Source organism: Sciurus vulgaris (genome assembly GCF_902686455.1).
Source record: "Sciurus vulgaris genome assembly, chromosome: 15".
NCBI classification, from domain to species: Eukaryota; Metazoa; Chordata; class Mammalia; order Rodentia; family Sciuridae; genus Sciurus; species Sciurus vulgaris.
In genome coordinates this window covers 78,348,022-78,420,110 of record NC_136476.1, presented here as the reverse complement: position 1 = coordinate 78,420,110, position 72,089 = coordinate 78,348,022, and the positions used below count along the sequence as shown (strand labels likewise).

At 39.5% G+C, this 72,089-nt stretch overlaps 4 protein-coding genes across 4 annotated transcripts; all 4 read right to left on the bottom strand.

The window, feature by feature from the left end:
* Positions 1–2,577: 2,577 nt before the first annotated feature.
* LOC306644898 (olfactory receptor 1J21-like) lies at positions 2,578–3,516 on the bottom strand (the record flags this gene model as incomplete). The annotated part of the gene is made up of 1 exon (XM_079112155.1): positions 2,578–3,516. The coding sequence occupies one exon, from the start codon at positions 3,514–3,516 to the stop codon at positions 2,578–2,580; it is 939 nt and encodes a 312-aa protein (XP_078968281.1).
* A 10,919-nt stretch (positions 3,517–14,435) lies between these two features.
* On the bottom strand, positions 14,436–15,371 carry LOC306645757 (olfactory receptor 1J21-like; the record flags this gene model as incomplete). Its single annotated transcript, XM_079113844.1, has 1 exon — positions 14,436–15,371. One exon carries the CDS (start codon positions 15,369–15,371, stop codon positions 14,436–14,438), a length of 936 nt encoding a protein of 311 aa, XP_078969970.1.
* Positions 15,372–31,224: 15,853 nt separating this feature from the next.
* On the bottom strand, positions 31,225–53,189 carry LOC306644897 (uncharacterized protein; the record flags this gene model as incomplete). Its single annotated transcript, XM_079112154.1, is given in 7 exon segments — positions 31,225–32,183; positions 47,714–47,839; positions 52,260–52,403; positions 52,406–52,486; positions 52,489–52,567; positions 52,570–52,895; positions 52,898–53,189. Coding segments are annotated over 7 exon segments (2,007 nt in total).
* LOC306645768 (olfactory receptor 1J4-like) lies at positions 43,447–44,382 on the bottom strand (the record flags this gene model as incomplete). The annotated part of the gene is made up of 1 exon (XM_079113855.1): positions 43,447–44,382. The coding sequence occupies exon 1, from the start codon at positions 44,377–44,379 to the stop codon at positions 43,447–43,449; it is 933 nt and encodes a 310-aa protein (XP_078969981.1). The 5' UTR covers positions 44,380–44,382.
* Positions 53,190–72,089: the final 18,900 nt, after the last annotated feature.

Genomic DNA, 72,089 nt, shown 5'->3' with positions numbered 1-72,089 from the left:
GGGTACAGAAGGGTCACACCTCAACAGAATGAAGCCTGTGTACGACAAACCTTAGCCAGCCGCACACTGAGTAGAGAAATACTGAAAACACTTCCTCCAAGAACAAAAGTGCGTTTGCCACGCTCACTACTAATTGCCAGAGCAATTAGGAACGAGAAATAAATGAAAGTCATGCCAATCCTGTTTGAAGATGATGTGATTCTGTACATAGAAAAGCCTGAAGACTCCACCAAAAGACTATTTAAACTGATAAATAAATTCAGTAACGTAGCGGGATATGACATTGACATAGGAAAACCACCAGCTCTTCCATACACCAACAACAGAGGTACTGATAAAGATGTTATGAAAGTGATCCCATTCACAATAGTCACAAAACAATGTAATAAAACACCAAGGAATAAACTCAACTAAGGAGGTGAAAGAGCTCCACAGTGACAATTCCAAAACGCTGAGAAAGCTGAGAAACACCCAAAGCTGGAAAGGTCTCCCATGTTTATGGATAGGAAGAGTGGACACAGTTAATGTCCAACTTTACACAGTGATCATTGATTCAATGCTGTCTCTAGCAAACACCAATGGCATTCCTCACAGAACCAGAAAAAAAAAACTACTAAAATTCCTGTGGAAATACAAAGCAGCCTGATAGCCCAAGCATCCTTGAAGACAAAAAAAAAAATCTGAAGGCATCACAATAGCTCAATTCAAGACATACTATAGAGCAGTACTAAGTCATCCAACGTGGTATTGGAATAAAGACAGACACATACACCAAGGAGACAGACCTCAGAAGTAAACCCATGTGTCTAAGTCAACTGAGATGCAACAAAGGTGCCAAAACACAGCACTGGAGAAAGGACGGCCTCTGCAAAAGGAAGTTCTAGGAATCCTGGCATCCTCGTGCACACACACCCACACAGGACAAGACAGCATCACACACATACACAGGAAAAGACAGCATCACACACATACACATTTATTTAAACTGTATCTGATATAAATTATTTTGTCTATATATAATTTCAATATTTTTAATAAATCTCTAATAACACTGATTAAAAGTTGCTTGTGTTTGAAAAACATTCAAGTGACTTATAGGTCTCAGAATTGGGTCATGCACACATGTAATTGTTTAAATTCCACTCCCACCAAAAATTGGTAGCATAGCAGCACTTGACTAGTTATTACATCCTTCTTAAATCCGAATTTCCTCCTTCACACCAAACTGTAGATTTATGGAAAAAATAATCCAAAAATATCTGTCACCATATCAATTTATAGCAATGAAGTTCAACTGCCTTGAACAGAGGCAGTTTCTCAAAAACTAAAGACAAAACCTTACCATTTCATAAGGAAACACAGGATATTACATGTATGTACTTGTATGTACTTGGTCAAGGAAGAGTCTTTTTATATTTTAAAATAAAATACAGTTGGATTAAACTGAAATGAAGACAAGCTTGAACTCATTTCAGGTTTCCGAGAGTTCCTGCATCCTGCCTGGCCATTCTCCAGTCCACACCTAGAAAGTTCGAGCTGTAAGAATGGACTACCTGTGCAAATCACCACCCAGATGGACCTTTAAAAGTCTCTCCTTGTTGTATCACATATCCAGATGACCTTCCGAGGATCTGGACATGTCCTATCACCGTTTGTTCACTGCTGGGGACATGGGCCTCTTCTGTCTGGACCGTTGTCCTGGCCTTTTCCAGGAAGACAGATCATTCCAATTTGTGCCTAGGTCCTCTCAGAAAGAAAAAAGTTATCATCATCTAACACAACTAAACACAGAATTAGACAATGGGTAAGACAGTAGGAACTGCTTGGGAAAATAGGCAGATAGGGATGGGGAAATGTTGGTTAATGAATACCAGTTATCGTTGTATAGGAGAAATAAGTTCTTGAATTCTATTGCACAGCAAAGTAACAACAGGTAATAATAAAATGATATATATTTCAATAAACTAGAAGAAACTATTCTGAACAATTTGACAGAAAGAAGGTATGTATTTGAAGAAACTGATGTCTTCCTTTATTTCAATATTATGCACTTGTATACATAAAACTAAATGTCACATGACCCCATATATATGTATATATGTAACATTTTATGTGTGCACTAAAAATAAAATAAATAAATAAAAACGGATAAAAACGAAATTAAAACTAGGTTTCTAACTAAAGTTACTCAAAACACTAAATTGGCTTTTATTACAAAATTACACACAAAAATGAAAACATGAAGTCACCAGAAGATATATTTTTGTTATCTTGAGAGAGGAAGAAATTGATTTGAATGTCTATATCTGCACAAAATGACAAATGTATAAAGATTTAAAGTGTCTACAGGAAAAGGGTACTATGAGAAAAGAAAGAGAGCATAAGTTGATTTGTTGAGAACTTCCCCATGATTCTCGTGCCCAATAAGACAAACACCAGACAGAAACTATATCTAAGATGAAATAAACGCTGAGAGGAGAGTGTCACATCAAGATTCACAAACAGCAATTCAGAGAGAAAAGAAAGCATGCATGGAATTGAGGTCTTGTGCCCAATTTATAAAAAAGACAAGTCCCATCACATAGAAAAGGCTCCTCTCCTGAAGATGTTTCCCAGAGCTCCTTTCATATCCCGATTTCTCAGACTATAAATGAAGGGATTCAGCATGGGGGTGACCAGAGTGTACAGCACAGACACAATGACATCTTTGTCATTAGTGGTTTTGGATGAGGGGAAAAGGTAGAGCCCAATTATTGCTCCATAGTACAGAGAAACCACAGACAGATGGGAGCCACATGTGGACAAGGCTTTGCAGATCCCCCTGATAGAGGGTCTTCTCAGGATGGTGGCCCCAATGAGGCAATAAGAGACCAGAATGCAGATGAATGGCACAGTGATGACCATTGATCCTACAGTGAGGATGACCAGCTGGTTGATGGTGGTGTCTGAGCTGGACAGTTTGACTAAGGCAGAGAGGTCACAGAAGAAGTGATGCAGAGTGTTGTCTCTAAGGAAAGAGAGGCGGGCTAGGAGGAGGGTGTGCACAAGGGCATTGGCAGAGGATAAAACCCAGGACACAATTACTAACAGAAAGCAGAGGTTCTGACTCATGATTCTGGGATAATGCAGTGGGTGACAGATGGCCACATACCTGTCATAGGCCATTGAGGTCAGAAGGAAGCTGTCAAGATCCCCAAAAAATACAAAAAAAAATTCCTGGGAAATGCACCCAGCATATGAGATGGACTGAGTCTGCATCAGCATGTTTGTGAGCATCTTTGGAGCTGTGACTGAGGAGAAGCCGATGTCAGTGAGGGCCAAGTGGCTGAGGAAGAAGTACATGGGGGTGTGGAGGTGAGAGTCCAGCCTGATGAGCAGGATGATGAGCAGGTTCCCCAGCAGCGTGGTCAGGTACATGGCCAGGAACAGGGCGTAGTACATGACTTGCTGCTCTGGCTGGATGGGGAGCCCCAGGAGGAGGAACTCAGACTCACTGCTCTGGTTATCCCTCCTCATGCTCTTGTTAACTATTTCTGGAGACAACAAATAGATGGAAATGGGAAAGAATGAGAAGTCACTGGGAATATTTTACAACAAAATCCTGGTTTCGGACTAGTCAGTAAGTGCATTTGAACCTGAATAGCTTGAGCTTGTGGTCACTCTAATTGTCTAGCGATGGTCGGGACAAAAGATTTCATTTGTCTCCCTACAAAACAACTGAGCATCCTTTGGAGAAACCATGAGACATCTGAATGATTGTCAGATCCTGCCAGGTTCAGCTTGAGGAGTCATGATGAAAATTTGAGATTCAGGTGGAAGACCATGTTAGTAACAAACTAATAAAAAAAACTAGTAGATGATCTCTATGTTTCGTTGGCCTCATAACCTTCCCCATACCTCTGCAACACACTTTCACTTTTGTTTTCATGCCTTTGATCAAGATGAGAGAACACAGTGGGCTGCTTTGGATTTTCAAGAGAGCGGGATCTGGAGAACTGGGGGAAGAGTCATCTGCGGTGGTGAAAACAAGGTGCTCAGGAGCATGAATGGCAGCCAAGAACAAAATATCTAGTGACAGATTTCACAGTGCACCCGTTGCTCATTCCTTTAAGAAGAGACTTCCCCAGTAAACATTTTCAATGCCCTGCCATCCTTTCTCTGGGAATTTTCATTGAATGTGCAGCAATAGTAGGTTCTCTTTCAAATCCTACTTCCTATATTCCCTCAAATCAAAGCAGGCCATTTTTATGGAAGTCAACACAACACTGGAAATACTTAACCTGCCGAGCCATGTCTTGTACCTGTGAAAGAATTACTCTGTCTGTCTAACAAAAGCCAATGATATTTTCTCCTTTTTACATTTCCTAGCCTAGGTTTTATGCCAAAGACTCGTAGCCTGTATTTATTGGTCGGGTTTCTAACATTTCTTCTATGTTGCTTATACTGTCATTCCTCTGCCTCTCTTTCAGACCAGACCTATCCATGAAAGCAATCACAAAGAATAGGAAAACAGAACATGATAACTCGGCTACTAAGAAATAGAAACCATATCTATGTAAAGACTCGTTAAAACTAAAGGAAATTGTTCTTTGAGAGCTAAGATGTCTTACTATCTCACTCACCCCTCCTTTGGGGGATAAACTAAAATTTGTATTGACATACTAATTCTCCCAACTTGATTGAAATCATCCTTAAAACTCCTACAGGAACCTATGTTTAAAATCCTGCTAATGTGATCGTGTAACCTAGATGGATTATACATTCAGCTATGTTACTGATTACCATGTTGGTGAAATCAGTTTGTCACAAGGAAAATGATATTTGCCTGTTGGTCATAAAGGTCATTTATAAAATTTTGCTATTTCCAAAAATATTGTAATAAACCAAATTTTTCTTGTGCATTTTACTTACTAGCAAATATATCTGTAGGATGAGTCTCAGAAATGAAATTGGAGGTATCACTGTTTTGATAGCCTGTGAAATTACAAGAGACATGGATGAGAAAACCAATTGTTTATGTGTTCACCAAAAGGATTCCTTAATAGAAGAACCTACTGTAAGAAGATTATGATATTAGGCACTTTTATTGAGAGCCTGGAGAGGACAGGGCTAGGGCATCTATGGAACAGAGAAAACACACCATGGTAAGCCTGGGAAATTTATGATTTGGAGAATTATCAAGAAGCCCAGTATGCAAGGCCTTTTCTGTTATCAGGTATAGAACAATAGTAAACTAAACATAAAAAAGGATTAAGTAAGGAGGTGCCTAATAATTTCACAAGGCTTCCTTTCTGCTCAGTAGAAATCAAATTATAACAAGGTGAAGAATGTCAGCAAGAATTTGAATAGTAGGCTATTCCAGTAATTTAGCTACAAAGTATATTTGTTGCAATGGATGGGGCAGTAGAGATGGACAAAATGATAGAAATACATAAGAAAACCCAACAACAAAAAATGGGGCTAAAAATAAGGAAAGGAGGTTTAATTTTTGTACCTTCCTCTCAAAATTTTGATGTAGAATCAGTGTGAGACAAATGATGCTACCTGGAGTTTTGTTTTATTTTATTTTCTTGTCCTGTCCTCACAATTTGGATAGATACTTATTCAAGATAAATTACTCTCTATGGAGCTGTCTGCCATAGTATGATGTGATGAGGGGTAGAATCTAGGGATTATGTGATGAGGGGTAAAATCTAGAGGTTGGTAGCACATGCTGTGCACACACACACACTTGTGCACATGAACACAAAAACACATGCAATCGTACAACTTAATACGAATTCAACCCCTGCTCTGTCATGGTCATTGGAATATAAGCAGAGATACCTTCAGCTATAAGTCATGCAAAGGTTCTTCTGTTTCTCTCTAGAAGGTACAAAATACAGTGAAGCGGGTGAAGTCTCTAAGGCACTCAAAGTTCCTTTGCAACAGACAGAAAAGCTGTCCATACAGAATCAAAGAAGGTAGATACATACAGTTGGTTCACAGGTCCTGAGAAATCTGGGTGAGTTTCAGTGTTATAAGCCATGGAGAAGACCTGGGGGCAATCCTCCATCTCAGCTCTAAATTAAAGACAAACCAGATATAATTACTTCATCACCTTTGGCTCCCTTGGGTGAAGAACCACTTGTTGAAGCAGGCATAAGAGAGTTTGCCCTTGAAGGAATAATAATAATCAGAAGGCCTCAATTAGGAACTTGATGATTCACCAGAGTTTTTGTCTTCTCAGTTGACCTTGGGGAAAGTACAATTCAGGTTCCATAATAAGCCAAGCTGGAGTTGGATGTGGTAACCAAAGTCTCTTGCTTTTGACCCCATTTGGACCCCATTGGCATCAAGAATATCAAGTGGTCTATGGATGTAGCTCAGTGGTAAACCACTTGCCTAGCACACATGCCCAGGCCTCTCCTCCAATGAAAAGAACACCACAAACACTCTAACACCCCACCTTCTGAACAAAAGAGTCATGTGGATATATTTTTAAAATCATGCTATACAGCTACATGCAACACAAGGTTCAGATACTAATGAACTAGTGAATTAATTTGGTAAATTTGTATCAAGGCATAAAGCTCTAACATCACTCCAGAGAGGTCCCTGGCACACCTAGTAAGATCACCCAGAAGTGACCACTAATCTTGTGTATTAATGGTGTGTTCATGCAGTTCTACAGGAGACTGTATTGCTGACACTGGAGCTGGAATTTCCACTGGAGCTATCTCTGCCACCATAACTAGTGCTAGCCTTGGCTGTGATGGCTCTAGTTTGAAACTGGTGCTACCTCCAGTTGCATCTTCAATCCTGGATCCAGATCTAGCTAGAGAGCTGGTGGTAGAGCTGAAACTAGAGACCCCACCAATTCTGTAGTTGACTCTACCTCTGGTGCTGATGCTGGAGCTAGAACTGGACCTGACTTTACCCCTGAACTGGTCATATAGCAATCACTTCAGCATTGCACTGCATTGTAGAGATCCCCCAGTCACGAACCCACCTCCACAGAGCCTTCTAAGACAACTGTGCACCCAAATGAATGGTCTTAGGCAATTTCCTCATAGTGTAGCCTGGCCCATCTTCTGACATTTTCACATGCATACACCCACTTCTCCTAACCCTCTGGTTCTGCCTTAGTGGGCTCCAGGTGCTACTGCTGATTCAGGAGATTGTGGACATGGTGCCTGCCTGCAGCCTTCATGGATAGATGTGCCACATTCCTGTCATCTCTTCCTTCCTGGGGCATCCATTGCAGCTTTAGTGTCACAATCACAACTTCATGCTTCACCTTCTAAACACTGCCCATGGGAATTTCAAACCTGCCAGAGATTTCCTGGCATCCCAGGCCTCCTTTGAAACCTCAGTGGAAGCCCCCATGACCTTGTTATCCCTGCATTCTTCATACCTGCAAAACCAGAGCCACATTGATGATGCCAAGGCCTGCAAGCAGATTGAGCAGAATCCAGACCCACCTGAAACATGGCTACAGGGACTCTTAGTGTCTGGACAGCTGATCACAGTGAAATGAATCTGGGTTTCTATGTGGGGTGATGGAGTAGGGCACCCTGCCTCTCATCAAGGAAAGTCTTTCAAAGGAGATTTCACTTCCAAACCCTTGAATCTGGGGTGGGTGGTGTCTTGACAATTGCCAAGGTGCCCTAAAGGCATCTTTTCGATGCTCCAGGTGCAAAGTACTTGGCTTCTTCATCATGGTGCTAGTCTTTTCAGCAACTGTACCTTCCACGGCCCCAATTTTATACTGACTTTGTTCCTGGCCAAACTGCAAGTGTTTGGAATCTTCCTCCTTGACTCCTTGCTGTAAACCTGTCTAAATGCTGCCAGCCATACCTGCTGGTAACTCTACTGCCTTGAAATTTCCTCTGCTGGATTAATTTTCCCAAGACAATTAAATTCATCCTCACACAAATTCTCAGGTCAAGGACAAAATGTAAATAAGCACTTTACCAGAGGTAATGTAGATGACCACTAGTCCTGTTTCCAATAGTTTAAGTTTCCATTGAAACCTAAGGAATATAGTCTCTACTGTCCATGTTCTTGTTAGCATTCCAGTCTTATAACCTCACATCAGAATCTTTCGTTATAATATGCTTACAACATTCTAGGGCTTCTCTAGCCTGCATCTCCAAACATGTACAAATTCATCTCAAACCAGTTACAAAGGCTTCTGAAACACATGGTCAGGAATACTTACAGCAACAACCTCACTCTTGGTACCTATTTTCTGTGTGAGTCAGCTTTAGCATCTCTGTGGCAAAATAACTAAGAAAAACAGTTTAAAGAATGAAGGATTTATTTTGGATTACAAATGTAGAAGTTTGAGTCCATTGTCAGTGGAGAACTTGTGTGACTGCTCCCCTCACAATGACAAAATATGTGCTCCAAAGGCACACCCCAATGACCAATGCCCTTCAGCCACAACCTGCCTGCCTACATTTATCACACAGTTAATTCATTCAAGCAGATTAATAATGAATTGGATCAAGATGTTCATAGTCTAATAATATTATCTCTAAACTTTCTTAAACTTTCTTGCATTGTCTCACACATGAGTTTTGTGAACATCTTTTATCTAAACTATAACATTCATCTTATATCTAAACCATGACATTCTGCCCCTAGCCCCCAAAATCTCATTCCCATCTCTCAATGTAAAATACTTTTAATTTCCAAGAGTCTCCATAGTCTGAACACTTCTGAAATTATACAAAAATCTGAGTCCAAAGTCTTTTCTGAAACTCAAGAGCCCCTGTAAAAATCAAAAGCAAATTACATATATCCAATATATAAAAGAACAGAGTAAAAAGTTCCAATCCAAAATGAAGAACTAGGGGCATAGAAAGAAGAAATAGGGCTAAAACTAGACCAAAATCCAGCTGGGAAAACAAGTTCTACAGCTCCATATCCAGCCAACATCTAGGGACATGGCCTTATGATGTCCTCTCCGAAGCGCTTGTGCAGCTCTGCCCCTGTAGTTCTGCTGGTTGCAGTCCGCATGGCCTCTCTGTCATTGTGTCTGTGCTCAATTCCTGCCGCTTTCCTTGCTGGATGGTCCACATTGCATTTCTTAATCTCAGGGCAGCTTCGGCTTCCTTTCCACATCTACATGTATCATGATCTTCGGGTCTGCACACAGGTACTCCAATCCTGCTGCACTTTGCCTGGATTCCCAGGTCTTCCATTGAAATCTTGGTGGAAGCCTCCATGAACCCATAACTCCATCATCCCACAATCCTGCAGAACCAGCACTGTGTGCTTGACACCAAGATATGCTACATCTCAAGAAGTAACTAAGCATCTAGGGACCAAGGCTGCAGAAGCCTCTGACTGCTTGAGCATCTGATCTGTGTAAAACAACTTTATAGCCGCTCCCCCTTTGCAAGAAGATCACTCCACTGGTCTCTGTTCAAATGAATATGTACTTTTATATGCTGGAGCTTGAGATGGTTGTGGTCTTGCCAATTCCTGAAGCACTTCAATCTATCTTTATTCTTGGTGAAGTGTTAATGTTTCTTTATTGCCTATAATATCCTTAACAACCACACTTTCCTTAGCCTCAGTTTTACTTGCAGTTTTCTGCCCAAAATGCACATTTTTCAAATCTCTCTGCTTTGCTTTTTGCTCCTGATTATCAAAATAAACTCAGTTAACTGCTACCAGTAATCTACGTGCCACTTCTTGAATACTATACTGCTTAGAAATTTCTTCCACCAAATTAAGAAGTCCATCACATTTAAATTCAATCTTACAGAAAATCTCAGGACATGGGCAAACTGGAGACAACTTCTTAGCCAGAACATAACACAAATGCTTTTAGTCCAATTTCTAGTAGAGTTTTCTTCCTCCTCGGAAACTTCATGAGCCTAGTCTTTACTGTCCAAAGTCCTGTTGATATCCTTGTCTTCTGAACTCCCACAAGAATTGCCCATTAAGGTCCAGTGATAACATTCTAAAACTTTTCCAGCTTTTATCATTACACTTTTCCAAATTCCTCCCATAATTTCCAAAAATCTCCAAAATCTTCTGAAGCATGCAGTAATGTTAGTCACAGAAATGACCCCAAATCTCGGTACCAATTTTTGTTTTAGTCATCTGTTTCACCAGCGTGACCAAAAGACCTGATAAGGCCAAATTTAGAGGAGGAAAAGTTTAGTTGGATCTCACTTTTCAGAGCTCTCAGTCCATAGACAGCCAGTTTCATTTGCTCTGGTCCCAAGGTGTGGCAGAACATCATGGTAGAAGTGTGCTGGAAGTAAATAGGTCAGGACATTGCGCCAGGAAGCAGAGAGAGAGAGAGAGGCTACTCCCTTCACCACAGGCAAAATATAAACCCTGGAGGCATGGCTCCTGGACACCTACCTCTGTCCCTCACACCCTATCTGTCTACATTACCACCCAGTTAATCCCTAACAGTGGATTGATATACTTATTAGGTTAAGACACTCATAACCCAATCATTTCATCTCTAAACTTTCTTGCATGGTCTCCACATGAGCTTTTGTGGGGGACAACTAATATCTAAACCCTAACAAAGAAGAGAGGGGGAAGGAGAAGGTGAGGGAAAGAGGAGGTACTGGGGACTAAAGTGGAGTGAATTATAATCTATGCATGTATAATTTTGTCAAAATGAACCCCACTGTTATGTATAACTATAATTCACTAATAAAAACATTTGAAAACTTTTACAAAGGTTATAAAAAGTTAACCACCTGAAAAGGTATTCAACATTAGCTATTAGGGATATGTGAAGTAAAGCCATGTGAGATACTATAAAACACCTTTTAGAATGTCCAAAATAAAAAACACTGGCAAAACATAGGATTGGCAAGGATGTAAAGTAACTGAAACTCTCATACATTGCTGGTGGAAGTATGAAACAGTAGTTCTACCCTTCTGGAAAGCAGTTTGGGGATTTCTTACAATGTTAAATATATGCTTACTATATGATCCCACATTCTAACTCCTATTAATTTATCCTAAAAATGAAAGCTCAGATTAACACAAAAAACAATACATGAATGTTCATAGAAGCTTTATTCATAATAACTAAAAACTGGAATCTGAAATATCCTTCAACTGATGAGGAAATGAACACTGCTATATCCGCAAAATGGAATGTGACTCAGCAATAGAAAGGAATGAAGTAATCACGCAACAACAACAACAAAAAAATTCCCATATACTTACTGACTTCACAGTCTCCTAATTGCACACCAAAAAAGTAAATTTTGTTATATGTCAATTTCAAAAATAAAATCTAAAATAGAGTACGAATAGCAGTAAATGCTGGCAAGAACATAGGTGGAAAAGGAGCTCTTTTATACTATGGTGGGAATGTAATTAATACAGCCACAAATGATTCAGCTATACCATTCCTTGCTATTTATTCAAAATGTTGAATTCGGCTACTTTAGAGATGCGTGGTTACCTGTGTTTATGATAGAAAAAGTCACAATATCCAGGATTTGGAGCCAGCCTAGGTGTCCGTCAACAAATTAATGGATAAAGAAAATGTACGTATTCAGTCCTTTCAGGAAGTGGATGGAATAGGAGAGCATCATGTACTAGAAAAGACACAGACCAACAATAACATGGAATGTTTCCTCTCATGTGTGGAAGCCAGAGGGGAGAGAAAAGGAAAAGGGTGTCATGAAAGTCAAAGGGAGATGGCTAGGGCAGAGCCAGGGGCTCAGAGAGAGGAGGGGAGAGCAAGTGCAGGTGTTTGGAGCAAGTCTTATAAAACTGTACCATGTGTGTGTACAGTTGTGACACAATGAAATCATTTGTTCCGTATGATTAATAAGCACCAATAGGAATAAGTGGATGTGCTTAAAACATGAAGCACCTTAGGTTCAGGCATTGGTAAATTGTGAAAATCTATGAATAATGGGAGACATTTGCAAAATAAAAAATGGACAGGATTAACTTGCAGATTGTATGAAGACTGTATACAATGCCATAAGTAAGAGAAAAAAAAAACAGGAAAAAGACATGATTTTGCATTTCACATCATAGCAGTCAGGATAACAATGGTTGTTCTAATGGTCAAGGGTGGGTCTCCCACTGGGTAGAAGGCTTTTCCCTACATGGTAATTCAGGAGCCAGGCTCAATCCTCTCTGAAAGCACGAGTGGCCTGCTTCCATCCCAGAGTCCAGGAGATCCACATGCTTTTTAAATTCTAGACAAAAAGCACACATTTTCCTCTACTAGGGACAACATGTCACCTAGAACCACCTGGATCTGAAGAAAACGTAGCAACTCCCTCCCGGTGCCAACTTCACAGACAGGAAGTGTGGGTGCATAGTCAGCCATCTCCATCACATTTGTGGCCAGTAACATGTGCTACGATGTTTCATTTCATGAATGATCAAGGAAATAGAGAACGAAAGCACAATGGGATGTCATTCCCTGTTCACTGCACTGGCAAAATGTTTAAAACTCTGTCATCACCAAGTGTTGTTTAAGAAGCAAAGGAGAAAAGATATTCAAATTAGTATAGCTTTCTCCAGAGTGGTTGTAGGTATACTGAAACACTGAGACAAGAATTTTCTTCTAGTAATTTTTACCCACCTGCCAATGTTTTCCCCAGTAACAGCTTGCATTGTTATAATACAGTTGCTAGAGTGGAGCAAATACTGATCCATTATCATTAATGAAAGTCCATAATCCACATTGCAGTTTATGATTTGTGTTGTACAGTGGTAATTTCTTTGGGTGTGTTTGGGTTTTTTATTTGTTTTGAAAAATAGATACTGATGTATCAAAGTTACAACACCATACAGAATAACATTTCTGCCCTAAAAATTCCTTTTGCTCTATTAACCATCCTTCTCTCTCCCACACCCAAAACCCTTAGCAACCACTGATTATTTCATTATCTCTGTATTTTTGCACTTTTGAGGATGTCATATAGTTGGAATCATATAGTCTGTAACCTTCTCAGACTGGCTTCTTAGTGCAACTCTTATGGAAGAGTTTAGCAGTGATAGTTAAATTGGACCTGCATACCCCACAATCCAGCAATAGTTCTTATGAATACATGGTTCACAGAACCTCTTGTATATACATACACGATGCACGTACAAAAATATATCTACCTCCATTGTTTGTATTAGCAAAATGCTGAATGATAAAATGGACACTACTAATAGACTAGATAAATGTGTTGTAGTGTTACAGAGGAATATAAAAATGCATAGTACATTTCAGAAAGACACTAGTAGACAACAGAAGCAAAATGTAGCAGAATAAATATAGTCATTTCATTTATATGCAATATTCAACAGTCAATATTGAAAGATCAAAATAGAAGTGACATATGCATTTATGGACTTGTCAAATGACCCCACTATTATGTATAACTATAAAGCATTAAAATATTTAATAATTCAAATGAAAAATAAAGGGTTATTTAAAATAGCAAAGATGCTGGATGTCTCCAAGAGAAAGAAGAAACAATTGAGAAGGACTATAGAAACTTCAGTAATATTGTTAATTTTCCACTTTTTAAGCCCAGACATTGTTAAATTAATTTTCCTTTTTTTTTTTTTTTTTTTTTTTGGTACCACGAATTGAACTCAGGAGTACTAGACCACTGAGCCAGCCTTATTTAGTATTTTATTTAGAGACAGTGTTTCACCAAGTTTCTTAGCACCTCACTTTTGCTGAGGCTGGATTTGAATTCAGAATCGTCCCGCCTCAGCCTCCAAAGGTGCTGGGATTACTGGTGTGTGCCACCATGCGCAGCTCAAAAGAATGTTTCTTTTAATATTGTCATTTTTAAAATGCATCCATGTCACATATACATGTACACACATGTATACATACATGCTATGCAATGTTATGTATCTACATATAGATTTAAACTATATGTATTTCTATGACATATCATATCATATATTGTCATGTCATTTCAATGTTTTTGTCAAGATGAAAATACAATTTTCAGCAAAATGGGAGACATATACCTGAGGTTTGAAAAGTATCTTGAGAAATTATAAGATTCCAAGTAAATATTTTTGTACCATTTGGGACCTACATAACCATTCTTTTTGGATCATTGCCTGGTCCTTTAAGAAAGTCATCTATTTTGTTATCAGGCCCAATCATTAAAAGGAGGCATATGGAGAATGTGTGTGTTTTTTTTTTTTTTTGTGTGTGTGTGTGTGTGTGTGTGTATGTACGTAAAGTGACACCCTAAGAAAGTGAAAAATATAGGAAAAGACAGTAATGCAGGCATGTTTATAAAAACCATTAGTAAAATCTTAATATCAAAGTAATCAAACAGAAAAACTATCCAAGCTACAATGCAGACAGAAAAAAAAAAAAATAGTGCCACATCAAGATTCATGTAAAACAACAATTCAGAGAGCACATGAAAGACATGTGGGATCGAGAACATCTCATAGTAAGGTCATTTCCATCATCATGAAAATGCTGCTCTCCTGAGGATGTTTCCCAGAGCTCCTTTCATATCCCGATTCCTCAGACTGTAGATGAAGGGATTCAGCATGGGGGTGACCACAGTGTACAGCACAGACACAACAACATCCTTGGCTGTACTGCTATCTGATGAGGGTACAAAGTAGAGTCCAATAATCGCTCCATAGTACAGGGAAACCACAGAGAGGTGGGAGCCACAGGTGGACAAGGCTTTGCAGATCCCCTCGATGGAGGGTCTTCTCAGGACACTGGCCCCAATGTGGCCATAAGAAACCAGAATGCACATGAATGGCAGGGTAATGGCCACCACTCCTACAGTGAGAATGACCAGCTGATTGATGGTGGTGTCTGAGCTGGACAGCTTAAGTAAGGCAGAGAGGTCACAGAAGAAGTGGTGGAGAGTGTTGCCACTAAGGAAAGAGAGCTGGGCTAGGAGGAGAGTGTGCACAAGGGCAATGGCAGAGGACAAGACCCAGGACACCACCACTAGCAGAAAATAGAGGCTCTGTCTCATCATTGTGGTATAGTGCAGGGGGTGACAGATGGCCACATACCTGTCATAGGCCATTGAGGTCAGAAGGAAGCTGTCAAGAGCCCCAAACAATAAGAAAAAATATGCCTGGGAAATGCACCCAGCATATGAGATGGACTGAGTCTGCGTCAGCATGTTCATGAGCATCTTTGGAGCTGTGACTGAGGAGAAGCAGATGTCAGTGAGGGCCAAGTGGCTGAGGAAGAAGTACATGGGGGTGTGGAGGCGAGAGTCCAGCCTTATGAGCAGGATGATGAGCATGTTCCCCATCACCGTGGTCAGGTACATGGCCAGGAACAGGGCATAGTACATGCCTTGCTCCTCTGGCTGGATGGGAAGCCCCAGAAGGAGGAACTCAGACACACTGCTCTGGTTATCTTTCCTCATGCTCTTCTTGTTATCTATTTCTGGAGACAAAAAAGAGATGGAAATGTGTAAGAATGAGAGGTCACTGGGAATATTATACAACAAAATCATGGTTTTGAACTAGTCAGTATGTGCATTTTAAGTGGAATCACTCCAAATTTTTGCCACACTAATGTTCTATTGATCATCCGAACAAAGAATATTATTTGTCCATTTAGGATCCAACACAGTGTCTTTTGGAGAAACCATGAAATACCATCTAAATGATCATCAGATGAGACCAGGAACCAGTTTGAGAAATTCAGGATTTATGATGAAAATCTAAAATCAGGGAATTAGAGTTTGTATGTACAGAACTTTGACAGACTGTCCTATTACATGAGACCACAGTTTGAGGAAGCAATTTCTCTCATGTTCTTCAAAGGGAATTGTGGATATAAAAGTCTGCCATATGAAGATCAAAATATGAGCACTATAATTAGGTGTTTAGTGGGGACAGGTGCAGGGTATGGAAGAGACAGAGAAATTCAAAAGCATGATCAGCATGGGAAGGACATGGAGGACTTCCTGACATGATAGAAAGTTTCTATGCTATTCTCAAAGCAGAGGTAGACACAAGAAAAAGCTTGAGTAAACATGTAACTGAAAGTTTTAAGTAACTTCCTGTCTACTGGTAGAGGAGCACACGTTGGCAAGCAAGAGACTCAGCAGGAATCTGAATAGGAGGTTAAGGCAGTAGTTTAGATACAAAATAACACCTGTTACACCTGGATTATGGCAGAGGAGATGATTAAAATTACAGAGATATGCTACAAAATTTGGAATAATTTCCAAAAAGACTTAATGCAGAGAAAGATAAACAAAAGAAGGAATGGTTTTCTCATATCCTCTTAAAATTAGATATAGACTACAGTTGAGAAAATAATTCAACACGGAGATATGGTTTTTCCCTATCCTCTCAAAATTCAGGAAGATACTCAGTTTAATATGAATTTCTTTTCATGGTGCTGTTTCTCATAGTGTAGGGTGAGTGTGGCAAAATCTAGACTCAGTAGCATATGCTAGATGCAAACATACACACAAACAAGATCAAATTATTTAATATAAATTCTACTTCAGCTCTGACAAGGCTCCTTACATGATAAGCACATGTACCTTCAGTGTTAGGCCATGAGAAGGTTCTCCCATTTCTCACGAGCAGGTTCAAAATATGGTGAAAGAGGTAGTCAAACTATACAGGTCTCAGAGTTCCACTGTGATAGGCAGAAGACTCACAAGTTCACAACAATTCAAGATGCATATATGGTTACATTTTTGTTCACAGATCCTAAGAAGTCAGAGTGAGGTCTAAATTAACAAACCATGGAGATGACCTACGGGTCAATCATGTTAACCACAAGTCAATTAGAGACAAACAGAATATAATTACTTCATTGCCTTTGGCTCCCTTAGGGGAAGAGCTACTTATTGAAGCAGGCATAAGAGAATTCACCTTTGGAGAAATCATGATGATAACCAGTAGGAACTGGTTGATCCACAAAGCTGCCTGCCTTCTGTTTACATTGGGAAAATGTGCCTCAGAATCCATAATAAACCAAGCTTGAAATTGAGAGTGATACCCAAGTTTCTGCTTCTGACCACATGCTAAATCAATAACACCAGAAACACTCTAATCCCATCACTGTCTGAACACAAGTCAGGGGCTTATAACTCACCATCATTCCTGGACCCAGGGAATGCAACACAGTTTCTTTAAATCTCACTCTCTTGCTCAAAAGCTGTGCTGTCTGCATTCTGCTGGTGCACATTACTCACAAAACCATAAAATAGTCATTCAATGTATGCTTTCGATTTAACCCCTTACAACAGCGATTCCAAATCCATTACAGATATGTTTTAGTCAGCTTTTTCATTGCTGTGACTAAAAAGTCTGACAAGAACAATTGTGGAGGAGGCAAGGTTTATTTGGGGGCTCACAGTTTCAGAGGTCTTAGTTCATGGACAGTTGGCTCCATTCCTTGAGGCTCAAGGTGAGGCTGAACATCATGGCTAAAGAGTGTGGTGGATGGAAGTGGCTCACATAATGATCAGGAAGCAGAGAGGGAGATTCCACTTGCCAGATACAAAATATATGCCCCCAAAATACACTCTTAATACCACCTCTTTCAACCATAACCTACCTGCCTTCAATTACAACTATGGTAATCCCATGAGGAAATTAATTCACTGATTGGGGTAAGGCTATCATAACCCAATAATTTATCTTCTCAATCTTCTTGCATTTTCTCACATGTGAGCTTTTGAGAGACACCTCACACCCAAACCATAACAATATATCTCTACGTCCATTTCTTCTATGCCTGGTAGATAATGAACACCATGTGCTCATTATTAAAGGAGAAGATGTATGGATATTTATGCTAGTAATTGGCTCAGTTCAAGTTAGGAATCAACCTGTACATAGAACTGCTATTTGAGTGAAGCAATCTTGTAACAGATTTAGGCCTCTGGAGTGGACCCAGAACCATGGGTCATGGTTGACCATCTGTTTCCTTGATGATAATGCTCCAGTTGACCTGTCTGTTTCCTAGAAGCCAAGGGTTAACAATCTTTCCTTCTCAAACCAGAATTTCATTGCCACCTCCCCCTTTCCCTGCATTCATGGAGATTAAAAAAAAAATCAATGACTTCCCATGATTTCTCAACTAATGAAGCAATTTGTGGACTCTGGAGATGATGGAAGAAGAGGTCAGTTCCCTGGCTGCTCTGTGGCATGAAACCAATGAAAGCAGGCAGACAGCTTTTCAGCAAGATGGGTTATTGAACAAAAATTAACTGGAATTTAATACTTGACGCTCAAAACAGATCATTTCAATGAAATACCAAAAAAATCCCCAATCCTAAAGAAGGAAATGGAAAGTCAAATACAGGAGACTTACAGGATCCCAAATATTAAAACATTACAACAGACCCACACCAATGAGCATTGCTATGAAAATGCCTAACACGGAGAATAAGGATAGAATTTTAAAGACTGCCAGAGAAAAATGTCAGAATACATTTAGAGGGAAACCAATTCAGATCTCAAGCTGAATTCTCAATCCTCAAAGCTAGCATGTCCCTCTTGGAATAATATATACCAAATTCTAAAAGAAAATGGGCGCCAATTAAGAGTACTGTACCCTACAAATTTTAAACTTCAGATTTGAAGATGAAACAAAAACCAACCATGATAAAAAAGTTAAAATAATTCAAAAGAAATGTACACTACAGAACATTCTCAGCAAAAGATTTCATGAGGATGAAATGAAAAACAAAAGAGAAAACTAGCACAAGGAAGAACTACACTAAAGGAATAGTCAATGAAAGGAGCAACAAATTCAAATTAAAAACCAGAAATAAACTAAAATGACTGGGAATGCAAATGAAATCTCAATAATAACTTTGAACAGAAATGGCCTAAATTAATCAATCAAAAGACATAGAATGGCAGATCAAATTGAAAAACAAGATCCAACAATATGCTGTCTCAAAAAGACTCACCTCATAAGCAAAGACATCCACTGACTGAAGATGAAAGGATGAGGGGAAATAAAAACATATCACTCACATGAATCTCGTAAACAGACAGGGGTTTCTATTCTCATATCAGATTAAGTGGTCTTCAAGCCAAAGTGAATCAGAATGGATAAAGAAAGTCATTTCATACTACTGGAGGGAATTATACAATAAAAGACATAACAATCATAAATATTTATGCCTCAAATCATGGAGCATCTACATACATCAAATAAACCCTCCACAACTTCAAGAATCAAATAGACCACAACACAATAATACTGGGCAACTTTAACACAAATTCTCTCACCACTAGATAGATCTTCCAAACAAAAAGTAACCAAAGATACTCTCAAACTAAATAATGCAATCAATAATTTAGACTTAACAGACATACATAGAGTATTTCATCCATCAATGATCAAATAAACTTTCTTCTCAGCAGCACACAGATCCTTCTATTAAATAGACCATATCTTAGGCCACAAAGCAACTCTTAGTAACTACAAAAAAAAAAAAAATAGAGACAATACCCTGAATTCCATCAGTTCATAATGGAATAAAATAGAAATCAACAAAAAGAAAAATAGAAGCAACTCTAACACCTGGAGACTAAATAATATGCTACAGAATGACAAATGGATAGCAAAAGAAATCAGGGATGAGACAAAAATAATTACTTAGAGGTAAATGAGAACAGCAACACAACATATAAAAATCTCTGGAACACTATGAAGGCAGTTCTAAAAGGAAAGTTGATGGCATGAGCTCATTCATTAAAATAATAGAAAAACTCCCATAGCACAAAAAATAAAAGCAAGAATCAACAACTGGGATTGATTCAAACTAAAAAGCTTTCTCTCAGCAAAGGAAACTATCAGTAATGTGAAGAGAGAGCCTACAGAGTGGGAAAAAATCTTTGCCACTCATACTTCAGATAGAGCACTAATTTCCAGAATATATAAAGAACTCAAAAAACTCTACACCAAGATTACAAATAATCCAATCAACAAATGGACTAGGGAAATGAACAGACACTTCACAGAAGATGTACAAGCAATCAACAGATATATGAAAAAATGTTCAACATCTCTAGTAATAAGAGAAATGCAAATCAAAACTACCCTAAGACTCCATCTCACCCCAATTAGAATGGCGATTATCAAGAACACAAGCAACAATAGGTGTTGGCGAGGATGTGGGGAGAAAGGTACACTCATACATTGCTGGTGGGGTTGCAAATTAGTGCAGCCACTCTGGAAAGCAGTACTGCTTTCATAGTGTCTTAGAGATTTTGATATGATGTGTCTTTGTTCTTGTTTACTTCTAAGAACTTTGTTATTTCCCTCCTGATGTCTTCTGTTATCCATTCATCATATAATAGTGTATTATTTAATCTCCAGGTATTGGAGAAGTTTCTGTTTTTTATTCTGTCATTTATTTCTAATTTCAATCCATTATGATCTGATAGAGTACAAGGTAGTATCTCTATCTTCTTGTATTTGCTAACAGTAGCTTTGTGGCATAAGACATGGTCTATTAGAGAAGGATCCATGTGCTGCTGAGAAGAAAGTGTATTCATTCTTTGTTGGATGGTATATTCTATATATGTCCATTAAGTCTAAATTGTTGATTGTGTTATTGAGGTCTGTGGTTTCTTTATTCAATTTTTGTTTGGAGGATCTATCCAGTAGTGAGAGAGGTGTGTTAAAATCGCCTAGTATTATTGTGTTGTGGTCTATTTGATTTCTGGAATTGAGAAGGATTTGTTTGACGTACATGGATGAGCCAATGTTCAGGGCATAGACATTTATGATTGTTATGTCTTGCTGATTTATGCTTCCCTTAAGCAGTATGTAATGTCCTTCTTTATCCCTTCTGACTAGTTTGGCTTGAAGTCCACATTATCTGAAATGAGGATGGATACTCCAGCTTTTTTGCTGAGTCCATGTGCATGGTATGTTTTTCCCATCCTTTCACCTTTAGTCTATAGGTATCTCTTTCTATGAGATGAGTCTCTTGCAGGCAGCATATTGTTGGATTTTTCTTTTTAATTCAATCTGCCAGTCTATGTCTTTTGATTGATGAGTTCAGGCCATTAACATTCAGGGTTATTATTGTGATATGATTTGTATTCCCAGTCATTGGACTCATTTTTGTTTTTTGACATGATTTTGTTTCTCCTTTATTTGGCTATTCCTTTAGGCTAGTTCCTCCCGTTGCTGATTTGCATCATTGTTTTTCATCTCTTCCTCATGGAATATTTAGCTGAGAATGTTCTGTAATGCCGGCTTTCTTTTTGTAAGTTCCTTTAGCTTCTGTTTATCATGGAAGGAACTTATTTCATCGTCAAATCTGAAAGTAAGTTTTGCTGGGTATAAGATTCTTGGTTGACATCCACTTTCTTTCAGGGCTTGGTAAATGTTGTTCCAGGCCCTTCTAGCTTTTAGGGTCTGGATTGAAAAATCTGCTGATATTCTTATTGGTTTCCCCCTGAATGTAATTTGATTCTTTTCTCTCGCGGCCTTTAAAATTCTGTCTTTATTTTGTATGTTAGGTATTTTCATTATAATGTGCCTTGGTGTCTGTCTGTTGTAATTTTGTACATTTGGAGTCCTAAAAGCCTCTTGAACTTGGTTTTCCATTTCATTCTTCATATTTGGGAATTTTTTTGATATTATTTCATTGAATAGATTGTTCATTCCTTTGGTTTGTTTCTCTAAGCCTTCCTCAATCCGAATAATTTTTAAATTTGGCCTTTTCATGATATCCCACAATTCTTGTAGAATCTGTTCATGATTTCTTACCATCTTCTCTGTTTGTTCAACTTGTTTTCAAGATTAAATATTTTGTCTTCAATGTCTGAGGTTCTGTCTTCCAGGTGTTCCTTCCTATTGGTTATGCTTTCTATAGCGTTTTGAACTTGGTTCATTTTTTCCTTCATTTCAAGGATTTCTGTTTGTTTGGTTTTTTTTTCAGTATCTCTAACTCTTTATTGAAATGATCTCTTGCTTCCCGTATTTGCTCTTTTAACTGTTGATTGGTGCGATCATTTAATGCCTGCATTTGCTCTTTCATCTCCTCCTTCAATGCCTGCATTTGCTCTTTGATCTCCTCATTTGCTTCCCTGATTGTTTTAATTATGTACATTCTGAACTCCCTTTCTGACATTTCTTCTGCCTGTCTCGGCCTGTCTCCCAGGCAAGCTTCACCTGGTGGGGGAGACTCACCCCGAGGCTCTATGTTAGTCCGAGTCTCTCAATGCCTCCCTTTCTTGAATCCTGGGTTCTGGAGCGACAGGAGATGCAGTCACACTCTAGTCCACCATCTTGGATCTCCTCCGGAGGTTCACATATTTTTACATCATAACAAGTCATTCTTATCTCTTCAGATTGATGAGACAGCATGTTTACAACTCTCACTCTTACACTTGATGACGATGAGGTTAATCTGAATTTATCTGTCACTCAGGCTTTATACTGACCTTATAACATGTGCATTGTTATCAGTGTTCTCAGAAAAAGTGAATAACCCTAAATCTGCAAACGCTGAACAGTAAGACTTCCAGGAAAGACATTTGCTTGTATGCTATAGGGTCCATTCCCTTACCAAATATCACTGCACAATTTACTTTCAGAGCCCTTTCCGCTTAGCAGCAGCAATCTGCAAATATACGAGGAGGTCATGAGAATAGTGTAGTGACTTCCAGCTGTACTCCATTCAGCATGGCATGGAAGGTTCTCACCCTGCATCCTCCAAATCAGTGATTGTCAATGCAGGGAGTTTATCTGAGTCCCTACAAATGATTGTGGGGCATAAGAAGCAATGTGGAAACAGAGGGCTTTTCCGCTTTCTTTGGGATTAGTCTCAATATTGAATGTAATTTTTAATTTAAAAACAGTATAATAGGAGAGCATGATGTTTCCAGTAATTAGAGTCAGGTAATAAATTTGAAGATCCTGGTTAAAGTTAAATATCTTTACCATTCATCACCTAAAAGATATATCTCTTAATCTCCCAGCTATACATTCAGACACTTGTAATAACAAACTGTGACATCTAAAGAATGGAGGAACTTATGTGATAACCAAAGTCTCTTGCTTTTGACCCCATTTGGACCCCACTGGTATCAAGAATACAAAGTGTCTCAGGATGTAGCTCAGTGGTAAAGCACTTGCCTAGCACACATGCGGCTCTGTGTTCAATCCCCAGCCCTCCCCTCCAAAGAAAAGAACACCAGAAACACTCTAACACCTCACTCTCTGTACAAAAGAGTACATGTGGATATATTTTTAAAATCATGCTATATAGCTACATGCAACACAAGATGAGATACTAATGAATTAGTGAATTAATTTGGTAAGTTTTTATCAAGGCATAAAGCTTTAACATCACTCTGGAGAGGTCCCTGGCACACCTAGTAAGATCACCCAGAAGTGACCATTAATCTTGTGTAATAATGGTGTCTTCATACAGTTCTATAGGAGACTGTATTGCTGACACTGGAGCTGGAATATCCACTGGAGCTATCTCTACCACGATAACTAGTGCTAGCCTAGAGCTGTATGGCTCTAGTTTGAAACTAGTGCTACTTCCAGTTGCATCTGCAATACTGGATCCAGATCTAGCTAGAGAGCTGGTGGTAGAGCTGATACTAAAGACCCCACCAATTCGGTAGTTGACTCTACCTCTGGTGCTGACGCTGGAGCTAGAACTGGACCTGACTTTACCCCTGAACTGGTCATATAGCAATCACTTCAGCATTGCACTGCATTGTAGAGATCCCCCAGTCACGAATCCCACCTCCAGAGAGCCTTCTAAGACAACTGTGCACCCAAATGAATGGTCTTAGGCAATTTCCTCATAGTGTAGCCTGGCCCATCTTCTTACATTTTCACATGCATACACCCACTTCTCCTAACCCTCTGGCTCTGCCTTAATGGGCTCCAGGTGCTACTGCTGATTCAGGAGATGGTGGACATGGTGCCTGCCTGCAGCCTTCATGGATAGATGTGCCACATTCCTGTCATCTCTTCCTTCCTGGGGCATCCATTGTAGCTTTAGTGTCACAATCACAACTTCGTTCATCACCTTCTAAACACTGCCCATGGGAATTTCAAACCTGCCACACATTTCCTGGCATCCCAGGCCTTCCTTTGAAACCTCAGTGGAAGCCCCCATGACCCTGTTATCCTTGCATTCTTCATACCTGCAAAACCAGAGCCACATTGATGATGCCAAGGCCTGCAAGCAGATTGAGCAGAATCCAGACCCACCTGAAACACGGCTACAGGGACTCTTAGTGTCTGGACAGCTGATCACAGTGAAATGAATCTGGCTTTCTATGTGGGGTGATGGAGTAGGGCACCCTGCCTCTCATCAAGGAAAGTCTTTCAAAGGAGATTTCACTTCCAAACCCTTGAATCTGGGGTGGGTGGTGTCTTGACAATTGCTAAGTTGCCCTCAAGGCATCTTTGCGATGCACCAGGTGCAAAGTACTTGGCTTCTTCACCATGGTGCTAGTCTTTTCAGCAACTGTACCTTCCACGGCCCCAATTTTACACTGACTTTGTTCCTGGCCAAACTGCAAGTGTTTGGAATCTTCCTCCTTGACTCCTTGCTGTAAACCTGTCTAAATGCTGCCAGCCATACCTGCTGGTAGCTCTACTGCCTTGAAATTTCCTCTGCTGGATTAATTTTCCCAAGACATTTAAATTCATCCTCACACAAATTCTCAGGTCAAGGACAAAATGTAAATAAGCTCTTTACCAGAAGGTAATGTGGATGACCACTAGTCCTGTTTCCAATAGTTTAAGTTTCCATTGAAACCTAAGGAATATAGTCTCTACTGTCCATGTTCTTGTCAGCATTATATTCTTATAAGCTCACATCAGAATCTTTCGTTATAATATGCTTACAACTTTCTGGGCTTCTCTAGCCTGCATCTCCAAACATGTACAAATTCATCTCAAACCAGTTACAAAGGCTTCTGAAACACATGGTCAGGAATACTTACAGCAACAACCTCACTCTTGGTACCTATTTTCTGTGTGAGTCAGCTTTAGCCTCTCTGTGGCAAAATAACTAAGAAAAACAGTTTAAAGAATGAAGGATTTATTTTGGATTACAAATGTAGAGGTTTGAGTCCATTGTCAGTGGAGAACTTGTGTGACTGCTCCCCTCACAATGACAAAATATGTGCTCCAAAGGCACACCCCAATGACCAATGCCCTTCAGCCACAACCTGCCTGCCTACATTTATCACACAGTTAATTCATTCAAGCAGATTAGTAATGAATTGGATCAAGATGTTCGTAATCTAATAATTTTATCTCTAAACTTTCCTAAACTTTCTGGCATTGTCTCACACATGAGTTTTGTGAACATCTTTTATCTAAACTATAACATTCATCTTATATCTAAACCATAACATTCTGCCCCAGCCCCCAAAATCTCATTCCCATCTCTCAATGTAAAATATATGTAGTTAATTTCCAAGAGTCTCCATAGTCTGAACACTTCTGAAATTATACAAAAATCTGAGTCCAAAGTCTCTTCTGAAACTCAAGAGCCCCTGTAAAAATCAAAAGCAAATTACATATATCCAATATATAAAAGAACAGAGTAAAAAGTTCCAATCCAAAATGAAGAACTAGGGGCATAGAAAGAAGAAATAGGGCTAAAACTAGACCAAAATCCAGCTGGGAAAACAAGTTCTACAGCTCCATATCCAGCCAACATCTAGGGACATGGCCTTATGATGTCCTCTCCGAAGTGCTTGTGCAGCTCTGCCCCTGTAGTTCTGCTGGTTGCAGTCCGCATGGCCTCTCTGTCATTGTGTCTGTGCTCAATTCCTGCCGCTTTCCTTGCTGGATGGTCCACATTGCATTTCTTAATCTCAGGGCAGCTTCGGCTTCCTTTCCACATCTACATGTATCATGATCTTCGGGTCTGCACACAGGTACTCCAATCCTGCTGCACTTTGCCTGGATTCCCAGGTCTTCCATTGAAATCTTGGTGGAAGCCTCCATGAACCCATAACTCCATCATCCCACAATCCTGCAGAACCAGCACTGTGTGCTTGACACCAAGATATGCTACATCTCAAGAAGTAACTAAGCATCTAGGGACCAAGGCTGCAGAAGCCTCTGACTGCTTGAGCATCTGATCTGTGTAAAACAACTTTATAGCCGCTCCCCCTTTGCAAGAAGATCACTCCACTGGTCTCTGTTCAAATGAATATGTACTTTTATATGCTGGAGCTTGAGATGGTTGTGGGTCTTGCCAATTCCTGAAGCACTTCAATCTATCTTTATTCTTGGTGAAGTGTTAATGTTTCTTTATTGCCTATAATATCCTTAACAACCACACTTTCCTTAGCCTCAGTTTTACTTGCAGTTTTCTGCCCAAAATGCACATTTTTCAAATCTCTCTGCTTTGCTTTTGCTCCTGATTATCAAAAATAACTCAGTTAACTGCTACCAGTAATCTACGTGCCACTTCTTGAATACTATACTGCTTAGAAATTTCTTCCACCAAATTAAGAAGTCCATCACATTTAAATTCAATCTTACAGAAAATCTCAGGACATGGGCAAACTGGAGACAACTTCTTAGCCAGAACATAACACAAATGCTTTTAGTCCATTTCTAGTAGAGTTTTTCTTCCTCCTCGGAAACTTCATGAGCCTAGTCTTTACTGTCCAAAGTCCTGTTGATATCCTTGTCTTCTGACTCCCACAAGAATTGCCCATTAAGGTCCAGTGATAACATTCTAAAACTTTTCCAGCTTTTATCATTACACTTTTCCAAATTCCTCCCATATTTCCAAAAATCTCCAAAATCTTCTGAAGCATGCAAGTAATGTTAGTCACAGAAATGACCCCAAATCTCGGTACCAATTTTTGTTTTAGTCATCTGTTTCACCAGCGTGACCAAAAGACCTGATAAGGCCAAATTTAGAGGAGGAAAGTTTAGTTGGATCTCACTTTTCAGAGCTCTCAGTCCATAGACAGCCAGTTTCATTTGCTCTGGTCCCAAGGTGTGGCAGAACATCATGGTAGAAGTGTGCTGGAAGTAAATAGGTCAGGACATTGCGCCAGGAAGCAGAGAGAGAGAGAGAGGCTACTCCCTTCACCACAGGCAAAATATAAACCCTGGAGGCATGGCTCCTGGACACCTACCTCTGTCCCTCACACCCTATCTGTCTACATTACCACCCAGTTAATCCCTAACAGTGGATTGATATACTTATTAGGTTAAGACACTCATAACCCAATCATTTCATCTCTAAACTTTCTTGCATGGTCTCCACATGAGCTTTTGTGGGGGACAACTAATATCTAAACCCTAACAAAGAAGAGAGGGGGAAGGAGAAGGTGAGGGAAAGAGGAGGTACTGGGGACTAAAGTGGAGTGAATTATAATCTATGCATGTATAATTTTGTCAAAATGAACCCCACTGGTTATGTATAACTATAATTCACTAATAAAAACATTTGAAAACTTTTACAAAGGTTATAAAAAGTTAACCACCTGAAAAGGTATCAACATTAGCTATTAGGGATATGTGAAGTAAAGCCTGTGAGATACTATAAAACACCTTTTAGAATGTCCAAAATAAAAAACACTGCAAAACATAGGATTGGCAAGGATGTAAAGTAACTGAAACTCTCATACATTGCTGGTGGAAGTATGAAACAGTAGTTCTACCCTTCTGGAAAGCAGTTTGGGGATTTCTTACAATGTTAAATATATGCTTACTATATGATCCCACATTCTAACTCCTATTAATTTATCCTAAAAATGAAAGCTCAGATTAACACAAAAAACAATACATGAATGTTCATAGAAGCTTTATTCATAATAACTAAAAACTGGAATCTGAAATATCCTTCAACTGATGAGGAAATGAACACTGCTATATCCGCAAAATGGAATGTGACTCAGCAATAGAAAGGAATGAAGTAATCACGCAACAACAACAACAAAAAAATTCCATATACTTACTGACTTCACAGTCTCCTAATTGCACACCAAAAAAGTAAATTTTGTTATATGTCAATTTCAAAAATAAAATCTAAAATAGAGTACGAATAGCAGTAAATGCTGGCAAGAACATAGGTGGAAAAGGAGCTCTTTTATACTATGGTGGGAATGTAATTAATACAGCCACAATGATTCAGCTATACCATTCCTTGCTATTTATTCAAAATGTTGAATTCGGCTACTTTAGAGATGCGTGGTTACCTGTGTTTATGATAGAAAAAGTCACAATATCCAGGATTTGGAGCCAGCCTAGGTGTCTGTCAACAAATTAATGGATAAAGAAAATGTACGTATTCAGTCCTTTCAGGAAGTGGATGGAATAGGAGAGCATCATGTACTAGAAAAGACACAGACCAACAATAACATGGAATGTTTCCTCTCATGTGTGGAAGCCAGAGGGGAGGAGAAAAGGAAAAGGGTGTCATGAAAGTCAAAGGGAGATGGCTAGGGCAGAGCCAGGGGCTCAGAGAGAGGAGGGGAGAGCAAGTGCAGGTGTTTGGAGCAAGTCTTATAAAACTGTACCATGTGCGTGTACAGTTGTGACACAATGAAATCATTTGTTCCGTATGATTAATAAGCACCAATAGGAATAAGTGGATGTGCTTAAAACATGAAGCACCTTAGGTTCAGGCATTGGTAAATTGTGAAAATCTATGAATAATGGGAGACATTTGCAAAATAAAAAATGGACAGGATTAACTTGCAGATTGTATGAAGACTGTATACAATGCCATAAGTAAGAGAAAAAAAAAAACAGGAAAAAGACATGATTTTGCATTTCACATCATAGCAGTCAGGATAACAATGGTTGTTCTAATGGTCAAGGGTGGGTCTCCCACTGGATAGAAGGCTTTTCCCTACATGGTAATTCAGGAGCCAGGTGCAATCCTCTCTGAAAGCACGAGTGGCCTGCTTCCATCCCAGAGTCCAGGAGATCCACATGCTTTTTAAATTCTAGACAAAAAGCACACATTTTCCTCTACTAGGGACAACATGTCACCTAGAACCACCTGGATCTGAAGAAAACGTAGCAACTCCCTCCCAGTGCCAACTTCACAGACAGGAAGTGTGGGTGCATAGTCAGCCATCTCCATCACATTTGTGGCCAGTAACATGTGCTACGATGTTTCATTTCATGAATGATCAAGGAAATAGAGAACGAAAGCACAATGGGATGTCATTCCCTGTTCACTGCACTGGCAAAATGTTTAAAACTCTGTCATCACCAAGTGTTGTTTAAGAAGCAAAGGAGAAAAGATATTCAAATTAGTATAGCTTTCTCCAGAGTGGTTGTAGGTATACTGAAACACTGAGACAAGAATTTTCTTCTAGTAATTTTTACCCACCTGCCAATGTTTTCCCCAGTAACAGCTTGCATTGTTATAATACAGTTGCTAGAGTGGAGCAAATACTGATCCATTATTATTAATGAAAGTCCATAATCCACATTGCAATTTATAATTTGTGTTGTACAGTGGTAATTTCTTTGGGTGTGTTTGGGTTTTTTATTTGTTTTGAAAAATAGATACTGATGTATCAATGTTACACCACCATACAGAATAACATTTCTGCCCAAAAATTCCTCTTGCTCTATTAACCATCCTTCCCACTCATACACCCAAAACCCTTAGCAACCACTGATTATTTCATTATCTCTGTATTTTTGCACTTTTGAGGATGTCATATAGTTGGAATCATATAGTCTGTAGCCTTCTCAGACTGGCTTCTTAGTGCAACTCTTTTATGGAAGAGTTTAGCAGTGATAGTTAAATTGGACTTGCATAGCCCACAATCCAGCAATAGTTCTTATGAATACGTGGTTCACAGAACCTCTTGTATATACATACACGATGCACGTACAAAAATATATCTACCTCCATTGTTTGTATTAGCAAAATGCTGAATGATAAAATGGACACTACTAATAGACTAGATAAATGTGTTGTAGTGTTACAGAGGAATATAAAAATGCATAGTACATTTCAGAAAGACACTAGTAGACAACAGAAGCAAAATGTAGCAGAATAAATATAGTCATTTCATTTATATGCAATATTCAACAGTCCAATATTGAAAGATCAAAATAGAAGTGACATATGCATTTATGGACTTGTCAAATGACCCCACTATTATGTATAACTATAATGCATTAAAAATATTTAATAATTGAAATGAGAAGTAAACAGTTATTTAAAATAGCAAAGATGCTGGGTATCTCCCAGAGAAAGAAGAAACAATTAAGATGGACTATAGAAACTTCAGTAATATTGCTAATTTTCCACTTTTTAAGCCCAGACATTGTTAAATTAATTTTTTTTTGGTACCAGGAATTGAACTCAGGGGGACTAGACCACTGAACCAGACTTATTTAGTATTTTATTTAGAGACAGTGTTTCACCAAGTTTCTTAGTGCCTCACTTTTGCTGAGACTGGATTTGAAATCAGAATCCTCCTGCCTTGGCCTCCAAAGCTACTGGGATTACTCGTGTATGTCACTATGCCCAACTCAAACGAATGTTTCTTTTAATATTGTTATTTAAAATGCATCCATGTCACATATATCTGTATACACATATGTATACATATATGCTATGCAATGTTATGTATCCACATATAGATTTAGACTATATGTATTTATATGATATACCATATCATATATTGTTGTCATGTCATTTCAATATTTTTGTAAAGATGAAAATACAATTTTCAGCAAAATGGGAGAAATATAGCTGAGGTTTGAAAAGTATCTTTAGAAACTACAAGATTCCAAGTAAATATTTTTGTACCATTTGGGATCTACATAACCATTCTGTTTGGATCATTGCCTGGTCCTTTAAGAAAATCATCTATTTTGTTATCCGGCCCAATCATTAAAAGGGGGAATATGGGGAATGTGTGTGCTGTGTGTGTGCGTGTCTGTGTTTGTGTGTGTGTGTGTTAGTTATACTAATTTGGATATCTTTTCCCCTTTGCTTCTTAAAGAACACTTGGTGATGATATAATTACATACGTACGTACACACTGATAGAAAGGGACACCCTAAGAAAGTGAAAAATATAGGAAAAGACAGTAAGGTAGGCATGTTTATAAAAACCATTAGTAAAATCTTAATATCAAAGTAATCAAACAGAAAAACATTCCAAGTTAAAATGCAGAAGGAAAAAAAGAGTGCCACATCAAGATTCATGTAAACCAACAATTCAGAGAGGAAATGAAAGACATGTGGGATCGAGAACATCTCATAAAATAGAGTAAGAAAGACCATTTCCATCATCCTGTAAAGGCTCCTCTCCTGAGGATGTTTCCCAGAGCTCCTTTCATATCCCGATTCCTCAGACTGTAGATGAAGGGATTCAGCATGGGGGTGACCACAGTGTACAACACAGACACAATGACATCCTTGTCCTTATTGGTATCAGATGAGGGGACAAAGTAGAGTGCAATAATTGCTCCATAGTACAGAGAAACCACAGAGAGGTGGGAGCCACATGTGGACAAAGCTTTGCAGATGCCCTTGATAGAGGGTCTTCTCAGGATGGTGGCCCCAATGAGGCCATAAGAGACCAGAATGCACATGAATGGCAGGGTAATGACCACTGAACCTACAGTGAGGATGACCAGCTGATTGATGGTGGTGTCTGAGCTGGACAGCTTAAGTAAGGCAGAGAGGTCACAGAAGAAGTGGTGAAGAGTGTTGCCTCTGAGGAAAGACAGCCGGGCTAAGAGGAGGGTGTACACTAGGGCAATAGCAGAGGACAAGACCCAGGACACCACCACTAGAAGGAAACAGAGGCTCTGTCTCATCATTTTGGTGTAGTACAGGGGGTGACAGATGGCCACATACCTGTCATAGGCCATGGAGGTCAGAAGAAAGTTGTCAAGATCCCCAAACAATAAGAAAAAAAATGTCTGACAAACGCACCCAGCATATGAGATGGATTGAGTCTGCGTCAGCATGTTCATGAGCATCTCTGGAGCTGTGACTGAGGAGAAGCAGATGTCAGTGAGGGCCAAGTGGCTGAGGAAGAAGTACATGGGGGTGTGGAGGCGAGAGTCCAGCCTGATGAGCAGGATGATGAGCAGGTTCCCCAGCAGCGTGGTCAGGTACATGGCCAGGAACAGGGTGTAGTACATGCTTTGCTCCTCTGGCTGGATGGGGAGCCCCAGGAGGAGGAACTGAGACACACTGCTCTGGTTATCTTTCCTCATGCTCTTCTTGTTATCTATTTCTGGAGACAAAAAAGAGATGGAAATGTGTAAGAATGAGAGGTCACTGGCATATTATACAACAAAATCACTTGCCTAGTCAGTATGTGCATTTTAAGTGGAATCGCTCCAACATTTTTGCCACACTAACATTCTATTGATCATCTGAACAAAGAATGTTATTTGTCCACCTAGGAACCAACATAGTGTCTTTTGGAGAAATCATAAAATGTCGTCCAAATGATCATCATATGAGACCAAGCGCCAGCTTGAGAAATTCACGATTAATGATGAAAATATGAGATCAGGGATTTAAATTTGTGTACTCACAACTTTGACAGACTGTCCTATTACATGAGACAACAGTTTTAGGAAGCCATTTCTCTCATGTTCTTCAAAGGGAATCATGGATATAAAAGCCTGTCATATGAAGATCAAAGTATGGGCACTGTAGTTAGGTGTTTGAGGGGGACAGGAGCAGGGTACAGGAAAGATAGAGAAATTGGAAAGCATGATCACCCTGGGAAGGATGTGGAGAATTTTCTGACATGATAGAAAGTTTCTATGCTATTCTCAAAGCAAAGGTAGACCCAAGAAAAAGCTTGAGTAAACATGTGAAAGTTTTAAGTAACTTCCTGTCTACTGGTTGAGGAACACACTTTGGCAAGCAAGAGACTCAGCAGGAATCTGAATAGAAGGTTATGGCAGTAGTTTAGATGCAAAATAACACCTGTTACACCTGTATTATGGCAGAGAGGATGAATGAAATTACAGAGATATGCTATAAAACTTGGAATAATTTCCAAAAACACTTAATGCAGATAAACAAAAGGGGGAATGGTTTTCTCATGTCTTCTCAAAATTAGACATAAACTACAGTTGAGAAAATAATTCAAAATGGATATATGGTTCTTCCATATCCTCTCAAAATTCAGGTAGATACTCAGTTTAATATGAATTTCTTTACATGGTGCTGTTTGTCATAGTGTAGGGTGAGTGTGGCAAAACCTAGGAATCAATAGCATATGCTAGGCACAAACATACACATAAACACAATCAAATTATTTAATATAAATTCTACTTCAGCTCTGACAAGGCTCCTTACATGATAAGCACAGGTACATTCAGCGACATCCATGAAAATGTTCTCCCATTTCTCACTAGCAGGCTTAAAATATGGTAAAACAGGTGGTTAAACTGTACAGGTCTGAGAGTTCAACTGTGACAGACAGAAGACTTACCAGTTCACAACTATTCAAGATGCATATATGTTCACAGATCCTAGGAAATCAGAGGTCTAAGTTAACAAACCATGGAGATGATCTACGGGTCAATCATGTTAACCACAAGTCAATTAGAGACAAACAAAATATAATTGCTTCATCGCCTTTGGCTCCCTTAAGGGAAGAACTACTTATTGAAGCAGGCTAAGAGAATTCACCTTTGGAGGAATCATGATGATAACCAGTAGGAACTGGTTGATCCACAAAGCTGCCTGCCTTCTGTTTACATTGGGAAAATGTGCCTCAGAATCCATAATAAACCAAGCTTGAAATTGAGAGTGATACCCAAGTTTCTGCTTCTGACCACATGCTAAATCAATAACACCAGAAACACTCTAATCCCATCACTGTCTGAACACAAGTCAGGGGCTTATAACTCACCATCATTCCTGGACCCAGGGAATGCAACACAGTTTCTTTAAATCTCACTCTCTTGCTCAAAAGCTGTGCTGTCTGCATTCTGCTGGTGCACATTACTCACAAAACCATAAAATAGTCATTCAATGTATGCTTTCGATTTAACCCCTTACAACAGCGATTCCAAATCCATTACAGATATGTTTTAGTCAGCTTTTTCATTGCTGTGACTAAAAAGTCTGACAAGAACAATTGTGGAGGAGGCAAGGTTTATTTGGGGGCTCACAGTTTCAGAGGTCTTAGTTCATGGACAGTTGGCTCCATTCCTTGAGGCTCAAGGTGAGGCTGAACATCATGGCTAAAGAGTGTGGTGGATGGAAGTGGCTCACATAATGATCAGGAAGCAGAGAGGGAGATTCCACTTGCCAGATACAAAATATATGCCCCCAAAATACACTCTTAATACCACCTCTTTCAACCATAACCTACCTGCCTTCAATTACAACTATGGTAATCCCATGAGGAAATTAATTCACTGATTGGGGTAAGGCTATCATAACCCAATAATTTATCTTCTCAATCTTCTTGCATTTTCTCACATGTGAGCTTTTGAGAGACACCTCACACCCAAACCATAACAATATATCTCTACGTCCATTTCTTCTATGCCTGGTAGATAATGAACACCATGTGCTCATTATTAAAGGAGAAGATGTATGGATATTTATGCTAGTAATTGGCTCAGTTCAAGTTAGGAATCAACCTGTACATAGAACTGCTATTTGAGTGAAGCAATCTTGTAAGAGATTCTGGAGTGGACCCAGAACCATGGGTCATGGTTGACAATCTGTTTCCTTGATGATACTGCTCCAGTTGACCTGTCTGTTTTCTAGAAGCCAAGGGTTAACAATCTTTCTTTCTCAAACCAGAACTTCATTGCCACCTCCCCCTTTCCCTGCATTCATGGAGATTAAAAAAAATCAATGACTTCCTATGATTTCTCAACTAATTAAGCAATATGTGGGCTCTGGGAAGATGATGGAAGAAGAGGTCAGTTCCCTGGCTGCTCTGTGGCATGAAACCAATGAAAGCAGGCAGACAGCTTTTCAGCAAGATGGGTTATTGAACAAAAATTAACTGGAATTTAATACTTGACGCTCAAAACAGATCATTTCAATGAAATACAAAAACAATCCCAAACCTAAAGAAGGAAATGGAAAGTCAAATACAGGAGATTTACAGGACCCCAAATATTAAAACATTACAACAGACCCACACCAATGAGCATTGCTATGAAAATGCCTAACATGAAGAAAAAGGATAGAATTTTAAAGACTGCCAGAGAAAAATGTCAGAATACATTTAGAGGGACACCAATTCAGATCTCAGCTGAATTCTCAATCCTCAAAGCTAGCATGTCCCTCTTGGAATAATATATACCAAATTCTAAAAGAAAATGGGCGCCAATTAAGAGTACTGTACCCTACAAATTTTAAACTTCAGATTTGAAGATGAAACAAAAACCAACCATGATAAAAAAGTTAAAATAATACACAAGAAAGCCTACACTACATAACATTCTCAGCAAAAGATTCCATGAGGGTAAAATGAAAAACAAAAGTGAAAACTAGCACAAGGAATAACTACACTGAAGGAATAGTCAATCAAAGGAGAAACAAAATTCAAATTAAAAACCAGAAATAAACTAAAATGACTGGGAATGCAAATGAAATCTCAAAAATAACTTTGAACAGAAATGGCCTAAATTAATCAATGAAAAGACAGACTGGCAGACTGAATTGAAAAACAAGATCCAACAATATGCTGTCTCCAAAAGACTCACCTCATACGCAAAGACATCCACAGACTGAAGATGAAAGGATGAGGGGAAAAAATACCATTCGCATGAATCTCATAAACAGACAGGGGTTTCTATTCTCATATCAGATTAAGTGGTCTTCAAGCCAAAGTTAATCAGAATGGACAAAGAAGGTCATCTCATACTACTTAAGGGAATTATACAATAAAAGACATAACAATCATAAATATTTATGCCTCAAACGATGGAGCATCTACATACATCAAACATACCCTTCAGAATTTCAATAATCAAATGGACCACAACAGAATAATACTGGGCAACTTTAACACAAATTCCCTTACCACTAGATAGATCCTCCAAACAAAAACTAAACAACGAAATTTTGGAAATAAATAATACAATCAATAGAGGTGAGACATTCATAGAGTATTTCATTCATCAATGATCAAATAAACTTTCTTCTCAGCAGCACACAGATCCTTCTCTTAAATAGACCATATCTTAGGCCACAAAGCAACTCTTAGTAACTGCAAAAAAAAAAAAAAAAATAGAGAAAATACCCTGCATTCTATGGGATCATAATGGAATAAAATAGAAATCAACAAAAATATAGAAGCTACTCTAACACCTGGAGACTAAATAATATGCTACTGAATGACAAATGGATAGCAAAAGATCAGGAAGAAGACAAAAAAATTACTTAGAGGTAAATAAGAATAGCAACACAACATATAAAATCTCTGGGACACTGTGAAGGCAGTTCTAAGAGGAAAGTTCATTCCACTGAGCTCGTTCATTAAAAGAATAGAAATAGCCAAATAAATAATCTAACATTACATATCAAAGCCCTAGAAAAAGAAAGACAAATCAACACCAAAAGCAGAAGGCAGGAAATAATTAATATCAGAGCTGAAATCAAGTGAAATTGTAACAAAGAAACAATTCAAAAAATTGACAAAATGAAAAGTTGGTTATTAAAGAAAGTAAATAAAACTGATAAAACCCTAGGCAAACCAATGAAGAGAGAGAAAACTCGTATACTAAAATTGGTCACGAAAAGGAAATATCACAGCAGACATTACTGAAATACGGACGACAATCAAGAAACTATTTTGAAAATTTCTACTCTAATACAATAGAAAATTTTGAAGATATTGACAATTTAGAACACATATGACATACCAAACTGACTCAGGAGGACACACACAATTTAAACACATCAATTTCAAGCAATGGAAATAGAAGCCACCATCAAAAGTCTAAAAACTAAGAAAAGCCCAGGACTAGACAGATTCTCAGCCAAGTTTCACAAGACATTCAAAGAAGAATTAACACCAATATTCCTCAATTTATTGCATGAAATAGAAAATGAGGGAACCCCCCCCCTAACTCATTCTATGAAGCTAGTATCACCCTGATACCAAAACCAGACACACATACATCAAGGAAAGAAAACTTCTGGACCAATATCCCTGATGAACACAGATGCAAAAATTCTCAATAAAATTCTGCCAAATCACATACAAAAACATATCAAAAAGTTAGTGCACCACTATCAAGTGGGGTTCATCCAAAGGATGCAAGTTTGGCTCAACATATGGAAATTAATAAATGTAATTCATCACAACAATAGACTTAAGACGAGAATCAGATGGTTATCTCAATGGATTCAGAAGAAGCATTTGACAAGATACAGCACCCCTCTGTGCTCAAAACACTAGAAAAACTAGGGATGGTAGGAACGTATCTCAACATTGTAGAAGATCTCTATGCTAAACCCAAGGCCAACATCATTCTAAATGGAGAGAAGTTGAAAGTATTGCCTCTAAAAACAGGGACAAGATAAGGATGTCCTCTTTCACCACTTTACTTAACACCATCCTTGAAACTCTAGTCAGAGCAATTAAATAGGAAGAAAGAATTAAAGGAATATAAATAGGAAAAAAAGAACTCAAACTATCCCTATTTGCCAATGACATGATTTTATATTTAGAAGACCAAAAAAAAAAAAAACAACACTTCACTAGAAAACTTCTAGAACTAATAAGTGAATTCAACAAAGTAACAGGATATAAAATTAACATCCATAAATCAATTGTATGCCTATACACCAGTGACAAAACTATTGAAAGAGAAATTTTAAGAACTACGCCATCCACAATAGCCTCAAAAAAAAACAACATGGGAATTCATCTAACAAAACAGGTGAAAGACCTCTACAGTGAAAAGTACAGAACACTAAAGAAAGAAATTGAAAAACATCTTAGAAGATAGAAAGATCTCCCATGCTCTTGGAAAGGCAGAATTATCATTGCAAAGTGGCCATACTACTAAAAGCACTAAATAGATTTAATGCAATTCCTATTAAAATTCCAATGACATTCTTCAGAGAAATAGGAAAAGCAGTCATGAAATTCATTTTGAAAAATAAGAGATCCAGAACAGCCAAAGCAATCCTTAATGAGAAAAATAAACCAGGAGGCATCACAATACCAGACCTTAAATTATACCACAGAGTTATAGTAACAAAAGTGGCATGGTATTGGCACCAAAACAGATGCATGGATTAATGGTACAGAATAGAAGACACAGAGACAAACCCACATAAATATGGTTCTCTTATTAGATAAAGTTGTCATAAACACACATTGGAGAAAAGATAGCTTCTTCAATAAAGGGTGCTGGGAAAACTGAAAATCCATTTGTAATGAAATGAAATTGAACCCCTATCTCTCACCCTGCACAAATCTCAACTCTAAGTGGATCAAGGACTTAGGCATTAGACCAGAAGCCTGCATCTACTAGAGGTAAAAGTGGCCCAAATGTCTAACATGTTAACTTAGGAACTGACCTCTTCAACAAGACTCCTAAAGCACAAGAAGTAAAATCAAGAATCAACAAATGGGAAGAAACCAAGCTAAAAAGCTTCTTTTCAGCTAAAGAAACAATCAATGTGAAGAGAGAGCCTACAGAATGGGAGAAAAATCTTTGCCACCTGCACTTCAGATAAAGCATTAATCTCCAGGATATAGAAAGAACTCAAAAAACAATGCCACAAAACAAATAACCCAATCAATAAATGGACTAAGGAACTGAACAGACACTTCACAGAAGAAGAAATATGAATGGTCAACAAATATGTAAAAAAAAATCACTAGCTTGTAGAGAAATGCAAATCAAAACTACACTGATTTCATCTCACTTTAGTCAGAATGCCAATTATCAAGAATACAAGTAACAATAAATGTTGGTGAGGATGTGGGGAAAAGGTACACTTATACATTAGTGGTGGGACTGCAAATTGATGCAACCAATCTGGAAAGCAGAATGGAGATTCCTCAGAAAGCTTGGAATGGAACCACCATTTGACCCAGCTATCCCACTACTCAGTTTATACCCAGAGGACTTAAAATCACATACTACTGTGATGCAGTCACATCAATGTTTATAGCAGCTCAACTCACAATAGAACCAACCTACATGCCTTCAACAGATGAACAGATAAAGAAAATGTGATGTATATATACACAATGGAATATTATTCAGTCATAAAGAAGAATGGAATTATGGCATCTGCAGGTAAATGGATGGAACTGGAAAATATCATGCTAAATGAAATAAGCCAATCCCAAATAAACCAAAGGCCAAATGTTCTCTCTGATATGTGGATGCTAACTCACAATAAGAGAGGAGGGGTGTTGGTAGGAAAGAATGGAAGTACTTTCAATTAGTCAAAGGGTAATTAAGGGAAGGGGGTAAGGGGAATGGGAAAATAGTAGAATGAATCAGACGTTACTATCTTATGTGCATATACGATTACACAGCAAGTGTAATTATACATCATGTACAACCAGAAGAATGAGAACTTATACTCCATATAATATGTCAAAATACATTCTACTATCATGTATCACTAATAAGAACAAATAAATTTTTTTTTAAAATTATTCAACAAGCACAAGGCCCTGGGTTCAATCCTCAGCACCACAAAAAAAAAAAAAAAATTAAATTAAGCAATCTGAGAAAAAGTATCTCTTTCAATTAACAACTGACATTAGTACTTCCCCAGATACTGGATACCAGAGGACCTTCATCTGTATCATCTTCCACATCAAGCTTATTCCATCTTTGTCCTTTCTATTCATATCTTTACCTCATAACATTTTATCATTTAATAGTAAACTACACTCATATATACTTACAGAAAATATTGAAATAGTAACACAAAATTCAGGAAACCCATTTCCTTCAGAGAGGAAAGTAGCCTGTGGGTAACTCAAAGGTAGACTCAAATGATGTTTTACTTGGAATAAATATTTGTTAATGGAAATACGTACATAGGATTAAGCATACAGTAAGGGCACAATTTGATGAAAAATCCCAGAGGAAATACGCCCCTGTCGCCATCACTCAGATAAAGAAATAATCCTTCTTATTGCCCCTTTCAGATCCTTCATTTAAGTGTTAACCTTATGAAAATTTTATTCTAATTAAACCAAGTATCTCTTTTGAAAATTCTAACTTTTCAACTTGGTATCAGTACCTTGAGCAAGAACCTAAAACTTAGATAGAATGCAATATTACTGAATCCTCTCTAATCTTGGAACTAAAATTATTTCTCTTCTTAAAGAAAAAAACACATTTCTGATATAATATCGTCCTTCAGAAGTAGGAGGTTCACGTATTTTTACATCATAACAAGTCATTCTTATCTCTTCAGATTGATGAGACAGCATGTTTACAAGTATCACTCTTACACTTGACGAAGATAAGGGTTAATCTGAATTTATCTGTCACTCAAGTTTTTTACTGACCTTATAACATGTGCATTGTTATCAGTGTTCTCAGAAAATGTGAATAACCCTAAATCTGCAAACGCTGAACAGTAAGACGTCCAGGAAAGACATTTGCTTGTGTGCTATAGGGTCCATTCCCTTACCAAATATCACTGCACAATTTACTTTCAGAGCCCTTTCCGCTTAGCAGCAGCAATCTGCAAATATACGAGGAGGTCATGAGAATAGTGTAGTGACTTCCAGCTGTACTCCATTGAGCATGGCATGGAAGGTTCTTACCCCGCATCCTCCAAATCAGTGCTTGTCAAAGCAGGGAGTTTATCTGAGTCCCTACAAATGATTGCGGGGCATAAGAAGCAATGTGGAAACAGCAGGGCTTTTCCCCACTGTTTTCTTTGGGTTTAGTCAACATTGAATGCAATTTTTAATTTAAAAACAGTATAATAGGAGAGCATGATGTTTCCTGCAATTAAGGGTCAGGTCATAAAATTGAAGATCATGGTTAAAAGTTAAATATCTTTACCATTCATCACCTAAAAGATTCATGTCCCAGTCTTCTCTTAGTCTCCCAGCTATACATTCATACACTCATGATAACAAACCATGACATCTTAAGAATGGAGGAACGTTAGATTATAGAGGGAAATGAGAGGGAGGAGGGGGCAATATGAAAGATGGTGGAATGAGACAGACATCCTTACCCTACATGTATGTATGATTACACAAATGGTATGAATCTACGTCATGTACAACCATAGAAATGAAAAATTGTACCCCAATTATGTACAGTGAATCAAAATGCAGTCTGTAAAAATGAAAACATTAAAAAACAAAAAAAAATTTTTAAAAAGATAGAAACAGGAGTTCCACAAACTCAGTTCACTCAAAGTCTCACTGTTTCCTCCAATAATGGCTGTTGAAATTTGAGCACTTGTCTTGGACAGGCTGAGCTAATGGCCATTCTTTGTTTGTAAACAGTTTTATATTAATAGTTATATCCAATGAAAAAACTGATTCTGAGGTCCTTGATTCATTGTGAGTTGTTTTGTGCAGGGTGAGAGATAGGAGCTTAGTTTCATTGTGCTGCATATGGATTTCCAGTTTTCCCAGCACCATTTGTTGAAGAAGCTATCTATTCTCTATTGAATGTTTTTGGCACCTTTGTCTAGTCTAACTGTATTTACGTGGGTTTGTCTCTGTGTCCTCTATTCTGTGCCATTGATCTACCTGTCTATTTTGGTGCTGATACCATGCCGTTTTTGTTACTATTGCTCTGTAGTTCAGTTGAAGTTCTGGTATTGTGATACCCCCTGCTTCACTCTTCCTGATAAGGATTGCTATAGCTATTCTGGGTCTCTTAGTCTTCCAAAAGAATTTCATGATGCTTGCTCTATTTCTATGAAGTATGTCATTGGGATTTTAATTGGAATTGCACTGAATTTGTATAGCACTTTTGGTAATATGGCCATTTTAACAATATTTACTCTGCCTATGCAAGAACATGGGAGATCATTCCATCTTCTTTAGTGTTCTATAGTTCTCATTGTAGAGGTCTTTCACCTCTTTTGTTAGATTGATTCGGAAGTATTTTATTTTTGAGGCTATTGTGAATGGGGTAATTTTTTTAACTTCTCTTTCAGTACATTCATCACTGATGTATAGGAATGCAATTGATTTATGGGTGTTAATTTTATATCCTGCTACTTTGCTGAATTCATTTATGAGTTGTAGAAGTTTTCTGTTGGAGTTTTTTTAGGTCTTCTAAATATAGAATCATGTTGTCAGCAAATAGGGATAGTCTGACTTCTTCTTTTCCTATTTGTATCCCTTTAATTTCTTTGGTCTGTCTAATTGCTCTGATCAGAGTTTCAAGGACAATGTTGAATACAAGTAGTAAAAGATGGCATCCTAGCCTTGCTCCAGTTTTTAGAGGGAATGCTTTCATTTTTTCTCCATTTAGAATGATATTGGCCGTGGGCTTAGCATAGATAATCTATACAATGTTAAGGAATGTTCCTACTATCCCTGTTTTTTCTAGTGTTTTGAGCATGAAGGGGTGCTGTATTTCATCAAATGCTTTTTCTGCTTCTATTGAAATAATCATGTGATTCTTAACTTTAAATCTGTTGATGTGGTGAATGACATTTATTGATTTTTGGATGTTGAATGAAACTTGCATCCCTGGAATGAAACCCACTTGATCGTGGTACACTGTCTTTTTAATATGTTTTTGTATGCAATTTGCTAAGATTTTGTTGAGAGTCTTTGCATCTGTCTTCATGAGGGAGGGTCACAGGAGAATGGCATGAACAAGAGATCTTCCTAAAGCTAAGATTTCGAGGATCGACACAGTGGGTCTGTGAACCTGTATGTTTTGCAGACAGGGAGTGGTAGAAGATGGGAAAGGAAGAAGGGATTGTCATATCCAAGCACGGGACAAAAAGGGGAAATGGACCATTGAGATAAAGGGAAGCTTGGATCAAACGAGTGGTAAGACCAGTAACTGTATCAGTTGGCATTTGCTGCTTAATAATCCCAAGACTCAGTGCCTTAACCATTTGTTGGTGTGACGATTCCATGGGCTGGAGATTTGGCCTGGACTGGATTTAGGCTCAGCTAGAAGGTGCATCTGGTCTTGTCAAGGTTCACCTGGAACTCATTCATGCCCCTGGAGTCACTGATCAGGTCACCTGGAACCTGGCAGGTAGCAGGACTACCTTTGTTCTCCATGCGGCCTCTCATCTTGTACAGCCTAGCATGGGCTGGCTTACCTGGTGGCCTCCTGATTCCAAGGGAAGCAGAAACAGACTCTGCTTCAGCTTCGAAATATTAAACATCATTACTGCAAATCTACAGTCAAATTAAGTCACAAGCTCTGCTCAAATTCCAGCGGTGGGGAAATAAACTCCACAGTGGAAAGGAAGGGATGCAGAGCACGGTGACCATTTCTGCAATCTACTACAGTCACCTGTACCAGGAAGTACCCCAGAACCATCTCTAGGAGAATAAGAACCTGAGTGGGTAACCGTCACTTGGTGAATGTGACCCCTTTTCTGTAAAGCATCCCCAGGGCCAATCTCACGTCTCTATTCCTCAGGCTGTAGACGAAGGGATTCAACATAGGTGTCACCACTGTATACATGACCGAAGCAATAACATCTTTGACCCGGGAATTGTTGGAGGAAGGAAAGAAATAAATAACTGCAAGAGTCCCATAGTATAAAAACACCAAGAAGAGGTGAGAGCCACAGGTGGACAGAACTTTGCAGATCTTCTTTGTGGAGGGGACTCTTAGGACGGTAGCTCCAATGCAGACATAAGAGCCCAAAATAGCACTCAAAGGCAGGAGAGTTAACACTCCCCCCTCGGTGAGGATAACTAGCTCATTAAGAGAGGTGTCTGAGCAGGTCAGCTTCAGGAGTTCAGTGAGATCACAGAAGTAGTGGGGGATGGTGTTGTCAGCACAGAAGGACAGGTGGGAAAGGAGGAGGGTATGCAAGAGGGCACGCACACAAGAGAAGAACCAGGACCCAGCTGCCAATAAGATACACGGCTCCTTCCTCATGATGATGGTGTAGTGGAGGGGGTGGCAAATGGCCACATACCTATCATAGGCCATGACTGCAAGAAGAAAATTGTCAACACAGACAAAAAGTAAGAAAAAGTACACCTGAGAAATGCATCCCTTGTAGGGGATGGACAGGTGCTGAGTCTGCATGTTCCTGAGCATCTTAGGGACAGTGACAGATGATAAAGAGACATCAGAGAAGGCCAAGTGGCTGAGGAAGAAGTACATGGGGGTGTGGAGGCGAGAGTCCAGCCTAATGAGCAGGATGATGAGCAGGTTCCCCAGCAGCGTGGTCAGGTACATGGCCAGGAACAGGGTGTAGTACATGCCTTGCTCCTCTGGCTGGACGGGGAGCCCCAGGAGGAGGAACTCGGACACACTGGTCTGGTTCATGCTGCTCTTCTCCTCCTTAGGCACAAACAAGTAGGAATTGTAAGAGACTGAGATGTGGTGGTTTTCCTCACCTGGTGTACATCACGGCCACACGCTGTGTTCCCAGGGGGGTCTCTATGAAAATTCAGGAAAACGTCTCACTTGGCTGTCTGAATCTCCAGACTGCCTCATTCTGGAAACAGGTCATCAGATTTTCAATGCAAACAAGATTTCCTTCAAGAGAGACAGTGTAAATTTATCCACTTACTCAGCCACATCCCAGACATTATTTTTGACACTGGGAATCTAACAGAAAAGTACATTCCCCAAGTCCTTCCTTCTTGTGGCCCATGCATTATACACATTTTGTACACTCCTGAGCAGACCTGTGGCTTTGTGGCCAGAGAACTAGAGACGGATTTCTAACTTAACAGTTCATCACCTGGGTGGCCTTGGCAGCTTTCTCTGTGTACCTAAGCCCCTCTTCTATACCCTGATAATACTATTCTTACCTAGTATGGGGGACTGGGAGAGGAACCCAAGTTAATACAGGTAATAAGCTTAGATCAGAGCCCTACACACAGTAGCATCCAACAATGCCAGCTAGCTGCTCTGGCAGATGAGTTCACCAGATGATTCTGGTAACAAACTCCAGGAACTCAGCAGGAGAAACGTGATGTGGGCATCCGACCAGAGAGTCACAGGCCTGGAAAGAAATGTTCAACTGCTGCAAAACTTCACACCCTGAGACTCTGCAGAGGCCCGGATCCTGGGATTAATTCCCTGATAGCAGTGACTTTAGAAACATTCCTTGTTCCTCGCCCAACTCCTCTCCTCCCCTGTCTTGTCTTATTTTTTCTCTCTTCCACTGTCTCTCTGCAACAAGAGGATACACAGTAAGAGACTTGAGAATTTGACAGATGGCACCATCCAATTTCAGAGACCTAAGAATCCCTCAATGTTCTGGCATTTGAGATGTCTGTTTACCTAGAATTCATAGTTATCTAATTAGAACCAGTTCTTAAAATTTACCTAGCATTGATAATAATTGATAAGTTCTTATAAGGAGAAATCTGGCATTAATAATGTTAAACTGTTAAATTTAGGTATTAGGAAACTCCATCTCAGGGTGGATAAGTCACAGATCCAAAGTCACTAAGGTCATAATGGATGCAATTACAATTCCAATCTTTGCCAGGATTATCAGATTCCCTACTAAACCATTCCACAGGGTCTTCACTTGTTCATTCATCTGTTAGAAAATCCTGGGTCCTGTTAGTAACTGCTTCAGGGTTTCAAAGTTACTCCAAGCCACCTGCTTGATTACCTGCCAGCACTCACACATATAATGACCCTATGTCTTGTTAGGTACTTGGAAGTCTGAACACCTTTGAGAGGGAAAGGAGAAGCTGTACAATAATTCCACCAGTACAACAGGTCTACACCAAAGCTTTCCTGGCAAACTAGAATGTACAGCCGCTTACTTATGTTAAACATCAAAATTTGCAAAGGGCTCTGATGTGCATTTAACTCCATTAATCAGCAAACATTTACTGATTGACTATGAGACAGGAATTCCATTTTTTTCATGTTCCTATGTGGAAACAGAGGTGTGAAGCATACTTCAAAAGCATACTCAGGAGCCACTGGTGGATCCAAGCTTGAGCACAGGACTTCTGATAATGTTTGCAAAAGACTTGGCGACTCCTCCACAGAGAGTTAAATCAGAGTTAGAAGTCACATACAGATGCCCCGGAGAGGGAATCCCGTGGAAGACCATCACTCCAAGGCACAGGCCCCAACAGAAGAGTTCTTCAAAGAGCAGAGAGGAGCTCGGGCTCCTCCCTCAGTGGGAAGGACCAGAAGGAAGACAGTGACAAACCTCTGACTGGGACCTGACTACCCACTGGTGTTCACTGGACCAGACTTCTCCTTGGAACTCAAGTATCCCCGAAGAAAATTCAGAATTTAAATTTCAACTAAATCACCAGAAATAAGTCAAGCCACACTGTGTGAAAAGGCATCTGGACACAGCCTCGAGGTTGAAGACGGGAGCTAGGAAGTGGAGTTTGAGAGTTCTCTTTTTGCAGTAGTGGGGTTTGAACCAGCCCCTGGCAAGGGCTCTTCCACTCAGGGACATCCCCAGCCCTGACAAAAAGCCTTTGAACAAGCATGTTTCCTCTACCCGTGCACAAAATACTCTCCATTGGACAGCCAAGAAATAACTAGTAAGTTGAAAATTTCATGCAGTGGTGCAAAGATCATGTTCCCATTTATTTCATGTTTATAATTTGCTACAAGTTGAGTCACATCTTTAGTCCCATCACTTTGTACAGTTCAGGCTGCGGAGCTTCAACAGAGGTCGAGTACAACTATGAAGAGTCAAAAAGCTTCATGAAGCTACAAAGAGTCCAAAGTCAAGATTTGGATCAAGATGTGTGTGACAGCAGGGCCTAAGCTCTTAATCACTATCTCATTTCCAAGAGTGAAAATATGGCCTTGTTGAAGGCTCAAGTGCCCAGACAGGGCTGGTTTGACATAGTCATACAAGCATGGGACACAATGTGCTCCACTTCAGTTCCCAGTCCTTCCTCTTTCCCTCTCCCCCTCCGATTCGACTTCTCCTACTCTGCTGATCTTCCTTCTATGTATCCATAGTTTTTGTCCTTGGTGCCCTATAGATATACATAAAGATGAAATTCACTGTGGTATATTCATATACATAGCTAGCATAATTTGGACAATGTTGCCTTTCATGTGAGAGAATAATGTGACTGTTTCCCAACATACAAATGCTTGCATTCACACACACACACACACACACACACACACACACATTGCATATCATAATTTTGTTCCATCTCTTCATCTATTCTACATTACAATAAAGTGTAATATGTGTAAACACATGGAGGTAGTCACATATACACATACTCACAATCTCTCACAGATCTCTCTGATCTATATTCATTCTAGGAAAAACAGTCAAGAGTTGTACCATTTTCACACAAATTTACACACAACTGAGAAGTAAAACATTGTTACATACGACAGAGCACATGAACATCATACCTACTCATCACATAGAAGGGACATACTATGTACACACATGCAGCCATGTAATCAAATACGTAACACAGATGACATGTACACATGTGTGTGTGAGAGATGATTTACAGCTTTCCATAGTCCATATATACTTTTTCTATATAAAAAGAGTAGGGGTATAAGTCACTTACTTACCAAATATATTGCATTATACAAAACGAAATAAAAAATACACCACATGCACAAATATATGCTCACATTAACACACACACCAGTGCCAAGTGATGATTCCCCTCCTTCCTCTGACCTGCAACCATCTTTGGTGAGCTCAGAAACCTTCTGATCAAGGCAACTTCCTGAGCCCTCACTTTCTGTTCAGAAGGACCAATATTCAAAGATCTCCTGACATAGGATCTTTTGAATGTTGCACAAGCTGCAGGAAAATTACAAGATCCTCATTTATCAACAAGACAATACCCAGGGGAAAATCGCCACAAGATTCTGCTCGGGGAAGGAGCCAGCATGGGCTAATTGCCCAATTTCCTAGCTTGCCCATGGGAGGGGACCTGTGAAGGGACCAGAAGGGGAGCCACAGAAGTCACCAGAGAAGGGGTGCTTGGAAAGCCTCGGTGGCCCTGGTTACCTTGGCTCCTGAAGTAACACAGCATGGAGCTGGCCTCTCCAAATCACATGCTGGTGGAGAGAAAGGCCACTGATTCTGACCTTTTAGAGAACACGCTCACTGCCATCTGGGGTCTTGCAGGCCTCCCCACTCCTCTGAGATGCTCCAGGGGCAGGCGCTGGGCTTGTGCAGTAGAAGGTGGGACTGGTCCCAGGTCATTAAGCACAGACTGTCCTGACCTTGCCACCAGCTCTTCCCTGGCACACTGGGTGCTCTAGCCAGGGCTTCAGCTCAATGGGGACCCGATTCCTTGGATCCATGCTGGAGAGTGATAGCACCTTGCCCATGAGGTTATCATGGGCGTCAAATGGAACACTGTATGTTAAAGCACTAACCCAGCCAAAGGGACTAACACCCTGACCAATGTGCCAAATGAGATGGTCACCTTAGTGACTGCTCCAGTTACTTCAGCTGTGTGACACAACCTGAAACTTGTATCACTGAACAACCATTTTATAATGCTCACACGTTCTGTGGGTCAGGAATTCAGAAGACACAGCATCTCTGATCCGCAGTGTGTGGCCTCAGCTGGAGAACTAAAGTGGGGGTGTCACTTGCTGGCTCAGGCTGGAATGATCTGGAGGCACAATCAAGCAGGAGTCTGACTGTTGATTTTGGTTATTGACTGGGACCTGAGCTGGGCTGTCATCCAAAACACCTGGGAGTGGCCTTTCCACACTGGGCACCCCACACCATGTAGGCCTCCACAGCGGGAGCCCTTAAATGCTGGTTGGTAGATCCAAAGCTGAATGACCCAAGAGAACTAGGCAGAAATGGAGTAGCCTTTTCTTTTTCTTTTTCATATAAGTACAACTATTGGAAATACCGTTAATACATGTCTCTCTAAATGCTTCACCAAATGCACTACAGGTGGTCGCCACAGGCACTGTCTGAAATGGGATTGTCCTCAACGTGATATGAGAATTGTAGTCTTGGAAACACCTCATGTTTTATTGTGCATAAATTTAAGGTGCACCACAGTTTTTCTTGATATTCATGTACATAAGGAAATGATTATCATAGTAAGACGAATCAACATAGTCATCATCTCCCATATTTATTTTTTTTATTTTTAATTAACACATAAAAATAGTGTATATATATGTATACACTATGATAAATATATAGAGATAAATAAGTTATAGAACTAAAAGATACAATTAACAGTTTATATTTAACAGACATACAGAATATTTCATCCATCAATCACTGAGTGCACTCTCATCATAGCAGCACATGGATCCTTTTCTGAAATAGAACATTTCTGAGGCCACAAAGCAACTCTTAGCAAATACAAAAAAAAATAGAGATAATACCTTGCATTCTAGCATATCATAATGGTCTCAAATTAAAAATCACTGGTTAAATAAAAAATAGAAGCTTCTCTAACATCAGGAGACTGAATAATAGCTTACTGAAAGATCAATGGATAGTTGAAGGAATCAGAGATGAAATGGGAAATTCAGACCAGGTTCCTGTCAACAGATGATGGACAAAGAAAATGTGGTAGATATACACAACGGAGGTTTTCAGCCTTAAGAAGAATGAATTATGGCATTTGCTAGTAAATGGATGAAACTGGAGAACTACTTGCTGAGTGAAATAAGCTAGCCTCCTGACATGGAGGGTGGTAGATTTTCTCTCATATGTAGAGGTTAAAGCAAAATAATGGGGAAAGGGGGACTGCAAGAAAATAGAAGGGAATTCAGTGGAGTCAAGTAAAGAAATTAAGGGGGACAAAGGAGGGATGGGACAAAGGAGGAAATAGGAAATGAACTTGTCTGTGTTACGTTAAGTTCATGTGTGAATGCACCACAGTGAATTCAACTTTATACAGCATCAGTTACAACACCAAGAAGGGGAACAGGGGAGGGAGGAGAGGAGAGAAAGAGGAAGTATTGTGTCCTGAAATGGAGCAAATTATATTCCATGCATGCATTTGCCATTGTCAAAACGAACCCCACAATTATGTGTGACTACAATGCACTAATGAAAACGTTTTTAAATTAACTTCATCTCAAAACTTTGCTTATGAATCCAATTGACCTGTGTCCAGATAACACTTGTAGGTTCTGACAGCAGGAGAAATTGCTGATTAAAACTCCATTCAAATTCCTCTAAATTTGCAGTGTGGGTTCTTAACAGAATGATAGGCTGCAGAGTGACTTCACCTTGTGAGGCTAAGTTTTAACTGTCGTAGGTGACACTCTGCTCCCTTATGTAGAGCAATCTCATTACCTTTGCCTTTCTCAACCTAGGCCTTCTTTCTGGAAAAGAAGAAAAGCAGATCTACAAAGCCTAGTCCTGCTGCATGCCTGTAGGGGCAGTAGAGCTGGACCAATGATTCCTACCCAGAAAAGCCCAGTCGGATTAAAAGGTAATAAATGGAAAGAGGTGGGGCGGCGGCGGAGCTGTGGCAGATGAAAGGAGATCTGATAATGAGAAATAATGTCCAGGAAAGGAGTTGTCCTTCTTTTCTTGAAAATATCATCCTTGTTTTCTTTAAGAATACTAGACTCAGCTGTGCCTGTCCTGTGTGGTGCTGAGTCATGGGCAGTGGAGGAAGGTGCCCAGGATTCATCTTCCTCTGATAAGGAGAAACGGACTACAGCCACCCTACAGCAGTTACCTGGGACTGGAAGTGTGAGGTTTGGAGAAAAGACAGCGAGCTCCTTGACGGCCTGTCCACATCATGGGACGTTTGCCTCATTGCTTTGTTGACGTCGTGCTATGCTGCACAACATGACATTAGGTATCCACATATATATTTCAACTGTGTTTGTGCACATTACTTTGTTTGTATATCTCAACACTTTTATAAAGATGAAAATAGAATTTTCTGTAGAGTGGAGAAACACTACAAACATTTGAAAAGTAGTCCTAAGACTTAAAGAGCTCCAGCTATGTTTCTGTTGGCCCTTTGAGACCTGATCCATTCTGTCTGGGTCATTGCCCTGATCCCATAGGGAAAACCTTCCCATTTAAAGGATAAAAAAATTGTATCCCCAGTTACCACAACTATAAATAATGAATAAAAAAAATATGGACAACAAATAAGAAGTTATAAACAACTGGGAAGACAGTGGGGAGTAGTAGGGGAGGACGGATGGAGAAAGTTGATCAATGGGCATTAGAGAAGAAATAAATCTGGTGTTTCATTGGTTGAAGAGCAATAAAAGGTAAAGATAATGTACTGTACATTTGAAAACAGTTGTAAGAGGAGCTTTGAAAGTTTTTACCACACAAAGGAAGATAATTGAGAAAACAAATATACTTAATTTGTACATTACACAGTATACACATATATCAAAACATCACATGGAATTCCATAAATACATCAGTATTCTGGGCAAATTAAAACAAACAAATACTGACACAATTTCCCCATGCACATACATGAAAACAACAGAGTGAATCCTACCACCATGTCCATCCCTAAGAATGGAAGATATAGTCAATATATTCCATGCTTCTTATAATTGTATCCAAATGGATTCTGCTGCCATGTATAACCAAAAGGAATCAATAAATTAAAAAAGGAAAAAGCTACAAATGAGGAAAACAAGTTTTCTAATTAAGCTTACCAACAAGTAAAATAAAATTTAGTGATAAAATTTAAACAATCATAAATCTATCAAAAATCTTGTCATATTGAGAGAGGGAAAAAAGCTTTGCTTTGAAAACATGCACTATCACAAAACAAAGAGTAAAATCTGCAATTGCATTAAACTTGCAACTGTTTGAGCCAGACACAGTGGTGCACACCTGTAACACCAACTCCCCAGGAGCCTGGGTGAAACAGGAAGGCATAGCTTCAAAATAAAATATAAAGTGATCTACAGGCAGAGCTCGCTGGCAGACTTGTCTAGAAAATGCAGAGTCCTGCATTTTCAGTTCCCAAATGCACACACACAAAAACTGTCAATTGCTTGAAGGAAGAGATACCTTATCATACAAATACTAAAATAAGAATTAGGAGAAGACAGGAGTACAAGTATGTTGCAAAAGCCTTTTCCAAGACTCTCAAGCAAGACAATCAAACAGAGAAAAAACATCCAAGGTGGAAAAGAGAGCCATGTCAAGATTCATCCAAAATATCAAGTCAAACAGGAAAGGATGCATGTGCAGGACTGAGGTCCATTTCCAGTTAGCAGGAAATGCAAAGCACATCATCCTGAAAATGCTCCTCTGCAGAGGATGATTCTCACAGCTCTTTTGATATCCCGATTCCTCAGAGTGTAGATGAAGGGATTCAGCATGGGGGAGACCAGAGCATACAACACAGACACAGTGACGTCTTTGTCTTTATTGCTAAGGATGAGGGGTCAAAGTAGAGTGCAATAATTGCTCCATAGTACAGGGAAATCACAGAGAGGTGGGAGCCACATGTGGACAGGCTTTGCAGATGCCCTTGATGGAGGGTCTTCTCAGAATGGTGACCCCAATGTGACCAGAATGGTCTGTTACATGGATGGCAGGGTAATGACCACCACTCTTGCAGTGAGGATGACCAGCTGATTGATGGTGGTGTCTGAGCTAGACAGCTTAAGAAAGGCAGAGAGGTCACATAAGAAGTGGGACAGAGTGTTTTCTCTAAGGAAAGAGAGCTGGGCTAGGAGGAGGGTGTGCACAAGGGCACCAGCAGAGGATAAGACCCAGGATACAACCACTAGCAGAAAACAGAGGCTCTGACTCATAATGGTGGTGTAGTACAGGGGGTGACAGATGGCCACATACCTGTCATAGGCCACTGAGGTCAGAAGGAAGCTGTCAAGACCCCCAAATGACAAGAAAAAATACACCTGGAAATGTACCCAGCATATGAGATGGACTGAGTCTGCGTCAGCATGTTCATGAGCATCTTTGGAGCTGTGACTGAGGAGAAGCAGATGTCAGTGAGGGCCAAGTGGCTGAGGAAGAAGTACATGGGGGTGTGGAGGCGAGAGTCCAGCCTTATGAGCAGGATGATGAGCATGTTCCCCATCACCGTGGTCAGGTACATGGCCAGGAACAGGGCGTAGTACACAACTTGCTCCTCTGGCTGGATGGGGAGCCCCAGGAGGAGGAACTCAGACACACTGCTCTGGTTCTCCCTCCTCATGCTCTTCTCTTTTGCTGGAGAGGAAAAATATAGGAAAATGTAAAGAAGGAGAAGCGATTGTGAGTCTTACATAATTAAAGTAAGGTTTTGAGCTAGTCAGTATGTGTATTTTAACTGGACTATCTCAAACTTTTGCTACCCCAATGCCCTCGGGATGGTCTGGACAAAATATGTTTGGTGTCCACCTAGGAACAAACACAGCATCTTTTGGAGAAACCATGAAACATGAATAATCATCAGATGAGACCAGGTGCCAACTTGAGAAACCCAGAAGTTATAATGCAAATCTGAGATTAGGGTAATTACAATTTTGGTAGAATATCCTAGTACATGAGACTAGGGTGCTTTGAAGAAGGTCCTTATGTGTTCTTCAAAAGGAGTCCTGGATATACAAGCCTGTGAAATGAAGATTGAAATGTGGGCAGTCTAGTTAGGTGTTTGGGGAGGACAGGACCAGGGCACAGGAGGGACAGAGAAACTGAAGAGCACTGTCATTCTGGGAAGCACAGAGAGTTGGAGAATTATTGAGGAGCCTGAGTATGTAAGACCTTACAACATGATAGAAAGTTTCAGTGCTTTTCTTGAGGCAAAAGTACACCCAAGAAAAGGCTGGAGTATACATGTGACAAAGTTTTAAGTAACTTGCTGTCTACTGGGTAGAGGAGCAGATTCTGAAGGGCAAGAGAGTCAGCAGGAATCTGGATAGGAGGTTATAGCAGCTGATTAGATACAAAATAACACCTGCTTACCTGGGTTGTGGCAGAGGAGGTGAATAAACTTACAGAGATTTGGTATAAAATTTGGAATAAATCCCAAAAAGATTATGGTGTTAAAGATAAACAAATGGAGGCATGTGTTTCTCATATCTTCTCAAAATTAGACATAGAATCAGTTTGATAAAACAAATTGACATGGAGATTTTGATAGATGCTCAGTTCAAGATAAATTACTTGGAGTTCTTTTCATAATGTGATATGAAGGTGGTAGGATCTAGGTATCAGTAACACATTTTAGACACAAACATACACAACCATGTAAACTCATGTTTAATGTAATTTCTACTCCTACTCTGACACGGCTCCTTAGATGATGAGCAGATACCTTCAGTGACAGGCCATGGGAAGGTTCTCCCATTTTTCTTTAGAGGGCATGAAACACAGGGAAACAAGTGGTAACTAGAGGTGTCTAAGTTTCACTGTAACAGGCTGAAGACATACTGGTACACAACTATTCAAGATGGATATATGGGTAGTTTTGTTCACAGCTTCTAAGAAATCAGAGTGAGTTCTAAGTTGACAAACCATGGAGATGCCCTGTGGGTCAGTCACACTATCCCCAGGTTAATCAGAGACAAACAGAATATAATTGCTTCATTGCCTCTGGCTCCCTTAGGGGAAGAACGACTTGTTGAAGCAGGCCTAAGAGAGTTCACCCTTGAAGGAAGCATAATGATAACCATTAGGAACTAGGTGATCCACCAAACTTCTTCTCTTCTCCGCCTACCTTAGGGAAAATCAGAGTCCATAATAAACCAGGTTGAGGTTGAGTGTGATCACCAAATCTCTTGCCTTTGAGACCATGTTAAATCAAGAACACTCGAGACAGGAGAGAAGATGGTAGAGTAGATCTTGTCAGCAACCCTCAACTCCTCCACAACCTGGAAATGAAGCAGTGAAAGCACGACTGAACAAAGGAGTGAGTGGCAGAGCAAACAGGCTAAAACTCAACATAGGACAACTTGAGACTTGAAAGGACTTGGAATTTTATTAGCAAAAAATAAAGACAGAATCCCAAGACCCCAAGCCCTGAGCAGGATGGGGGCAGGGAAAGGAATAACAAAGAAAGAGGGAGAATAAAAGCCCAGAAGGTTTTTTCCTTAACAACCATTGGAAAGATAAGTGGATCAAGTTGAAAGAGGACAGGAAAAGCAAAGAAAGTGAAAGAGATCACAGAGTTTAGCATACATTTTGGTCTGAAAGATATGCCAGGCAGGCAGTCATTTTGTAGAGTCTACAGTTAGCCAGCCTCCCTAGAAGAAGTTAAATCCAATCTCAAAAAGCCAAAGGAAGAATGATATTGCTAATAAGTGGATGATGACACATAATGGGGGGAGGGAAGGGTTAGTGTCAGGGTTAGAGTTAGGGTTAGGGAGGGGGGCATATATGGAGGAAGGAAGCACTGTATAGAGGGAAAAGAGGGGTGGGAGGGGTGGGGGGAAGGGAAAAAATAACAGAATGAATCAAACAACATTACTCTATGTAAATTTATGATTACACAAATGGTATGCCTTTATGCCATGTACAAACAGAAACAACATGTATCCCATTTGTTTACAATAAAATAAAATTTAAAAAAATAAAAAAAAAAAAAAATACAGGCAAAGGTGCAACTCAAAAATAAAGGCATATGTTGTTTTACAAAAAAAAAAAAAATAAATAAGTATTCAGAAATGTCCAAAAAAAAAAAAAAAAAAGAAGAAGTTAAATCAATACAGCTTCTCCCCACCTACAGATAGTAACAAGTAAACAAGAGGGGCAGGACGTGGTGGTGCATGCCTGTAATCCCAGTGGCTTGGGAGGCTGAGGCAGACAATTGCAAGTTTGAGGCCAGCCTTAGGAACTTAGTGAAACTCTGTCTCAAAGTTTAAAATGGGCTGAGATGTGGCTCAGTGGTTAAGCAACCCTGACTTCAACTCCTAGAAAAAACCTGTAGAAGGCTGCTGCTAGTTGAAGGTTCCCAAATCCTATTTCCCTTACTTCAGACATGGGGAGTGAGGTGGAGCTGACCTGAGATTGAATCACTCATGGGGAGAACTAGCTCCAACCCAGAATCTCCAAACGCTGTACAGGAGCTTGGGTGAAGCTGGGCCAGCTGCCATCCTACTCCCCCATGGTGGCAAGGAAAACTCCGGTGATCTGTGGTAGCCAGGTCAGAGGCTTCCGTGCCACAGAGAGCCCACAGGGAACCTGCATGCACAGGCCCACAGCTGCATATGGCCACCAAGCACTTAGACAGCACTGCTGCACAGAAGCCCCAGCAGAGGGGAGAAGGTACTCACAACCTCCACCAGCAGTAGGAGCTTAGACAAAAGCAGCCATGGGGAGGGTACGCAGGTCTACATCAGCCAGGGTGGAGGCTTCTAGTTGCACACTACCAACAGAGATTCTGCATTCACAGATCCCACAGTTGCAGTCATCAAATTCTATGCTTCTATATAGATGGGGGTGGGCAGAATTCAGCATCCCACCAAAGTCAGCAACAGTCCTGAGACCTGCACTCTGTGACTCTGCACCCAAGAGAAACAGCCAGCAATACAGCACCCTCCAAGCACTCAGATTAAGGTCCCTGGGATAACCAACAAGCACCAGCTGGTGAGAAAACCATAGAAAAACTAGCTCCTGGACTCCAGTAAGGAGGACCCACAGGTGTGGTCCCAGGGTTGCCAGTTAACTCAATTCTCATTCAGACACACAGACCCACCAAAGGCAATTCCTAAGGATAACCCCAAGTATCAAGTGGAGAACCTCATGCATGCACAAAGGCAGTACACCCCACAAGGGCTGTTCAGAAGAGTATCCCACAGACACCAGCCACCACCTGATGTGCCCAGACACAACCCCACTAACCTGCAACCTTTGCATTCCACAGGTGCAACAGCCCTATACCCCCATGGGCCACCCAGCAGATCAAATGACTACAATCCCTTTACCCTACACTACCATACCCCACACATTCCAAAATATACATGGGGAAACCCACGCTGGATTTTACAATGCTGGATACACAGAGATTTTTCATCAGGAAGGCATATAAAAGTGTCCCCCTTACCTGACTGCTAAGTTGCATATAATTAGGGATCATAACCTCTGACCCAACAGGAAGCTAGCAGATACCTGGACACACCAAAGATCATGGGAGCCTCCAAGCATTTATTAAAGCTAAGCTGGTGTGATCGCTACCTCCAGGTTGACCCAGGACAACACAGAAGTAAAGTTGAGGAGTGATGGCTATCTTCTAAAGGTCCCAAATCCTGATGAAATTTAAATCATGGAGACTCAATGAAAAATCTCTCCACCATGACATAGATTATCATAAATTGCTCTAATGTCAATATTAAATCAGTAGATATCCCCGGTTATTCAATATTGCAGCCCTCAAACTTGATTGCGTTTCTTCTAATGTCTTAAAGCATTATCTGGAATTGCTCTTTCCTTGTTTTCTTTGTTTCAGATTGCAATTGCCTCTCTTTTCCCTCTCACATTACCCACTCCCTTTCTCAAATCTCCCCAACAAACTTTTTCTTCTTTTTGTCTTGAATTGTATTATTCTTTTCTATCTTTTCTTTCTTTTTTCTCATTCCCCATTTTTTCATCCCTACCCTTTTCAAACTCTATGTAGTGTAAGAGTAATTTTACTATCTTTAATAATTAACATATCAACTTATTCAAGAACATTACTACCAACTTTATATCTGGACTAGAGGAACTGTAGAGAATATTTTCAATAAGTTTTCTCCTAAGTCTTATTAGTATTGCCTTTACTCTGAAGTGGTTCCAGATTATAGGGTTTAGTGTCTTTTCTCAAAGTGGTGCTGATACTGGGAAGAAAAGAGGATACATGCTAATTGGAAATATCAATATTCACCCATCCTGGGCCACTTGTGAGAAAGAAGCTCTCTAAATAAAATAAAAGTAGAAGAAATAATTATCACAGAAAATGGGTAGGCATTCAAAAAGTATGAAAAAATGAATTAGAAAATCACCCCAAATAGCCCCACAACACTTCAGAAACTGATCTCATTGACATTACAGTGGAGGAAATGTTGGAGAACAAATCTAGAAAGTTCATAGTTAAAATGTTCACCCAGTCAAAAGAAGATGTAAGGCATGAGCTAAAAAAAAAAAAAAAAAAAAAAAAAAAAAAAAAAAAAAAAAAAAAAAAAAAAAAAGAAAGAAAGAAAATACAGGAAGCAAAAGGTCATTTGAACAAAGAGATATTAGGAAAAAGAACCAAGCAGAAATTCAGGAAATGAAAGACTCAATAAATAAAATTTAAAATTCAGTTGAAAGCATCACCAATAATCAGACCACATAGAAGACAGATTCTCAGGTCTTGAAGACAAAGTATATAACCTTGAAAATAAAGTCAACAATAAAGAAAAGGTGTGGGACCCAGCCCAGCACCCTCACACAACTCCTGCACCTCCACCCGGCCCAGCACCCATGCGCCAGCCCAGCCCTCATTCTAGAACCCAAACCCCATGCGATCTATGCCTGCACTGCAGCTGACAATCCACCAACATGATGCCTGTTATCATGAATTATTCCCGACCTGAGGCCACCATCCCTAGTTCCTTCTTGGGACACTGCACTAGCAAGTACCTCTCAGGCATCAGGCTACTGAACTCTTGGAAGTTTGAACAATACAGTATGGTTTCATTGTAGAAATTTTTTATTAGTAGTATCATTATTATTCTTCCTGTTATACATACTATTATTCCTACTTTTTTTTCTATTTCCCTCTTATCTATCTGTTTCCTTGGAGACTCTTTCTCCCTTTTCTCATTCTTACAACTAATTTCTTTTAATTCCCCTTTCACTATTCCTGTGATTTAGTACCTCTATAGACTCACTTCTTATCTCATTAGCATTACATCTTATACCCCTTCCCATCCACTTTGTCCACCATTAGAAATTGTGGTCATTATTGCAAACTTACTGCTTATGCTATAGATAATAATCAAACTCATCATCTCTGTTTATTAAGATAATGTGGTTAATATCTTAATAGGGACTATTTGTGTTAAGGATCCATATTGCTTGTATTGTGTGCTTCTACTATTGCTCTCCCACTTTAAGGTGAGGTATTGGAAACCTGCAAGATCACTATAAGTCCATAGGGGGGAAACTGCAATACCTCGGATTTCCACTGCTAGAGGGGAAGATACACAAACAACATGAAAAAACAAGGAAAAAAAAGTGTCCCAAGAAAACCTAGATGCTATAGCAATACAATCCAATGACAGCATGGTAGAAAAAATGTAAGATAGGGAGTTCAGAATGTATGCATTTAAAATGATCCAAGAAGCAAAGAATGAGATAATAGAGCAAATGCAGGCAATGAATGATTGCACCAATAAATGGTTAAAAGAGCAACTGGAGGAAGCAAAAGATCATTTCAACAAAGAGATAGAGATTCTGAAAAAAAAAAAAAAACAGAAATTCTTGAAATGAAGGAAACATTAAACCAAATTAAAAACTCAGTAGAAAGTATAACCAACAGGCTAGATCACTTGGAAGACAGAACATCAGAAACTGAAGACAAAATATTTAATCTTGAAAACAAAGTTGACCAAACAGAAAAAATAGTAAGAAATCATGGTCAGAACCTCCAAGAATTATGGAATATCACTAAAAGACCAAATTTAAGAATTATTGGGACTAAGGAAGGCACAGAGATACAAAGAAATGAACAAGCTATTCAATGAAATAATATCAGAAATTTTCCCAAACCTGAAGAATGAAATGGAATATAAACAACAAGAGAGGTTTTCAAGATGGCGGCCTAGAGGGTGGCTGCATTTCATGTTGTTCCAGGACTCAGGATTCAAAAGAGGAGATATTGAGAGACTTGGGACCAACTCAAAGCAGCCAGGTGAGTCCCTCCCGTTGGGGAGGCGTCCCGGATGGGACGGTAGTCCCGGAACGCAGGGAACTTTGTGAAGTAGAGCTGCCCGGCGAGACACCCCTCCCCCCCGCTGGAGCAGTGAACTCAGACAACTGGGAGCATCGGAGAGGAGGCCGCTCAGCACAGCGCTTGGACTCGGAGCAACAACTGGGGCTCCGGCGGCTGCCCAGGGGAGGAGCAGCGAGGAGAGCTGTGTGGACTCAGAACACCGGGGCCTGCCCTGAGGAGGAGGAGGAGGAGCGTGGCCACTTGGATTCGGAGTGACTATACCAGAGCTACAGGCGGTTGCCAGAGGAGAAGCCGCACGGCAAGCTGTTTGGACTTAGAGCGACTGCTTCTGAACACCGGGGCCTGCCATGAGGACGAAGAGGAGGAGGAGCGTAGCCGCTTGGATTCGGAGTGGCTATACCAGACCTACAGGCGGTTGCCAGAGGAGGGGCTGTGTGGTGAGCTCTTTGGACTCAGACCACTTCTGAACACCGGGGCCTGCCCGGAGGAGGAGGAGGAGGAGGAAGAGGAGGAGGAGGAGCGTGGCGGGTTGTTCGGACTTGCAGTGACTGCATTAGAGCTCCAGGCGGCTGCTCACAGGAGGAGGTGAGTGGTGAGTTGTTTGGACTTAAAGCGACCACTCCTGAACACAGGGGAGCTGCCTGGAGGAGAAGCGCAGTGGGTCGCTTGGTCTTAAGTGGCTGCACCAGAGCTCCGGGTGGTTGCCCAGAGGACGCGTACAGCGGGTCACGTGGATTCAAAGTCACTCAGAACGACCGCTCCTGAACACCCGGGGGGTTACCTGGAGGAGGAGGAGGAACGGGGAGGGTCATTTTGACTCAGAGTGATTGATTGCCCCGGGCTACGGTGGTTGGTGGGAGGAGGAGGCACGCAGTGAGTTGCTTGGACTCCTAGCGACCGCACCAGAATACTGGGCGGCTGTCTGCAGGAAGAGGCATGTGGCGGGTCTCTGGGACTCAGAGCGATTGTACGGGGCCCCAGGTGGCTGCTCAGAGGAGGGGCCGCATAGCCAGGCGATTAGGTGCACAGCAGGGTCCCAGGATCTAGGAGGCTTCTTGGTGGAAGAGCCCCACAGAGACACGCTTAGGGGCGCAGCGAAGTTTCCAGGACTGCGGGCAGATTCTCTGAGGAGGGGCAGCCTAAGGAGATTCATCTGCGAAGGGTGAGGCTCCCAGGACCAGGAGGTAGGGCCGGGCCCCTGGGAACTTTGCAGAGGAAGGCAGCCCAGCCCAGGTGGTAGCTGTAAATTGAGGGGAACCTCCAGGAGGGAACTGACCAACAAGACCTCCCCACCAGATGAGTCTTCCCTGCTGGGTGAGGTTTCCCCACAAGGACTGTAAAACCAGAGACACAGGCCCAAACAGGCCTTGCCTCAGTCCGCAGTCTAGTTCCCCTTTGGATGACCATTGGTCAACAAGTGGAGGCACCTCTGCCCACTAGCAGGGAATATACCCCACCTGAAGGCCACCACTCCTAGAGAGGCAGCATCCTTGTGGAGCACTGCATTATCAACTTCCTCCAAGACTCTAGCCTACTGAAAGCTAAGAGGGGATATATATAGAAATCTTCAGGGACATTGTAAGTCAATGGAGGAAATCTACAATATCTCAGCGGTCCACTGATACCTGAACAATATGAGAAAACAAGGAAAGAAAATGCTGCAAACAAATCTAGATGTTACATCAATAAAACCCAATGACAGCATGGCAGAAGAAATGACAGAAAAGGAGTTCAGAATGTACATAATTAAAACGATCAGGGAAGCAAACGATGAGATGAAAGAGCAAATGCACGCACTGAATGATGAGATGAAAGAGCAAATGCAGGCATTGAATGATAACATCAATAGACAGTTAAAAGAGCAAATACAGGAAGCAAAAGATCATTTCAATAAAGAGTTAGAGTTATTGAAAAAAAAACCAAACAGAAATCCTTGACATAAAGGAAATAATAAACCAAATTAAGAACTCGATAGAAAGCATATCCAGTTGGATAGAACACCTGTAGGACAGAACCTCAGACATTGAAGACAAAATATTTAACCTTGAAAACAAAGTTGAACAAACAGAGAAGATGATAAGAAATCATGAACAGAATCTACAAGAACTATGGGATATCATGAAAAGAACAAATTTAAGAATTATTGAGATTGAGGAAGGCTTAGAGAAACAAACCAAAGGAATGAACAATCTATTCAATGAAATAATATCAGAAAATTTCCCAAATCTGAAGAATGAAATGGAAAATCAAGTTCAAGAGGCTTATAGGACTCCAAATACACAAAATTAAAACAGACCCACACCAAGGCACATTATAATGAAAATGCCTAACATACAAAATAAAGACAGAATTTTAAAGGCTTTGAGAGAAAAGAACCAAATTACATTCAGGGGGAAACCAATACAGATATCAGCAGATTTTTCAATCCAGACCCTAAAAGCTAGAAGGGCCTGGAACAACATTTTTCAAGCCCTGAAAGAAAATGGATGCCAACCAAGAATCTTATACCCAGCAAAACTTACCTTCAAATTTGACGATGAAATAAAATCCTTCCATGATAAACAAAAGCTAAAAGAATTTACAAAAAGACAGCCAGCATTACAGAACACTCTCAGCAAAATATTCCATGAGGAAGAGATGAAAAACAAAGAAGCAAATCAGCAAAGGGAGGAATTATCCTAAATGAATTGTCAAGTAAAGGAGGAACCAAGTGGTGTCAAACAAATAAATAAATAAAAATTAAAAAATGAACCAAATGACCGGGAAACCAAATCATATCTCAATAATAACCCTGAATGTTAATGGCCTGAATTCATCAATCAAAAGACATACACTGGCAGATTGCATTAAAAAGAAAGATCCAATAATATGTTGCCTACAAGAGACTCACCTCATAGAAAAAGATACTCATAGACTAAAGGTGAAAGGATGGGGAAAAACATACCATGCACATGGACTCAGCAAAAAAGCTGGAGTATCCCTCCTCATTTCAGACAATGTGGACTTCAAGCCAAAGTTAGTCAGAAGGGATAAAGAAGGTCATTTCATACTGCTTAAGGGAAGCATAAATCAGCAAGATATAACAATTATAAACATCTATGCCCCAAACAGTGGCTCATCCATTTATGTCAAACAAATCCTTCTCAATTTCAGAAACCAAATAGACCATAACGCAATAATACTAGGTGATTTTAACACGCTTCTCTCACCACTGGACAGATCTTCCAGACAAAAATTGAACAAAGAAACCACAGATCTCAATAATACAATCAATAATTTAGACTTAACGGACATTAATAGAATATACCATCCAACCAAGAGCGAATACACTTTCTTCTCAGCAGCACATGGATCCTTCTCTAAAATAGACCATAAATTATGCCATAAAGCTAATGTTAGTAAATACAAGAAGATAGAGACACTACCATGTATTCTATCAGATCATAATGGATTGAAGTTAGAAACTAATGAAAGAGTAAAACACAGAAACTATTCCAACATATGGAGATTAAACAATATGCTATTATATGATGAATGGATAACAGAAGATATTAGGAAGGAAATTAGAAAATTCTTAGAGGTAAATGAGAACAAAGAAACATCATATCAAAATCTCTGGGACACTATGAAAGCAGTACTTAGAGGGAAATTTATTTCATGGAGCGCATTTAATAAAAGAAGTAAAACTCAACAAATAAACAACCTAACACTACAGCTCAAAGCCCTAGAAAAAGAAGAACAGACCAGCACCAAAAGTAGTAGAAGACAGGAAATAGTTAAACTCAGAGCTGAAATCAATGAAATTGAAACAAAAGAAACAATACAAAAAATTGACAAAATAAATAGTTGGTTCTTCAAAAAAATAAACAAAATTGATAAACCTTTAGCCACACTAACAAAGAGAAGACGAGAGAAAACCCAAATCACTAAAATTTGGAATGAACAAGGAAATATCACAACAGACAGGATTGAAATACAAAACATAATTAGAAGCTATTTTGAAAATCTATACTCCAAAAAATTGAAAATTTCGAAGACATCAACAGGTTTCTAGAGACATATGAATTGCCTAAACTGAACGAGGAGGACATACACAATTTAAATAGACCAATTTCAAGTACTGAAATAGAAGAAGTCATCAAAAGCCTACCAACAAAGAAAAGTCCGGGACCAGATGGGTTCTCAGCTGAGTTCTACAAAACCTTTAACAAGAGCTCATTCCAATACTTCTCAAAGTATTCCATAAAATAGAAGAGGAGGGAACCCTCCCAAACTCATTCTATGAAGCCAATATCACACTGACACCTAAACCAGACAGAGATTCATCAAGGAAAGAAAATTTCAGACCAATATCCTTAATGAACATCGACGCAAAAATTCTCAACAAAATTTTAGCAAATCGCATACAAAAACATATTAAAAAGATAGTGCACCATGATCAAGTGGGTTTCATCCCAGGGATGCAAGGTTGGTTCAACATCAGGAAATCAATAAATGTCATTCACCATATCAATAGACTTAAAGTCAAGAATCACATGATTATTTCAATGGATGCAGAAAAAGCAGTTGATAAAATACAGTGCCCCTTCACGCTCAAAACACTAGAAAAAATAGGGATAGTGGGAATATTCCTTAACATTATAAAGGCCATTTATGCTAAGCCCATGGCTAATATCATTCTAAATGGTGAAAAACTGAAAGCATTCCCCCTAAAAACTGGAACAAGGCAGGGATGCCCTCTTTCACCACTTCTATTCAACATCATTCTTGAGACTCTAGCCAGAGCAATTAGACAAACCAAAGAAATTAAAGGGATACAAATTGGAAAATAAGAACTCAAACTATCCCTGTTCGCTGATGACATGATTATATATTTAGAGGAACCTGGAAATTCCTCCAGAAAACTCTTAGAACTCATAAGTGAATTTAGTAAAGTAGCAGGTTACAAGATAAATGCTCATAAATCGAATGCATTTTTATACATAAGTGATGAATCTTCAGAAAGAGAAATTAGGAAAACTACCCCATTCACAATAGCCTCGAAAAAAATAAAATACTTGGGAATCAATCTCACAAAAGAGGTGAAAGACCGCTACAATGAGAACTATACAACACTAAAGAAAGAAATTAAAGAACACCTTAGAAGATGGAAAGATCTTCCATGTTCTTGGATAGGAAGAATTAATATTGTCAAAATGGCCATACTACCTAAAGTGCGATACAAATTCAATGCAATTCCAATTAAAATCCCAATGACGTACCTTACAGAAATAGAGCAAGCAATTATGAAATTCATCTGGAAGAATAAGAAACCCAGTATAGCTAAAGCAATCCTTAGCAGGAAGAGTGAAACAGGTGGTATTGCAATATCAGATCTTCAACTCTACTACAAAGCAATAGTAACAAAAACGGCATGGTATTGGTACCAAAATAGAAAGGTAGATCAATGGTACAGAATAGAGGACACAGACACAAACCCAAATAAATACAATTTTCTCATACTAGACAAAGGGGCCAAAAATATGCAATGGAGAAAAGATAGCCTCTTCAACAAATGGTGCTGGGAGAATTGGAAATCCATATGCAACAGAATGAAACTAAACCCATATCTCTCACCATGCACGAAACTAAACTCAAAATGGATTAAGGACCTTGGAATCAGACCAGAGACCCTGCAGATTATAGAAGAAAAAGTAGGTCCAGATCTTCAACATGTCAGCTTAGGACCAGACTTCCTTAACAGGACTCCCATAGCACAAGAAATAAAAGCTAGAATCAACCACTGGGATAGATTCAAACTAAAAACTTTCTCTCAGCAAAGGAAACTATCAGCAATGCGAAGATAGAGCCTACAGAGTGGGAGAATATCTTTGCCAATCATACTTCAGATAGAGCACTAATCTCCAGAATCTATAAAGAACTCAAAAAACTCTACCCCAAGAATTCAAATAATCCAGTTGACAAATGGGCTAAGGAAATGAATAGACACTTCACAGAAGAAGATCTACAAGCAATCAACAAACACATGGAAAAATGTTCAACATCTCTAGTAATAAGAGAAATGCAAATCAAAACCACCCTAAGATTCCATCTCACCCCAATTAGAATGGCGATTATCAAGAATACGAGCAACAACAGGTGTTGGCGAGGATGTGGGGAGAAAGGTACACTCATACATTGCTGGTGGGGCTGCAAATTAGTGCAGCCACTCTGGAAAGCAGTGTGGAGATTCCTTAGAAAACTTGGAATGGACCCACCATTTGACCCAGCTATCCCACTCCTTGGCCTATACCCAAAGGACTTAAAATCAGCAGACTACAGAGATACAGCCACATCAATGTTCATAGCTGCTCAATTCACAATAGCCAGACTGTGGAACCAACCTAGATGCCCTTCAATTGATGAGTGGATAAAGAAACTGTGGTATATATATATATATATATATATATATATATATATATATATATATACAATGGAATATTACTCAGCCATAAAGAATGATAAAATTATGGCATTTGCAGGCAAATGGATGAAATTGGAGAATATCATGCTATGTGAGATAAGCCAATCTCAAAAAGCCAAAGGACGAATGATATCGCTAATAAGTGGATGATGACACATAATGGGGGGAGGGAAGGGTTAGTGTTTGGGTTAGAGTTAGGGTTAGGGAGGGGGGCAAGTATGGAGGAAGGAAGGACTGTATAGAGCGAAAAGAGGGGTGGGAGCGGTGGGGGGAAGGGAAAAAATAACAGAATGAATCAAACAACATTACTCTATGTAAATTTATGATTACACAAATGGTATGCCTTTATGCCATGTACAAACAGAGAAACAACATGTATCCCATTTTTTTACAATTAAAAAAAAAGCCAATGAGATAAGAAAAGCAAAAAATAAAAATAAAATAATCAGCCTCAGAAATTCAGCAAGGCGCTTAACAAGTCAGTGAGACCCTGTTTCTAAATAAAACACAAAAAGGACTGGGGATGTGGCTAAGTGGTTGAGAGCCCCTGGTTCAATCCCCAGCACCAACAAATAAAAAAAAATAAACAACAAGAGACTTACAGAACACCAAATGCACAAAATTACAACAGATCCACACCTAGGCACATTATAATGATAATGCCTTACATTCAAAATAAGATAGGATTTTAAAGGTTGCGAATCTGTAAAACATCAGATTATATATAGGGGAAACCAATACAGATATCAGCAGATTAGCCCAGATCCTAAAAGTAGAAGTGCCTGGAACAACATTTTTCAAGCTCTGATAGAACACAAATGCCAACCAAGAAACTTACACCCAGTAAAACTAACCTTCAGATTTGATGATGAAATAAAATCCTTCCATGACAAATAAAAACTAAAAGAATTTACAAATAGAAAATCCACACTAGAGAAAATCTCAGCAAAATATTCCATGAGAAAGAGATGAAAAACAACAATAGGTCAGCCAAGGGAAGAACCACCCTAAAGGAAAAGCAAATTAAAGGAGAAACCTGGTCAAGTTAAAAAAAAAAAAAAAAAGCCAAAATGACTGGGAATACATCATATCTCAATAATAACCCTGAATATTAATGTCCTAAACTAATTAATCAAAAGACATGCACTGGCAGATTGGATTAAAAAGAAAGGCACAACAATATGCTGCCTTCAAGAGACTCATCTTATATAAAAAGATACCCACAGACTAAAGGTGAAAGGATGGGAAAAAATATACCATGCACACGGACTCAGTAAAAAAGCAGCAGTTTCCATCCTCATATCAGATAAAGTAGACTTCAAGCCAAAGTTAGTTAGAAAGGATAAAGAAGGACATTTCATACTGTTTAAGGAAGGAAGCATAAATCAGGAAGACATAACAATCAAAAACATTTATGCCCCAAACAATGGTGCAGCCATGTACATCAAAGGAATCCTTCTCAATTCTAGGAACCAAATAGACCACAACACAATAATACTAGATGACTTTAACACACCTCTCACCATTGGACAGATCTTCCCAAAAAATTGAACAAACCATACAATTCAATAACACAATCAATAATTTAGTCTTAATAGACATATGTAGAATATTCCATCTATCATTGAGTGAATATCTTTCTTCTCAGCAGCACATGGAACCTTCTCTAAAATAGACCCTATGTTATGCCACAAAGCAACTCTTAGCAAATACAAAAAGATAAAGACACTACCTTGTATTCTATAGAATCATAATGGAATGAAATTAGAAACCAATGACAAAATAAAAAACAGAAACTACTCCAACACTGGAGACTAAATAATATGCTATCGAATGATGCATGGATAACAGAAGACATCAAGAGGGAGATAAAAAAAAATTCTTAGAGGTAAACAAGAACAACAATGCAACAGGTCAAAACTCTGGGATGCTATGACAGCCATACTAAGAGGAAAATTCATTGCATGGAGTGCGTTCAATAAAAGAACACAAAGTCAACAAATAAACAACCTACCATTACAGCTCAAAGTCCTAGAAAAAGAACAGATCAACACTAAAAGAAGTAGAGGACAGGAAATAATTAAAATCAGAGCTGAAATCAATAATATTAAAACAAAGAAACAATTCAAGAAATTGACAAAACAAAAAGTGGGTTCTTTGAAAAAATAAACAAACTTGATAAACTCTTAGCCACAGTAATGAAGAGGAGAGAGAAAACTCACATTACTAAAATTTATGATGAAAAAGGAAATATCACAACAGACCCTGTTGAAATACAAAACATAATTAGAAGCCATTTTGAAAATCTATACTCCATAAAACAGAAAATCTTGAAGACATCGACAGGTTTCTAGTGACATATGATCCACCCAAACTGAATCTGGAGGACATACACAATTTAAACAGATCAATGTCAAGCGACAAAATAGAAAAAGCCATAAAAAGTCTGCCAACAAAGAAAAGTATGGGGTCAGATGTATTCCCAGCCGAGTTCTACAAGACCTTCAAAGAAGAGTTCATTCTAATACTCCTCAAAGTATTCCATGAAAGAGAAGAGGCGGGGACCCTTCCAAACGCATTCCATGAAGTTAGTATCACCCTGACACCAAAACCAGACAAAGACACATCAAGGAAAGAAAACTTCAGACCAATATCCATAATGAATATAAATGCAATGATTCTTAACAAAATTTTAGCAAATCACATAAAAAACACATGAAAAAGATAGTGCATCACAATCAAGTGGGTTTCATCTCAAGGATGCAAGCTTGGTTCAACATCCAGAAATCAATACATGTAATTCACCACATCAACAGTTTAAAGATAAGAATCATATGATCGTTTCAATAGATGCAGAAAAAGCATTTGATAAAATACAGCACCCCTTCATGCTCAAAACACTAAAAAAAATAGGAATAAGAGTAATATACCTCAACATTATAAAGGCTATCTATGCTAAACCACAGCCAACATCATTCTAACTCTATAGAAACTGAAAACGTTCTCTCTACAAACTGGAACAAGGCAGGGATGCCCTCTTTCACCACTTCTACTCAACATCATTCTTGAAGCTCTAGTCAGCGCAGTTAGACAGGCCAAAGGAAATGAAGGGATATGAGTAGGAAAAGAAGAACTCAAACTATCACTATTTGCCAATGACACCATTCTATATTTAGAGGCTCCCAACAATTCCACCAGAAAATTTCTAGAACTCATAAATGAATTTAATAAAGTAGCAGGATATAAAATCAACACTCATAAATCTAATGAATACCTATTCATAAGTGATGAATCCTCTGAGAGAAATTAGGAAATCTACCCCATTCACACTAGCCTCAAAAAAACAAAATACTGGGGAATTGATCTAACAAAAGAGGTGAAACACCACTACAATGACAACTACAGAACTCTAAAGAAAGAAATTAAAGAATTAGAAGATGAAAAGATCTCCCATGTTCTTGGATAGGAAGAAGTAATATTGTCAAAATGGCCATACTACCTAAAGTGCTATACAGATTCAATGCAATTTCAATTAAAATCCCAATGATGTTCCTCATAGAAATAGAGAAAGCAAACATGAAACTCATTTGGAAGAATAAGAAACCCATAATAGCTAAGCAATCCTTAGCAGGAAGAGCAAAGCAGGTGGTATCACAATACCAGATCTTCAACTCTATTACAAAGCAATAATAACAAAAAAGGCATGGTATTGGCATCAAAATAGACAGGTAGATCAATGGTACAGAATAGAGGAGACAGAGACAAACCCACATAAATACAATTATCTCATACTAGACAAAGGTGCCAAAAACATACAATGGAGAAAGATAGCCTCTTCAACAAATGGTGCTGGAAAAACTGGAAAACCATATGCAGAAAAATGAAACTAAGCCTCTGTTTCTTACCCTTTACAAAACTCAATTCAAAATGGATCAAGGACCTAGGAATTAGTCCAAAGACCCTGCACCTAATAGAAGAAAAAGGTCCAAAGCTTCATCATGTCAGCTCAGGACCAGACTTCCTTAATATGACTCCCAAAGCACAAGAAATAAAAACAAGAATCAATAATTGGGATAGATTCAAACTAAAAAGCTTGTTCTCAGCAAATGAAACTATCAGCAATGTGAAGAGAGAGCCTACAGAGTGGGAGAAAATCTTTGCCACACATGCTTCAGATAGAATACTAATCTCCAGAATCCATAAAGAACTCAAAAAACCTTACACCAAGAATACAAATAACCCAGTCAATAAATAGACTAATGAAATGAGCAGACATTTCACAAAAGAAAATCTGCAAGCAATCAACAGACATATGAAAAAATGAGAAATGTAAATCAAAACTACCCTAAGATTCCATCTCACCCCAATTAGAATGTCCATCATCAAGAAAACAGGGGGCGATACAAGATGGCAAACTAGAGGGTGACTGCATCTCCTATCACTCCAGAACCGAGTATTTGAGAGGGGGAGGCACTGAAAGACTCGGACAAACATAGAGCCACGGGTGAGTCTCCCCCACCAGGTGAAGCTCAGCCGGGGCGGCAGGTCCAGACAGGTACGGCTTCTCAGACCAGGGCAGGGCAGCTAGAGTCTTCCCCAGGCAGCCCTGCTCCCTCCGGCGGCGGACTCCATCCCACAGCCAGCTTCTCGGAGCAGGCCCCCCAGTGAGAACCTTTCCGCACAGAGCCAGCTCCAAGTCCTGGAGCCAGCGGTAAGGTCCGGCCCACAGGCAGCCACTGGGACAAGGGCAGGGCAGCTAGAGACTTCTCCAGGTAGCCCTGTCCCTCTGGCAGCAGGCTCCTTCCATGGCCAGCTTCTCAGAGCAGACAGCCCAATGAGAGCCTTTCGGCACAGAGCCAGCTCCAAGCCCTGGAACCAGTATCGGGCTAGGGGCAGATTTCTTCGGAAGCACTGCATTATCAAGTTCCTGAAAGACTTCTGGCTACTGAAGGCTGGGAGGGGATATACTGGAAATCTACAGGGACACTATAAGCCAATAGACAAAATCTGCAATATCTCAGAGTCCCACTGATATCTGACCAATATGAGAAAACAAGGGAAGAAAATGTCCCAAACAAACCTAGATACTGTATCAAAAAAACCCAATGACAGCACAGCAGAAGTAATGTCAGAAAGGGAGTTCAGAATGTACATAATTAAAACAATCAGGGAAGCAAACCAGGAGATGAAAGAGCAAATACAGGCACTGAAGGAGAAGATGAAAGAGCAAATGCAGGCATTATGATCGCACCAATCAACAGTTAAAAGAGCAAATACGGGAAGCATGAGATCATTTCAATAAAGAGTTAGAGATACTGAAAAAAAAAAAAACAGAAATCCTTGAAATGAAGGAAACAATAAACCAAGTTAAAAACTCCATAGAAAGCATAACCAATAGGATAGAACACCTGGAAGACAGAACATCAGACATTGAAGACAAAATATTTATTCTTGAAAACAAAGTTGACCAAACAGAGAATATGGTAAGAAATCATGAACAGCATCTACAAGAATTATGGGATATCATGAAAAGGCCAAATTTAGGAATTACTGGGATTGAAGAAGGCACAGAGAAACAAACCAAGGGAATGAAAAATCAATTCAATGGAATAATATCAGAAAAATTCCCAAATCTGAAGAATGAAATGGAAAACCAAGTACAAGAGGCTTATAGGACTCTATATATACAAAATTACAACAGACTCACACCAAGGCACATTATAATGAAAATACCTAACATA